General features: G+C 39.0%; 3 protein-coding genes and 1 long non-coding RNA gene across 9 annotated transcripts; 3 read left to right on the top strand and 1 right to left on the bottom strand.

The window, feature by feature from the left end:
• The first annotated feature begins 11248 nt into the window (after positions 1–11248).
• On the top strand, positions 11249–13744 carry LOC134824428 (uncharacterized). Its single transcript, XM_063836331.1, has 6 exons — positions 11249–11473; positions 11663–11774; positions 11948–12054; positions 12173–12327; positions 12736–12850; positions 12990–13744. Exons 1-6 carry the CDS (start codon positions 11330–11332, stop codon positions 13200–13202), a joined length of 846 nt encoding a protein of 281 aa, XP_063692401.1. The 5' UTR covers positions 11249–11329; the 3' UTR covers positions 13203–13744.
• Positions 13745–16726: 2982 nt separating this feature from the next.
• On the top strand, positions 16727–33795 carry LOC134824091 (potassium voltage-gated channel subfamily A member 10-like). 6 transcript variants are annotated; one of them, XM_063835799.1, is made up of 10 exons: positions 16727–16985; positions 25472–25636; positions 25737–25843; positions 26040–26190; positions 26821–27029; positions 27233–27377; positions 28176–28250; positions 32331–32438; positions 32657–32748; positions 33171–33795. In XM_063835799.1, the coding sequence occupies exons 1-10, from the start codon at positions 16800–16802 to the stop codon at positions 33520–33522; spliced, it is 1590 nt and encodes a 529-aa protein (XP_063691869.1). In that variant the 5' UTR covers positions 16727–16799; the 3' UTR covers positions 33523–33795. The 6 variants fall into 6 exon arrangements, with proteins under 6 accessions (XP_063691869.1, XP_063691868.1, XP_063691874.1 ...); XM_063835798.1 differs by having other exon boundaries at positions 16733–16985; positions 27233–27386; positions 33171–33746; XM_063835804.1 differs by lacking the exon at positions 16727–16985 and adding an exon at positions 17052–17072 and having other exon boundaries at positions 27233–27386; positions 33171–33746.
• Positions 33796–40525: 6730 nt separating this feature from the next.
• Positions 40526–44496, bottom strand: LOC134824561 (uncharacterized). Its single transcript, XR_010161428.1, has 4 exons — positions 44410–44496; positions 42674–42788; positions 42372–42535; positions 40526–40604 (listed from the first exon to the last, which is right to left on the bottom strand). It is a non-coding gene; the product is annotated as an uncharacterized LOC134824561 (long non-coding RNA).
• Positions 44497–46439: 1943 nt separating this feature from the next.
• On the top strand, positions 46440–47991 carry LOC134824502 (uncharacterized). The gene is made up of 2 exons (XM_063836408.1): positions 46440–47905; positions 47988–47991. Exons 1-2 carry the CDS (start codon positions 46440–46442, stop codon positions 47989–47991), a joined length of 1470 nt encoding a protein of 489 aa, XP_063692478.1.
• The last annotated feature ends 16073 nt before the right edge of the window (positions 47992–64064 follow it).

The following is a 64064-nucleotide window of genomic DNA, read 5'->3' as shown; positions in this document are numbered from 1 at the left end:
AATAGAAATAACAGTAGTTCTTTTTATTCGGAGCTCAAAGGCGTGCGAGGCATCTCGCAGTTCTACCTTTTCTTGGCTCTTCGTCAGATGACACTCGGGACCCGAACGTGTCCGACAATAGGACATTCCTGCATTCTTTAATTCCTCTAACAAAGAGAATGCCTTCTCTAAACTACTCGTTCCTCGAAAATCCCGCGGAAACTGAAAATTTAAGACATTAAATCATGAATGACTATTGAGATACATGATACATATAATATCAGTTCGAATTTAGTTCTGACCGAATAATAACATAGAACTATAGCCATTTCTTATCTTCGGATTATTTGCATTTTGCAATGAAATCAAATAAGCAATTGCTTTCCGATTCGTTTTTTGTAATTCGATCTTAGGAACTAAACGTTTAAACATTTTCCTATTAAATAGAACTTGCATTTGTGATTTCTAGTATTTAAGCGATAAAAATTAAATTACAAGTTTTTCCTGTACTTTCAGAATAAAACAACTAATACTGTAGTTCTCTGATAGTTGAGTGAACAAAAATGTTAGTTCTATTTACTATAATAATATAATAATATAATCTGAAGATAACTGGCAGTGACAGAAATTATCAAAATACCTTCTTGATATCTGAATTGTCAGTGAGCATGCTCTGCTCCTCCACTTGCGAGGGGCCTGGCCTACACCACGTCCAAGCCACAATTCCGTGTAAAAACTGTGCCGCTATGAACTGACTGACAAAGCCGGAGTTTAGCACCAGAATCACATCTCCTAGATTAACATGCAGTTTGTTAGTATCAGCTCAGGATTTTAAAATAATCGGAGTGCTTTAGTAGTAGTAGCACCGCTATCACACATTATCAGATGTACAGGAGTTAAGAATTCAAAGAAAACAAAATATGCCTATATCGGCTGGACAAAACATATATTCACCGATCACAAGATTAATATAAGACGGCACAAGATCTGTTAAATTCCGTGATATCCTTTAGACAAAGCTTACCTTTGATGGTTAGAGAGTCCAATATAATTGGAAGGAATGCTGAATGCGTTGTAACAAGGGCCACAAAGACGCAGAAAAATGCGCTAAACGCGTTAACCAACAATATGTTGCTTTTGAAACTCTTCTGTCGGTCTTCAACTGCAAACCAAATACACCATACTGCAATCTCAATGCAAGTATTCAAGCTGAAAGTTTTTAAATGGTTTATAGTTATACCCGCAACAATCTGATTGAGTGTTAAATTAACACTGTTTATAATTGATGATATCTTTTTGCTGAAGCACAAAAATATTTGTCTCGTTTCATTTTCAAAATGTGATGTTTCACAACTTACAAAATATGTACAATCGTATTTAAAACATACATTTTAGGCACATTTTAAAAACTCTGCACATATTTGTTTGTTGAAATAATGAATAAGACCTACGTACCTGAGGGTAACATAAAATATGTTTGACATTCTTTGGCAACCATCAACGGACATTAACTCATTTGGTGTGAAGTATGGACCGAGGACTTTATTGCGACCAATGTCTTTTTCGTTGAGTAGTTCTGTGACTTTGTAACTTGTTCCAAACGTTAGGCATGCTGAAATATCCATAACGAGCTGATCTGTTACGTATATTAATATAGGAAAGGAAAGATAATTTCCAGGAAAAATAATTTTTTGCATTTTTTTATTTGACTTTGAGCTCAAAACGAGTATCGAAACTTTTTAGTAATTAGATCTAACTACAGTAAAACCCGATTTACCGCGCCCGATTTACTGCAAACCCCGATTTACCGCAGCCATATCTTTTCTCCTGAATAGAGCTTAACGTGCAACGGTGCATATCGTAACGGTAAACATGAAACAAACAAAACCCCGATTTACCGCGAACCCCGATTTACCGCGAATGTTTCCTTTCCCCAAACTCCGCGGTAAATTGGGGTTTAACTGTATATATCTTGGTATCTTGGTATCTTGGTATCTTGGTATCTTGGTATCTTGGTATCTTGGTATCTTGGTATCTTGGTATCTTGGTATTGGTATCTTGGTATCTTGGTATCTTGGTATCTTGGTATCTTGGTATCTTGCATGGTATCTTGGTATCTTGGTATCTTGGTATCTTGGTATCTTGGTATCTTGGTATCTTGGTATCTTGGTATCTTGGTATCTTGGTATCTTGGTATCTTTTTTACTACTTTTTAGTAGTTAGATCTCCGCGTTAAATCGGGGTTTCACTGCACTATAAGTATAATACTTGCTATTTTATTACAATTTGAACTCAATGAACTGATAAGATCTTTCTTTTTTGAATCCTTTGTTTTTTTGATATTAAGTTGGGGTTTTACTATTACTAAAAAGTTTCAAACTTTCAGTGCTCTTCGTCAAACATTGTCATGTCGACCATCTCAATGATGGTCGACGGAGCTAGGGTTGCATGCAAAACTGTACAAAGCATTTTTACTGTATGATTAATGATTATTGATTATTATCAAACAGTTAAACTTGAAACAACGACATTTACAAAGATGAAATAATCTATTCACTATTGTAAATGTATGTTGTGTAAAACATTAGAAAATGGTTTAACTTTAAGAAAATATTCAACTAAAGATCCAACCCGTGTATTCTAAAGTAGTTTGCATCAAGGAGAATTTAACAGTTACTGTTCTGCGCGAGTCGACACTGAAAGTAATAAAAGTTAAATATAAATAATATTTGGTCATTGTACTAGTAGAGGCTCTTACGGGCAAAAAGACGTGTTTTCTGCTACGAGTTTAGAGACCTAACCGCTAATTGGACACAATAGTATGATGTCTAAGGATCGATAATATGTTAAGAAGTATAAATTTGGACTTATTAGTCACGTGCTATACCAATGCGCGTTTTAAAATTTGACAGTCTATTACTCTAAGGCAAATAGAGTAATTATATTCATATTTTGTCAGCAATAAGGTCACATTATTTTCTATTTAGTGTGAAAATATGAGCTAGAACGGACATAATCTCGCTGAGTTATAGCTGTTTGAAATTTATGATGAACGCGCGGGTGCCAATTGATAACAACTAAATGCTTTTGCGCGTAGTGCGCGTCGAAAATTTGGCAAAAACGCTTGCGGAGTGACAATATTCAAACTTCGATAAAGTATATGAAGTGGGTACTTCTCGGAAAGGAAAAATTTAGGCAAACACGATGTGACTATTTTTGGGTTGATTTAATACAACTGCAAAAAATTATTCAAACTTCAAGCAAAAAAGTCAAAATTTTTACCACTTTTTTGGATTTTTACCTCAGAACAAATAGAGGGATTTGTTTTATTTTTATACAATCTTGTGCGGCTGTCTTTTAGCTATCTTTATGCCGACATGCCAACAAAATTAACTTGCTCAAAATATCAAAAAACATGGTTTTTTGGCCTATTTTTGGCCCAAAAATCGGTTTTTTGCGATTTTACCCCAGAACAATCAGTCCAATCATCTTGAAACCACTTTCAATCGATTCTACGGTCAAAAATACGTCTAGTAAGGTGTATCTGGGGTCCCTAACGTATCGAGCAGACAATGCCCGTAAGAGCCTCTACTATACGTACCATTGTATTTCTGTATTAGTAGCGCAATGCATTATTACACTTATAGTAGTAGTACTATAGACTGGGCCGCGCTGCGCATCAAATATTGATTCTCGCAATTACATGTGACAGATTAGCGTGCGATGCACCATTAATCATTAGTCATGCACAATTAAATTGGGCCACGACAAATAAGCCAATCAGCTGCGAGGAATAGACATCGTCAATCAACTTTGGTTATAAGTGCAGGTTTTATGATTATAATGAAATTGAATAATTTAATTACAAATACAACATACCCTCAGGTTACTGGGCGCCGGGCGGCGCTCAGCCTTGCCTGTTATTCCGCCGACGCGAATCTCTATTAGTATTAGTATTCGGTTATGTTCATAGCCTGGGGTCCCGGCCGGATTAACCCTCAGGGCCTTTTCACAATAATTCAAAAGAAATTCATAGGGCGAGCGATTTAGTCAAGCGTGCTAAACCGATATCACTCTACTCTTGATTTTCGAAATTTTTCTTAAATGGCCCCCGACAGTTGAAACTAACTTGAATTTATGTATTTTTGGACGCTGATTCCAAATCACCCCCGTCCCCCATGACATGATGACATGGGGTTTCACCTGGCAAGATATTGGCGAAAAACTATATCGATCACGTGATATGACCGTATATACTAATAGTAATACATGGTATAAGGAAGTTGGTATAATTTCTTGTCAGGGTTAGGGTTTCAGCATGATGCGTTTGTTGTAGTTAGGGATTAATATTGTGTATTGGCAATTAGCAAAATAGATCGTGCCGCAGCACTGCCGCGCCAAATCATTCCATTAATATTATCAATAGATAACCCAATACTCTAATGAAAAGCAAACAGCAAAGCTGATCATTTGAGCTAACTTACAAAAAAAAATAAAATAAGAAAATAGTAAGTCATGTAACAGCCAAAAGCAAGCGTAAACTGCGTTCCCACTAAATTGCTCACCCACATTTTTAAAGTATATTTTTAACGCCCTAATAATTATGCTACACTTTGCATATCCCTTATATTAGTATTCAATTTTATATTAGTATTATTATTAAATAATAGTATTAAATAATAGTATTAAATTTGCTTTGGGCGTGGCTCATTGACATTACATTTGTTATGCAAGCAATTGCACCACATTGCATGAATTGTAGAAAGAGTAAGACCGGTCACTCAGTTATTTATTAGAAAATAACGGAAGTTTTTTTATGTATAAATTTATTTGTATTGCCAGCTTGTAGTTGTAAAATTCAATTTATGGTATCAGATTAAAGAAAATTTTTTTGTAAAATTATTTTGAATGGATATTTTAAAATTTTCCTTGAAGTTGAATGAATAAGGACCAACTGTGCATAATTAGGAATAAAGACACGGTTGGAGCTGTTAAAGAACAGAGATTTAATATAAAATGCCGGTATCGGGATTCGCTTTAACATTCAATTTGCAATCCACACTTGGCAGTCTAGTTATCATGGTTGTAAAACTAAACCTACTATACCTAGCTGAGAAGATACATTTTTCAAATGGCTAGCCAATAACCATTATCTATCCATGTTGTATGTGCTGATTTAAGAAAAGCACTTACCTCAACGACTGATCAAAAGGAATACTCTTCACCAATTCCAAAAGATGATCGCCATAAAGAGTAGAAACTTGAATCATTACGATCAGGAGCACAGTAATCAGGTTTAGCATTGTCCTTCGTTTAAGGTTCAGATAACTGCAGTTACCCTGAAAGTGAAAGTGAAAGTGAAAGTGAAAGTGAACCAGTCATTTAAATACCCAGGCTAAGTTGTTAAATTTTTAAGTTCATTCGTCTCTAAACTAACATTAAATTAAGACACAACCTATTTAAATTCATGTAACGTACAAAATTAACGTAATTCAAATTTGAAATTTCATATCAAGAAACTTCACCAAATATTTTGAGTTTTTGGTAAAATGGTATACACCAGTGTCATTATATTGTCATACTCACTTGGTGCAATGTTCCCATGGTAACAGAAAAAATAACCAAAACGATGGTCAACAGATAGCAAAACAGAATAAAAACCATATTGGCCCTTCGTCTCGGCGCTTACTTTTCAAGAAAAAGAAAAGTACTGTAGTCGACTTTTGAGAGCTGAGTTATCAGTTATGATAATGAAATGACTTCAATCCTGATATACCAAATCACTTTTATCGGTTATCACGAGAGCTGGTGTAGTAGGTATAACGTAATTGTTTGTGTATAAAAGTTGTAGCTGTCAAGCACTGCACTTAGTGGACGATTGCCAGACCAGATTGACCAAATACTTGACTAGCTGCCAGATCCCGCTTTACAAACATCTCTGCCTGTTTTGGCCAATGCTGGCAATCTCCACCTCATACCCGCTTTGGATTACGTTGAACAAGGTAATTACTTGAGGAGTTCCGGCTGTTTTCACCGTTAGAATTGGAATAATGGTGGGCTGAACTTTGTTAGGCTGGCGAAATGCCAGGAGGTGGTGATCTAAAGAATTGTTATCGGTAAGAAATTTAGATTTGTTACAGGGCGGTACACGTACAGAGTTACGAGATTTGGCGGTTAAATTTCATGTCTGAGATAAATTATTTATGATGCTATATCAGTGATAAATATTAATTTCATTTAATTTAATCGAAAAGGAGTGTTTATATGTATTTTATGTACATTATGTATTTTATAATATGTCCATCCTTAATGAGCTGGAATCAACTGCAGAGAGCGTAGGCTACGTAGGAGGACACAATTAGCATTAGCAAAGCCAAGGAACCAAGCTATTATTTTAAAACTAAACCTATATTGGACAAAATGTTGCTGTATTTTGGTTTTGTCGGCTCTCTATGTAAATCTACATTTTAAATTTCAAACACTTTCGCCAATGTTTCCCGTTAAAACCTAATTTAATTGCGTTACTACGAGCTGTTAGAATGAAGGCTATACTCTACACACACGCACATAAATAATTTATGCAGCCATGCAGTTCAGATCACTTGACGCTCCTGCCTTATAAGGATAAACCTTATAGTTAGCCTAATAAGGCCTGATTGTCATTTGATCCGACTACTTTACCACTAACTAGTAATTATGGCCCACCTATTATCTAACAAAGCTATAACAAAGCTGATGAGCAGCGGATTGGTTGGTGTGGGGTGCAGCACGTGAGGTAGAGATAAAAGAGAGAGGCAAGTTTTACTTTCATCGAAATAATCCACTGCAACCATGAGCTTAGGATAGACTTCCTCAAAAGCAAAAAATACAACGGCATTGGTAATAAAAATACAAATAATAGACCCACACGTCTTGTTGTCAACAACTGAATAAACCGTGCAGGCCGTGTAGGACTGTGGGAATGGAAAAGGAAAATATCCCTATAGGGTTACTACCGGGGATTCTTAAATCAGGTTCTGTGTCTCCGACATAGGTTGTTCTTCTCTGACAGCTGACTTTCCATGAATCGGGAAAAGTAGGCATGTTGGGTCACCTCTCAGTATTATTACACTAGGTTTTAACTTAATTTTTGACCAGTGACCACTGACCAATCAGTGAGGTCGGTTATAGTGACACAAGTCGTCATCAAGGTACTGGAAACTGTATATTCGGAGACAACTTTGATGGAAGGAAACTTTCAGATTTCACCTTTCTGCGACCCAAATTTCACTGTTTTGACTGAATTTTTCTTGAATCACCATCTAGCAAGGTCACTAAAAATGGAACAAGACACGATCGAGATACTGAAAGTTCTATTGCCAAAGAAAGCTTTGATAAACGGAAAATCATCAGAATAGAAGAAGAAATACTGAAGATTTTTGAAGAAAAGCTTTTCTGCCGTCTCGTTGACCGAAATTTTGCGGTGGAGTTGTCACGTGCACTTTACCTTAGATCTAGCTTAGTATGTAATATGTATCTAACTCTATAATGCTAATAAAATATCATGATCACGTTCACATCTTGTAATTTTAAACTAATTACAACACTACAAATCTATTGCATTTATTGAGTATTATGTGTCTAATAATCACATGAATACTTTGTTGTAACTTTGTATGAAAAGCATTAATACAGGGCAGATGATAATGGCCTTAGCTAAAAATGGGTGGTATTGAATAACAGCTTTTGCTTTCGTTCATGTGAATCTTATTTTATAATTTTGAAACCGTATTTATCTTATCATACGTAACCTAACACCTTATCAGTTAATGTCGCTAACCTTGTAATAGCGGAACAACGTGAATCAAGTTAGTACACAATGTTCTTTTTCAATTTTATCAACAAAAATATATTCGTTTTTGTTTCTAGAAGTTGGAACTGGGATGTGATCCTTGTTTTGCCTAAAAAACTAAAACATCTGTTTAAATGAGCTTTTAAGAGCTTAAGCCGCTGAACAAGTTTTATAAATAAGTAAATAGGGCTGTTGCAAACATTCTGAGCTCAATTCGGTATTCCCTCTGGCCCGGTTGGAAACATATGGCTCATCTTCCCAGCCCTACCCAGAAGAGCTCTTTAGTTTTAAGCTTAAGGTTTACCTTTTAACTACCTTATCGGACCTTATTTGGACGGACATTACATGAACGGACATAATTGTGAACGGACATTAATATGAACGCTCGAAGGCATTCAAAACCATCAAAAATCCGAATTTTTTTCAATTTTTTGACTTTTTTTAAATTTCAGCAAATGATTTTTTAATCCATTTTTCATACAGTAAGTAAGAAAAGCAGTCATTAAGCAGTAAAAATGTTAAAATATGTGTACATGATCAGTGTCTAATATCACATATCATCTTCATTAAATGGGTTTTCGTGCATGAAATAGTCCATGCTTAAACAAGCATCAGTGATTTCTAGCTTTGTGGAAACCTTTTTTTATCAAACTACCCCGGTCCTGCATTTCATTGTTAACTTTTACAAGCCATTCGGCGTGAAGTGGTTTTATCTTAGGACTTAGACAACTTTAGGTTAACCTTAACATCACGTAGAGCTTTCCTAGCATTGTTTCATTACCTCTCCTCAGTAATATGAACTATAACAACGTCGGACAATGTCCTTGGCAACACGATTTACCGTAATATCTAGAGGCTGGAACAAGTTTGTCATGTTGGCGGGGACTAGCTCATGAACTATGTTGTTGAGTGCCATAATTTTGTTGACTTTTTTCCGCCAAGTGACACTTGAAAACATCATATACTAGTAGAGTTTTCTGTGCCTCCGGCAGACCAAGGAGAACCTTTCCGTCGTTAACTTACGGCACAATAAAGTTCTCAAAGTTGTCATATTCTGGACAAAAAGTTCGAAATAGAAAAAATTTTGAAAAAATTTCAACGGACTTTAACTTGGACGGACATTTATTGAACGGACTTTATTTGAACGGGCATTAAGATGAACGCTAGGGCCTCCAGCGTTCAAGTAATGTCCGTCCAAATAAGGTCCGATAAGGTATTGTAGCCTGATAATTTGGAAAAGGTACGAATCTAGATTCTAGAGCGATGCTGAATGAAGACGCGGACACAATCAGAAACAAAGCGATCGGAGGGATTCTGGCAGTCAGCACTCTTATCAGTATCCTTGTTAACCCTTGTATGATTTACTACTACAAGAAGTTCAGAACTTCCTGGATACACAGGTATCGTGAAGTTGTATTACTGAAGTACCAAAACGAGTCCGTTACTGTTCTCCTAGCTTGGTCATTTCATATTAAATTCCTGTTTAAAAGATTCCTGTTTAATTCCAGGTTCTACTACTACCTGTCCATCTCTCACCTGTCCTTCGCGGTGATTCGAGGAGTCCCACTAACCGGTCGCCTCCTACTTGGTGTTGATAACAAAGCTGGGAAAGCTGGAGCTTGGTACACGATACTGATAATGTGGCATGTTCTGTCTCAGATATCTGGAGCATGTGTGACCACTGTGGTTTGTGTCACACTCATGGTACAACACCTCAACATGTTCTATCCTGGCTGGACTCTGCTCAATGGGTCTGCTAGATTTTGGAGGACTGCGTTCTTTGTCATCGGACTAATCTACCTTGCCTTTTATCTACCAACCCTGGTTTTACTTACTTACTTTCTTTACATGGATACCCTTTTCCAGAAGCTCGATGACCCAGCTAATATGAATGTAGCTATCACCAGCCTGGTCTTCTACATTCCAACGATCCTGTTCACTGTGTTTTCCTCCTGCTTGTATCTAGTCACCCGATTCAAATTCTACCGTCACAGTCTGGAGGAGAGCGTGACTATGGTCTTCAGTAGGGTCACGAGGGAGTTTAGAATTGTGCGACTGTTCTTTTTATTTGGGGTAGTCTGGGTGATTGTTACTGTTACTTTTCTGATTTTAAGCTTTTTTCCTGATGAAAGTGGGTATGGTTTTGTTATCACTGTGTGTGGGCAGATTGAGCCGTTGATTCAGAGAATGATCATTTCGTGTGCCATTTTCTTTAACGAGCGTGAAATTAGGAATTACTTTCTAGCAAGATTCCGTAGGGCGGAGTTTGGAATTCAAAATTAAAATCTTTAAACCATTTTAAATAGAACCAGTTGGGATTTACTTTCTAGCTGACAACGAATAATATATGTTCTTAAGCAAATTAAAATATTGCTTTGTAAAATTTAAAAAAAGAGTTGATTTCGCATGGTTAAACGAAAATTATGATTTTAAAATGGTATTAAACGGATTAAACGGATTAAATGGATTAAACAAATTAAACGAATTAAACGAATTAAACGAATTCAAAAGTCGAATTACAATGGTAATATCTGACCTAATTTAAACCGAAATTTACCCAAAAGACAAAAAGTATATATATATACAAGAGAATGAGAAGAAATTGAAACCATTATAAATATAATAAACATAGAAAAAATCCCGCAAATCTTCAGAATGAGATTTATTTTTCAAATAATTTAAATGAACTCTTATAATGAGTGATCTGCAGCTGAGCAGTATGTGCATATCTTTGGTTAAACTCTCAAACGTTAGACCATCAAATACCCGGACAAATTTCGGTGCTCCGGATAGGGGCGGCAAATTTCAATCAGCAGGGGGGCGGCACAAAGTAACGTTACGCTACTGACCCTGTATCAAGAATTGCACCTCGATAAACCTGTATCAGACATCTGGAGTTTAACTCCGTCGTGATCTGTGCTTTTTTAACCTTTTGGTCAATAAAGAATTGTTATAAATATATTAAACCAATGCTGTGATATTTTAAAAATTAGTTTGATTATTGTTACAAAGCAGATAATAGATATATTATATCTTTATATGATTACGCTATCTTGCTGTTTATCTCACACTACAACTTAATCACAAACTTAATACACAATCCACCGTTGAAAAACTGTTGGATTAGATTAGTGTAGATTAGGAGTTTTGCGGAGTAGGTTTATCGATGGTCTTGCGGAGTTAGAACACGTGTAGGTCGGGTGGGCTATTTTAGTGGTTTAGTCTTTAGAGTGGTACATCTACGGCGCGCGGTACCACGTGGTTCACCATGTGACGCAGTGTAGTCGCTGGTTGCAGGCCCTGTTTGTGGCAGTTCGGGAGTAACACGTTCGGTTTAGTTTACGGCTTGTGTTAACATTATTTTGTTCAATTACAAAAAGATTTAACTCATTCGCAAATCTGTTTTAAAATGTTCATTAAAACTAATAAATTAGAATACGAATCACTGTACTGGTTTCATATCAATTTGTTGTTTTTATAGTATATTTCATTGCCCCTACTTTGATAAAATCTATCAGGATGGCATTAGTAAAGAACAGATCTGAGCTTGAGAGTAAAATGTTGGAAATCCAGCAGTGGCTTGCCACTCTGCCTGGTGATCTCCAGAACGAATCTTATGAGATAGATGAGTTTACTGTGGAGTACCTCTACCAACTTTGTCAGGTTTTAAGAAGTTAGCCTATTTGTTGATATGCGGTGTGTTGGATACAGTGACCCAATCTATAGCATCCCGGATCAATTAGTTGTGTTGTAACTTTTAATGATGATTTAATTAAGATTTACTTGCTCAACATTGGCATTTTCATTATATCATGGTCTCATCTTATCAACCTTTTCTACTTATACCTTTAGTCGAATAAAAAGAAGGACGAACACTTGGAACTAATGACAAAGGACAACTCAGAAAAAGCAGAAGAATACTCCACTGAAAACGATCGTATCAGCAAAGAGCTCGCAACACATGGTTCGTAGTGTTGCATGTTGGGACATTGTTTATATTCCTATGTTGTTACAGAAAATGTGGTATTTTACATGTCCGTTAGAGCATTGACGGATAGAACGATAAATTATACACGGTATTTTACCTCTAGATATATTTTTCACACGACCAAAAAACCTGAAAACCGAAACGCACAGGTGTTTCGGAGAGTGATTTGAGTGGTGAGTGCTTGGAAAGATTGTTGGAACTCGCTGATGTTGGGAACATTCTAGGGTTGAGCCATCCAACTTTAGAGAACTATTTGGTAAGTAATTATAACTAACGTCAATACCTACTGTTATGTTATGTATGAAATGTTCCTCTGTAACAGATCCAAATTAATTGGTATAATAGAGTAGCAATGCTGAAGATATTTATTTCAGATCAACCTATCGGATCACACGACCGAAGAGTGGGAACTAAAAGACAAGTCAAAAAAGCAAGAGGTAATGATGAAAACCTTGTCGGAGAATTTGGAGAGGCTGGATCTCACTATTGATAAATTAAATGCTGAATGCGAGGATGCGGGTAATAATAGGTACTTTTTTGCATTATTTAATCTAAGTGGGTAAGATAGTAGATACGTGCGGCTGGAAATTTTTTACCAAAAGCTGGTCCCCAAACCATTGCTTTAACCAGAGCTCTCTCGTGAGTCTCGCTTGCAATAGCGCGCGACCGCCGAAGGCTATGTGATCACCCAAACAAACAGAAATATTTTATTGTATTATTAGTATTGAAGGTATATAATAGTATAATTAAGTAATTATATAAACTAGACTACAACTATTGGCAGGGGGAGTACGTAACGGTAAATTCATTTTGGCACAGAACAGTGATTGACCGATCAAATCCGTAAATCGCTATCATTCTTCAACAAATTGAGGTCACCAGCCGTAGTCAACTGTTACACTTAACCAAATGTATCGTAAATTATGAAATGCACTAGGAGCGATGACATCGACCTGCCTGTCGAGATAGAGACAGCAAAAGCTCAAGCGCAGCATTACGTAGAGAGCACTAAAGAATTCAAGAAGTTGCTCAGTGTCAGTGGTATCAAGAAGGTACATATTTTAAACCATTATATATTATCATTTACGAAATAAAGTTGATCAAATATTGGTCCTATTTTTATTGACTGTATAGTCAAGTATAGTGTATGAAAGTATAAACGTACCCAAAACGTAATCTCTTTATTTTCAGGAGTACACTCACGAGCACCTACAGAAGATGTCAGAGAAATTGTCAGCACTCTCCGCAGACATTGAGCAAACAAAGAAGAGGATAGCTGACTTCAAGGAGCTTCCTCCGAGTATCCCTCTGGCTGTGGAGAAGATCAGGATGATTAAAATAGAGATTGAAACTGTTCAGCAGGAGTTTCCTGAACTAGCTTGTGTTAGTTGTCGTGATCTGTAAATATAGTTGTAGTGATCTGTAAATAGTTTATCTAACATATTTAATTATTTGTAATTATCAATTCATTAGTGCTACTAGTTTTGATATGTACATCGTATATTTTATTGTAGCATCGATAGGTCATTGCTAAATACCCGATAGCATATTGAAATTGTTTATATTTGATGAATAATGCTGTAATAATATTTTGAAGGTCCCTGAGTAAAATTGCAAACAAATAAGCAAGCGAATCATACACACTACACAGTTTAGGTTTTTGAATTCTTGAAAGCTGACTTAGTATAAGACTTATCAGCATCAAATTTAAATTTGTCCCACTTCAGTGGTTGTCTGACGAAAACATGTGCAAAATATAGACTAACATTGTATCCGTGATAGTCACTAAAGCTGCGTACTTATCCTTGCTGGTAGATTTACCATTACAAGTCCGTGGAACTACCTACCTTATCGGACTTTATTTGAACGGAAATTAATTCGACGCTCGAGGCCTTAGCGTTCATTTAAATGTCCGTTCAAATAAAGTCCGAAAAGGTAGTTAAATTAAATATATTAAATGAATGCCTTTGAGTGTTCATCTTAATGTCCGTTCAAAATTATGTCCGTTCACAAAATTTCCGGTAAAATAATGTCCGATAAGGTAAGTCAGATTTACCATACATATTACATAACCATCTCCATATATCCGGCATCAGCTGGGTCGCAGTTTCAGTTCCTTTTAAGAGTTTGTCGGTTGTTCCAACTTCCTTCAGTAACATAAACAAGCATTTTAGTCTCGATGTTGGCCTGATGTTGTTGTGCTCTATTCCGTTGCATAGTACCCAATTATTGTGTATAATCACTATTGTAGATCCAAAGTCCAAAGAACGGTCCAAATTAAAGGTTACTACAGTAAGAAAATGAAACTTATCGGCAATAATTACGAGGAGTCCTATTGTTGCGCATAATTACTATTTACATTCTTAATCATACTACATGATATTAAGATATTATACTGGATACTAACTTATCGGATACATTTTAGTTGAAATTGGTCACTCCTCCATAAATCGTCTTTCGTAAGAAGATGGCGATCAGACCTCGTTATCGAAATTGGTTACCCATTGGATCTGTGGTTCTTGTTTAACCGATAGCCATTGTCTTTACTACTATACAAGTGAACTACTATACTACTATACTAGTAATAGTATATTAGGATAATTGGGTTAAGTTTATTGTTTCGAGTCATTTTCATCACTAACTTTTAAAAGTCAGCCATGAAAATAGCTCCAAAATAACAAAGTTAAATCCGAAAATAAGATTCTTAAACCCTCGCAACGTTTACCTTTGTTGCCAGCTTAAAAAACAATTATGGTCATAACCCTAATAAAGTAATAACGTTGATGGCCTGATAATACTTTGTCCAGTATAACAACCTCTCTGTCAATCCGAATAACGGCGAGCAATCAGCTCTCAGTCACATCAGTTGGTCGACTCAGCCTGGTACCTTAGTTCACATTATTTCTCTAATTGTGGTATGAGAAAATATCAATACGAGAGCTGATATCAGTGCTATACGAGCATATGTTGTTTATGAGCATATATATAATATAGTATTAATATATGTGATATATGTGATATATGTGATATATGTGATATATGTGATATATGTGACAGTGATATATAATATGGTAGTGTGGCTATTGTCACAAATAATAGTGCACTTCTCAGTGTACCATCGCTCGCTGTTTTGTTCAATAGATTGGATGGATTATATCATGCCTATACTACAAATGCCAAATATAAATCTGTTGTCAAATTTGATGATCCTTTGTTTTGAGACAATCATACTTTTTTATTCTTCTTTGCTCAATCAAATTCTTTTGTTGTATAATCAAAGGAATATCCATGACATACATTGAGTATAACCACTGACCAAAGAAGTTAATTTCACTTCTGTTCCGAGTATAATCTCCGAGTTTGAGTGTCGATCCCGTTACATGGTATAAGTCCGGTGCAATGATCGTATCTTGAGACTGATCGTATCTTGTAATTCATTATAAAACATTGTCGCATTGTCGCATTCCTCCCTTAATGGTAAGAGTAATGCGTTCTTCCTTTTATTTTATTAGAAGCTCGCTTCCTTACGGTGACAGCTGCCTTTAATTGCCAAATCAAACTTCCTAATTTCTCATTGTCACTCAATCAGTCGCTTATATCTTAGCTGATATCAGCTTATCGTTATATCATGTTTTGTAATGGTACATTGTTGGCACACACGTAGATCTGACTTACATTAATTTACATTATAATTTTGAAAGCATCTACTGATTTGTTCACTAATACTACTACTATGTCGGAACTAAGTCCGATCTACGCCAGATAACCCCCTCCGTATATCCCTGTCCCGCATCAGGGTTCGCAGTTCCTCTTTGACTTTAGAGTTTGTCCCAACTTCCTTCAGTAACATAGAAAAGTAGTTTTGTCTTGGTCGGCCATGCTGTGCTCTACCATGCATAGGTTCCCATAAGACTACGAGAGGATTTTTTTTCTCCCTTTGAATTAATCAAGCTAGATGATTTGTTGTAAATACTGAGATCAAACTATCAATTTACAGGCTATCGTAAAATATGTTGCAAGGCGTCATCTTCAGTGACACGAGCCTACAAATTGTAAAAACCCCATTACGTGATGAATTATGTTTTCGTTCGTTTGATTATTACAATTCGTTGGTATTTTGTTGAGGAATGATCGCTATATACATGCCAATTGAATAATAGGTCTATGTAATGATAGACAACAATATACACTGTCTTATTCTCTTATTAGTTACTTATTAGTTACGTATTACAGTAGTAGAGTAGTAGTACTGTATTAGTACTAGCAATCAGATACAACACCGCCGTGGAACCTAAAATGAAGCAACCAGCGATCTAGAAAGCTAGAAGACGATTAGGAATAAATCAGTATATTGGTAATCTTTCTTCGCTCTTATGAGTGGGTCGATCATATAGTTTGATATTTAATCCGTGGGATTCAAGTATTTACAGTAGTTTAGAGAGTGGGTCTACTATAGTCTGTTCTGTGCTGTAACAATATACAGTCTTTATAACTGCTGTAGCGAACATAGTAAACTTGAAACTTACATTTTACACTAATTCTAGATTTGATTGGTGGGTGAAGCTGATTACTTAGATTCACCTAGTTACCATGGTAACTATACTGATGATTCACCTAGTTACCATGGTAACTATTTTACCATGGTAACTATGTCCGTTCAAATAAAGACCGTCAAGGTATTTAAATTAAATACATTAAATGAATGCCTTCAAGCGTTCATTTAGATGTCCGTTCAAAATTATGTCCGTTCACTTTATGTCCGGTCAAATAACGTCTGATAAGGTAGTTAATCGGTGTCACGTGTGGAAAACATTAAAGCTCCCCACCATGAGTCCTATAATTGTGACCATAAAATTCACGAATTAGCTTAATCTATAAATAGAATCATTACTTAACTAGTTAACTCAACCCTAACACCATCATCTCAGGCAAGGAAAACGTAAAGAAAACAAAGCAATAACGTAACAGATAAAAGGGCTGAAAGTTTTAAAAAGAAGAGAAATGCCGGTAGTGCGAGATGCCCGACTTGGTTACAACCAGGGTAGAGCTAGTTTGGGTCACATCACCCTAGCGTCCCGGAGTAAGACCATCATGAGGGGGGACAAGTATTGGGACACCAACATGACAGCTGCTAAGAAACAGAACCTCATGAAGAAGAGTATTCTGTGGCGTGGTAATATGGTCCAGGTTAGTTCACTTTTTATTCTGTGGCGTGGTAATTATATGGTCCAGGTCAGTTCACTTCTTATTCTGTGGCGTGGTAATATGGTCCAGGTCAGTTCACTTCTTTATCGTTCTGTGGCGTGGTAATATGGTCCAGGTCAGTTCACTTTTTTATCGTTCTGTGGCGTGGTAATATGGTCCAGGTCAGTTCACTTCTTTATCGTCTAACAGTACTCAAACACAAGTAAATATTTCTTGATGGGAGCTATATTTAACAGTACTCAAACACAAGGACGTTTTTCTTTGTGGGAGTTATATCTAACAGTAGTCGAACACAATTATATGTTTCTTGATGGAAGCTATATTTAACAAAAGTCAAACACAAGGACATATTTCTTGATGGGAGCTATATCTAACAGTAGTCAAACACAAGGACTTATTTCTTGATGGGAGCTATATTTAACAGTACTTAACAATTGTAAACGGGTTTCCAAATGCAGGGATCACGCGGTTTTCAGGTAAAATATTTTTTTATATATATTTTAATTAATTGGTAATCTTTCTTCGCTCTTATGAGTGGGTCGATCATATTCTATTTTGATGATCAGAGTTGGTGACGAAGTGAGAGTCTCCACTCAGCGTTTCAAAACAAATTAGTTGTCCACGTTCCGGCAACATGCCTTTATCATGGACCGGACGTTACAATAACTTATATAGCTCAATAAATATAATAGATTTGTAGTGTTGTAATTAGTTTAAAATATATGATATTTGAAAATATAATAATACATGAAATATGATATTTTAAATCATTAACGCTGTATGTGTGCAGTCAGTGGAAACAGTTGTTTTTTTTTCAATATCCCAAAATTATCAACAAAATATCTGAATAAAATACAATTATCTGAATTTTATGAGCACATTCACAATCAATATGCCTTAATGATCAACGTAATTATCTTTCCTGTGAACTTAATTAGTGGGTGTGCATTCCATGTCACATCTTAAAAACAAAAGGATTAATATTAGCAAAAGGTTACATGTTGGCTGGTTATGATTATTAAGTTATTCATAGCATTTAGCAAACGACTTCATATTCGGAAAATATAAACAAAAACAAGGTATTTTGGCACTTTTAGATTTGATTGAGTATTCGCACTTTCGAAAAAAATTGCATTTCCTTTTACAAGCTCTTTTTTAATTTTGTCGTTGTAATACCGGTTTCTTAGTCAATTTTTCATAGTTTAAATAGCGATCACACCCAAACAACATTCCAATTGTTGCTGAACATCCCTCACGTTAGCAGTTTACAATATTTAACACTCCTATTAAAGCTGATTTAGGGATTTAGATACTTTTCATATTTTCCGACTGATTTTTAAAAATTTTCCGACTAGTTCTGCGCATAGTTTTCCAATTTTTGATTTTCTCAAAAGGGCCAAACGAAGAATGACTACAATAATTAATGACTGAATCTGTTATCAGACAATTAATCCTAACATTGTCACTCAAATATATAAATAAGTAAATACAACTCAATACTGTCACTCTATCTTTTGGGACTATAGCTCACGAACCAATATAATATGACAGTATGATTTGGGTGATAGTTTCGAATGGAGAATGATGTAATTTTATTAGATCTATCAGCTGGCTAAAAGAACAAGGGACCAACCTTTTTAATGGAATCTTCATTGCTCTATCTCATTGAAAATATTTAATGATGGCTGATTGGTTGCTTTGTCTAATAGAGATGTGGTACAATTAGAAGAATTGTAGGACACAAAAAGTCACCATCATGGTATTATGGTGTAATTCAGCCATCCTTTTAAGTTCAATTTTCTTACGGTTCACTTTACCCATTGCTTGTAATACTCTTATAAAGTTATAAGCAAGCATAACAAAATACGTCATCTGTTTCAGAACACGTAATGTTTTGTGTAGATACTACGTTTTGCACTTGTTGTTTATTGATTTTCATACAAAGTTACAACAAATTCTTCGTGTTATGCATCCTGGGTTTGGACAGGATATGACCCGTTTAAAATATTGCCATCACGTTACATAATTTTCAATAAATGTAATAGATTTGTAGTGTTGTAATTAGTTTAAAACTAAATAGTTGCAGTTTTCAAATGTGGTATCAACTTCGGTTTAAGTTTAACTGTTGTATCTCAGAATGGGAAAGAGGGCAAATGGGTTAGGTGTTCTATTTCCCCATATAAAATATAATATCATGAAGAAAGTCGTCCGTTGCTAGATTAAAATTCAACGAAGCGTCGTAGTGCTAATATTCCGGCAGCCTGTTGAGTTACAGCGCCTTCCAGCATTATGAATGGATAGCACTTTACTTCTTGATGACAGTCAAGAAACGTTGACAGCTTAACAATTATCTTGTATACCTGAACTTTTCCCAAAAAGAGAAGAGGGCTGATAAAAAATGTTTTATATGCCACCAATAACGACCTGAAAACTTAGGCCACATAATAAAATCTAATTACTTTAATTAATATTAAAATACAATGACTAACATGCCAGTAGTCAGGATATATTAACACTGACTATAAAGAGCGAGGAACCAAAACTCTTGTTCCTGCAATTTTCCTGCAATGCCAAACAGTCCCGGAGCTTTCTCATTGTGTCGATACACTAGCAGGTACAGCTTACTTACACGTTACATCTTTAATATTTCAACCTATACCTTTCTGTTGACAGCCTCAAATTCTAGCATTATTTTTCATATTCTCGAATTGTTTTGTTTTTCTCGGTGGAGATGAAGACTTGGGTTCACCGACATTCTCGCCGCGGGCTGGCGATTGTTGGGCTAACGGAGGAGAAAAAGAAATCTTTACCTGTTTCTCGGAAGAATTCTGACCAGAATGATCAGGTTCAGGTATATAGTGTATTACAGTATGTATAGTGTAGTACAGTATGTATAGTTTAGTACAGTATGTATAGTGTAGTACAGTATGTATAGTGTAGTACAGTATATATAGTGTAGTACAGTATGTATAGTTTAGTACAGTATGTATAGTGTAGTACAGTATGTATAGTGTAGTACAGTATGTATAGTGTAGTACAGTATGTATAGTGTACTACAGTATGTATAGTGTAGTACAGTATGTATAGTGTAGTACAGTATGTATAGTGTACTACAGTATGTATAGTGTACTACAGTATGTATAGTGTACTACAGTATGTATAGTGTAGTACAGTATGTATAGTGTAGTACAGTATGTATAGTGTAGTACAGTATGTATAGTGTAGTACAGTATGTATAGTGTAGTACAGTATGTATAGTGTAGTACAGTATGTATAGTGTAGTACAGTATGTATAGTGTAGTACAGTATGTATAGTGTACTACAGTATGTATAGTGTAGTACACTATGTATAGTGTACTACAGTATGTATAGTGTACTACAGTATGTATAGTGTAGTACAGTATGTATAGTGTACTACAGTATGTATAGTGTACTACAGTATGTATAGTGTAGTACAGTATGTATAGTGTACTACAGTATGTATAGTGTAGTACAGTATGTATAGTGTACTACAGTATGTATAGTGTACTACAGTATGTATAGTGTACTACAGTATGTATAGTGTACTACAGTATGTATAGTGTACTACAGTATGTATAGTGTAGTACAGTATGTATAGTGTAGTACAGTATGTATAGTGTACTACAGTATGTATAGTGTAGTACACTATGTATAGTGTAATACAGTATGTATAGTGTACTACAGTATGTATAGTGTAGTACACTATGTATAGTGTACTACAGTATGTATAGTGTAGTACAGTATGTATAGTGTAGTACAGTATGTATAGTGTAGTACAGTATGTATAGTGTAGTACAGTATGTATAGCGTAGTACAGTATGTATAGTGTAGTACAGTATGTATAGTGTAGTACAGTATGTATAGAGTAGTACAGTATGTATAGCGTACTACAGTATGTATAGTGTACTACAGTATGTATAGTGTACTACAGTATGTATAGTGTAGTACACTATGTATAGTGTACTACAGTATGTATAGTGTAGTACAGTATGTATAGTGTAGTACAGTATGTATAGTTTAGTACAGTATGTATAGTGTACTACAGTATGTATAGTGTAGTACAGTATGTATAGTGTATTACAGTATGTATAGTGTACTACAGTATGTATAGTGTAGTACAGTATGTATAGTGTAGTACAGTATGTATAGTGTAGTACAGTATGTATAGTGTACTACAGTATGTATAGTGTAGTACACTATGTATAGTGTACTACAGTATGTATAGTGTAGTACAGTATGTATAGTGTAGTACAGTATGTATAGTGTAGTACAGTATGTATAGTGTAGTACAGTATGTATAGTGTAGTACAGTATGTATAGTGTAGTACAGTATGTATAGTGTAGTACAGTGTGTATAGTGTAGTACAGTATGTATAGTGTAGTACAGTGTGTATAGTGTAGTACAGTATGTATAGTGTAGTACAGTATGTATAGTGTAGTACAGTATGTATAGTGTAGTACAGTATGTATAGTGTAGTACAGTATGTATAGTGTAGTACAGTATGTATAGTGTAGTACAGTATGTATAGTGTAGTACAGTATGTATAGTGTAGTACAGTATGTATAGTGTAGTACAGTATGTATAGTGTAGTACAGTATGTATAGTTTAGTACAGTATGTATAGTGTAGTACAGTATGTATAGTGTAGTACAGTATGTATAGTATAGTACAGTATGTATAGTGTAGTACAGTATGTATAGTGTAGTACACTTTGTATAGTGTAGTACACTATGACGTGTACCTGTAGACTATGTGTACTAGTTCTGTTTTTATGCCAGGTCCATGCGTTGAACGTGAAGTATTTATACACAGTGCTCGTTCAAAGCTGTACAAAATAATTAGTAATCAGAACGTCTGATTTCCACTTATGCTCGAATCGTAGATTGACAATTAATTTTGTGTGATAAACGTGACTGCACATGAAGTTTGCACAAAGCAATCGAATCGATTTCGCTTAAAACTTCATCCAAATTTTCAACCCTGCATTCTCTCGTAAGTGCCTAGTTTCCATTTGTCTAAATCCAAACCTCCCCCAAATCACAATATATAAGTTGTCTATGAGACATGTTCATATTTGCAGAGGGAGACGGCTATTCGTGAATTTATGTACCGACTATTGAATTCATGGTTACTACATTTTAACTTAAGTACATAAGAAGGGCTGCATATTTGCCGATATTTATTTTCCGGTAGCCAGAAGTATTAGTAAGATAAATACTAATAGCTTCTATACCATATCAACCCATTCTCAATCTGTAGCTCTTTCATTCTACTATTCTAAATCCATTGGCTCATTTGTGTCCTGCAGCCTTGATTTTGATCGTGAACAATTCCCATCTCAAATGTCAATGCTATCAGAAGAGTTTATCTATCAGGTAACTTTCGTTATATTTTGTATTATAAATAAAGTGCCTTCAGAAGGAAATAGAAACTTTATTAAAAATGATATGAAATAGTTTAATCCGGACATTATTTCATCCCCCTATTGTTTGGAAGTTTTCATCTTGGATTATGATTTTTCTGATGAGAGGTGAATGCAGCTTTACAGAGGACTAATGACTATCAAAATGGACAAAATATTGTTAAGTTTAACATGGCAAATTAGTCGCAAATCGTTTATAGCCTAATTGTGGTTCTTCTTAGATAGAGTCTATAGAGATTATAGAACCGTTTATATGGGATCCTGGTACCATTCTCCAAAACTTGGAAAAATGAGACAAACGGTATAATTTAAATATAATTTTAAAAAAAATTGTAGACAAATTATAACATTTTAAAATACATAAAAAAAAATAAATCTAATATTTTAACAATTTTCTAATAATGAATATCACAAATATTAATAACAGGACAGCTCAGAGCAACTTATGACATTAAATAAATTACATTAAATCACATTAATACAATATACTAATATACTTGAAACTAGAAGACCAATATGAATAACAAAGATAATCTCAAATATTTGATACACGAGAAACGCCATTCTCAGACGTGAGGAGAGTGAGGACTCCTCCAACTACATTAAATTAATTCCTTCTGTAACGTCCTCAGTAATAGATTTGTAGTGTGTAATTAGTTTAAATTACCAGTGAGATAACCAGTTATATTAGTTAACTGGCCCGCAAATTACATACACTTCACGTCCCAGGCAGATGTGGGCGAGGGTATATTAACTTTATTATCAGTGTGATGTATTCTGCTACTTTGTAATTTATCTCAGACCGGACAGTTCGTCTTTGAAATTTTGGCTTTCCGACTTTGTTGCTCTTCAAAACCCAGCATATTGGTTTGTTTGTTTCATAAAAGAGAACTGTGAAACTTTATTCCTCGTTAGAGGTGAAACATCGGAAGTCAAGTCTGGAAAATTGAAACTGCCTGCTATAACAACTTAACAAGAGAAGCAGCTGCCGTGAAATAGGATTTATCTTTGTCGTAAGAGTGAAAGATGCCATACGTTAATTCTGGTACAGACTTCAACAATCATGTCAGCTGGGATTGGACTCATGAGAGTGGGCCCGCGGTATATATTTATATATACTTTCAATTTTATATCATTTATATGTAAACCTCAATTTATTTATATATATTTATATACTTATAGTGTTTATAAATCAATAAACTTTCAAAATGTTACACAAATACATCATTTTATGATAAAGAAAAATCGCCGAATGACCTTACATGCATTGACAAGTGACCGAGTGTAAATAAACTAATAAAATTAGGGACATCGAAATACCGGTTGACCAGTAAACTGGTCATAGCAATTACATCGGGCCCTATATACTTTCAATATAGTTTTTATAAATATACGATTTTGAAAATTTTGGACTTCAGCCACAAATAATGTCGATAGCAGACTACAATATGTAATTTTTGAGAAAGGTGACATTAAGTTTTGAGCAGATACTTAATTAATGACTAATTATTGGTCATATTTTTAGTGATTATTATAAACTTTATCATATTTACGACCAAATTTAGTTAAAAATAACCGTGAATTTTGATTTTGTCAAAAATTATGGAAATAGAAAAAAGTCACATTTTATGCGGTACACCCTGTACACTGTATATCATAATATATATAGTACATATGTATATATTATATTTATATATATTATTCGAACAATTGAAACAAATCAAATTGGCGGGCAAATATTCCGTTTCATGATATGTATAAAACAATATGTATACAATATATATATATAACAATATAGTATACACATATAATATATACATTTCAATTTTATTTTATTTCCAAAAGCCAAAAATATAAAAATTGAAATTTATTTAAAACGTCATTGCCCTTCCTTTTTATCAAAATTATGTACACTTTTCGATTACCAGATATGTACTTTTTTCAATTAGCACATACTTACGACGTTTCAAGCTATTAAAATATTAATTAATGCAAGTCACAGTAATCCGAGTCCCGGCCGTCACTTACTCCATTGATATCTAATTTAATCGAATTTTATGGGATCTTTATCAGATTAAATCCTGAAATCAGATCAAATTACGCTGAAAACGGACCCACTATTCTCAATTATTATCATATACCACACACAACATGAAATGCTACTATTATATAATTTTTATGACACTGTTGACATGCCTCGTTCTTTTCTATGCTAGTATTACGTTGTCATTTAAAGTGATCTTAGTCGATCAATTAAATTTTGTTTAACGTTAATTGGGATACAAATTAACATATTCATGGATGGTTCAATGGATAGTAATACTATTAGTATGATATGCCAGGTAAAGGGTATTCACAAGGGGTCACATAAATTTCTCCAATAAAAAGGCATGGTTCATGCAGTATATTTGTGATTACGTTTTGGAAAATCAGTCGAAGCAAATTCTTTTCCATTTTGTCTCCAGGAACAGTTTGATAGATAATGTTCCCACCGGCTCTTAATCTCACAGGACATTAAATTAAAATGGACGAAACAAGAGTCGGTTATAGTTATAGCAATATTCCAAGGTCTCCCATCATTCTCAGTTCTGATCGTATCTCACGGCCCGTATAATACCTCACCGACATTAACTACTGAATGAATCCCGTACCAATGTTATACATTTTATACAATGTATATAATTTATGGGGTCCGGACTCTAGGGCGTAAGACTCTAGGGCGTAAGACTCTAGGGTCTTAGGGTTAGGGTTAGGGTTAGGGTTAGGGTTTGGGTTTGGGTTAGGGTTAGGGTTAGGGTTAGGATAAGGGTTAGGGTTAGGGTTAGGGTGATGGTTAGGGTTAGGGCGCCGCCCTAAAGTCTCACGCCCTAGAGTCTTACGCCCTAGAGTCCCGGACCCATAATTTAAACATTGTATACAATATATATATAATTTATACATTGTATACAATATATACAATTTATAAATTTAAACATTGTATACATTTCATGGTAATGTATACATTGTACATCACCCTACATTTCAGGTGTTGCTGGGAAGAACGGGGATGGACCCGAGTGAAAGACTGGCGGTAGTTCGAGTAGAGACTCAAAACGCTAAACTCATCAGGATTGATTGTGGAGGAGAGAAGTTCATTACTACAGAGGACTCCTTGTCGAGATATCCTAACACTCTGCTAGGAGATCCTAAGGTACAGTGTCCTTATTATCAACGGCATTATCTTCAGTGTTGCTTGCCTTTTCAAAATCAGCTTTTTGTATTTTGTTTAAAAACCTTTAGCTGCATTACAGCGGAGAGATAAGTACTACGATTCCAAGACAGGATACCACTACTTTGACAGGAACCAAGACTTGTTCAGTGCTATTCTCTATTTCTACCAATCCCCTGGCACATTTAGGTAAATATCACATTTTAAAAGTACGCAATTTCCATTGAACATTTATAAATAGTAATTACTTATCCATCACTTGAGGATTATTATTTTTTTGTTGGGGACTGGCCCGAACTGCCAGCCAATGTTTACTAAAAATGTATAATATGAAAATATTATAATATATCTAATAAGATCAGCTTTAATCCTTGAATTGTTTCAGAGCCCCAGAAAGTATCGACCCCGTGGTAGTTGAGGAGGAATTAGACTTTTTTGGGATAAATCTTCAAAAAATGATTGACGATTACGACGAAATGGTGGCGGCCAACAACCCAATTCTCCCCCCTACAATGAGAGAAAGCATTAACAATACGGTACTTTTCGTTACTTTACTCTATACTAGCAGGAACCCGTATAACCCTAAAATAGTGTCAAGACTCAAGAGACTAAATAATTATTACCAATTTAATTCGCGTTTTTGACACCACTTGGGGGTTCAAATTTTGGGCTCTAAAAATCCCATCCCTTGGCCGATTTTTTATTTTTTCATGCTGATTTGGAGGCCATTAAAGCATTTGACCCAGTCAAAAAAGTATCAGTTGTATATCTTTTACGGTTTTTGCAGAAAGTTGCGTTAAAGTTGATGCCGTGGTGTCAGTAAAATGGTACGGATAAACACATCCATATATATCGTCTCGCTTTATATATAGTAAGATAGTATCCTCCTTCGTATAGTTAACTTTTGCGAACGATTCTGCAAAAAATGAATATGCTTCCGAATCGGCGAATCATAAGCTGGTATAGTAACCTATTTAGTGATTAGTAACCTGTTTAGTGATTAGTAACCTGTTTAATCATCAGTAACCTGTTTGGTGATTAGTAACCTATTTAGTGATTAGTAACCTGTGTGGTGATTAGTAACCTGTTTGGTGATTAGTAACCTGTTTAATCATCAGTAATTCCTGTTTAATCATCAGTAACCTGTTATATATGGTATCCTACAGATAACAGACCCGAGCTACAACAAAATGAGTATGGTGTGGGGATTGCTAGATCTGGCTTGTATCATCCTAACCATCTCAATGCTGGTTCTGGAAACTATTCCTGATTACGAGAAACATTTCAAAAATCCCTTCACTGAACCTTACAAAATTGCAATCTACTCGCTTGATGTAGGAATTAACCTTTTCTTCACCCTTGATCTGATCATCAAGTAAGTATAGCTACTGAAACTCGCGATATAAGGTTAACAGGATCAAGGATGCCATGTCTAGGATATCTGATACATATCTTAATCGTGTATAACGACCCTAACTAAGGATCAAATCTGCCAAATTTAGACTTGTTGCAACGAGGCAACCCTGATTTAATCAGAGTTGAGCCCAAAATATTCATTATTAAAACACATTTTCTCAGGTTCCTATCGTCAGCGAACCAAAAGCGCTTTTTCTTCGACACGATGAACATAATGGACATCCTGGCAGTCACCCCCTTTTACGTAGAGCTGGTTGTCTTCCTTGTAGAGGATGGGACCCCTCCTCCACAATTTTTCGCGCTCAAGGTTGTCAGGGTAGCTTACATTTTACATTCACTGACAGTTCATCTTACAGATTAGTACGGTTTGGAGTGTGTGTGGAGTGCAAGCGTGCTAAATCACTCTACACTCGATCTTAGAGATTTTTCTGAAAGGGCCCCCGACAGTTCAGCATATGCTTTTGTCAGGGATTAGATTAGACGGTTAGAATAGTCGTTCAGGGCCATCTAGAAAACGGGTTGAAAAAGTCACGTGACAGTCGAGTGTAGAGTGATTAATCATCATCCTGTGGAGTGTGTGATGACCTTTCTACACGGAGATGATCACACCTGATCCCCTATATAGTGACGTATCTTGCAGAGTGTACGATATCAACTCAAACTGACTGCTTAACTCACTTCACTTTTATTCATCTGACTATCTGACAATCATTTTTATATTTGTTTGGTATTGCAGTTTTCACAGCTTTATATGCATTATGCTATCCGTGTATACCAGAAAATCTAACAAAGCAATATTAAAGCGTTCAAATTTACAGAATCCTGCTAAATTTGTTAACTGAATTTGTTTTTGCTGTTATCTTGATGGCAAGTAGATAATGACTTATTATTTAATTGCCATCAAGAGTTTTTTTCAGATCTCTCTTTACCGCGAACCAGTTACAGTGGCGTAACAACACCTTATGCACTATTCCTTCGTTTTGATATTTTATCACTTTGTATGCTTTTGACTATTTTTGGGCTGTTCGTTACGCCACTGTCAACCTTTGGGTTCCTACCTAACCGTGAAGTTATCAGTTTAATTTGACTTGTTACAATTCCCAAGGTTTGCAGGATTGTGCGAGTTGTTAGGGTGTTAAAGCTGGTCAGACACAGTAGACAGTTAACTGAAGTCATGGAGGTAAGGCGTAAGCCATGTTAACTGTGTTAACCATGTTAACCATGCTAACCATGCTAACCATGCTAACCATGTTAACTGTGTTAACCATGCTAACCATGTTAACCATGTTAACAGTAGCCAGTTAACTGAAGTCATGGGGGTAAGGCCATGTTAACTGTGTTAACCATGCTAACCATGCTGACCATGGTAACCATGTTAACCATCATGTTAACAGTGGCCAGTTAACTGAAGTCATGGGGGTAAGGCCATGTTAACTGTGTTAACCATGCTAACCATGTTAATCATGTTAACCATGTTAACCATGTTAACAGTAGCCAGTTCACTGAAGTCATGGGGGTAAGGCCATGTTAACTGTGTTAACCATGCTAACCATGTTAACCATGTTAACCATGTTAACCATGTTAACCATGTTAACAGTAGCCAGTTCACTGAAGTCATGGGGGTAAGGCCATGTTAACTGTGTTAACCATGTTAAACGTGTTAACCATTTTAAACATGTTAACTATGTTAATCATATTAATCATGTTAACCATGTTAAACGTGTTAACCATGTTGAACATGTTAAACATGTTAACCATGTTAAACATGTTAACCATGTCAATCATATTAATCATCTTAAACATGTTAACCATGTTAATCATATTAATCATGTTAACCATGTTAACCATGTTAATCATATTAACCATGTTAAACGTGTTAAACATGTTAAACATGTTAACCATGTCAATCATATTAATCATGTTAACCATGTTAACCATGTTAAACATGTTAACCATGTTAATCATATTAATCATGTTAACCATGTTAATCATATTAATCATCTTAAACATGTTAACCATGTTAATCATATTAATCATGTTAACCATGTTAACCATATTAATCATATTAACCATGTTAAACGTGTTAACCATGTTAAACATGTTAACCATGTCAATCATATTAATCATCTTAAACATGTTAACCATGTTAATCATATTAATCATGTTAACCATGTTAACCATGTTAATCATATTAACCATGTTAAACGTGTTAACCATGTTAAACATGTTAACCATGTCAATCATATTAATCATCTTAAACATGTTAACCATGTTAATCATATTAATCATGTTAACCATGTTAACCATGTTAATCATATTAACCATGTTAAACGTGTTAAACATGTTAAACATGTTAACCATGTCAATCATATTAATCATGTTAACCATGTTAACCATGTTAAACATGTTAACCATGTTAATCATATTAATCATGTTAACCATGTTAATCATATTAATCATATTAATCATGTTAATCATATTAATCATGTTAATCATATTAATCATGTTAATCATGTTAAACGTGTTAACCATGTTAACCATATTAACCATGTTAAACGTGTTAAACATGTTAAACATGTTAACCATGTCAATCATATTAATCATGTTAACCATGTTAACCATGTTAAACATGTTAACCATGTTAATCATATTAATCATGTTAACCATGTTAATCATATTAATCATATTAATCATGTTAATCATATTAATCATGTTAATCATATTAATCATGTTAATCATGTTAAACGTGTTAACCATGTTAACCATATTAACCATGTTAACCATGTTAAGCATGTTAACAGTAGCCAGTTAACTGAAGTCATGGGGGTAAGGCCATGTTAACTGTGTTAACCATGCTAACCATGCTGACCATGTTTACCATGTTAACCATCATGTTAACAGTAGCCAGTTAACTGAAGTCATGGGGGTAAGGCCATGTTAACTGTGTTAACCATGCTAACCATGTTAATCATGTTAACCATGTTAACCATGTTAACAGTAGCCAGTTCACTGAAGTCATGGGGGTAAGGCCATGTTAACTGTGTTAACCATGTTAAACGTGTTAACCATTTTAAACATGTTAACTATGTTAATCACATTAATCATGTTAACCATGTTAAACGTGTTAACCATGTTGAACATGTTAAACATGTTAAACATGTTAACCATGTTAACCATGTTAAACATGTTAACCATGTCAATCATATTAATCATCTTAAACATGTTAACCATGTTAATCATATTAATCATGTTAACCATGTTAACCATGTTAATCATATTAACCATGTTAAACGTGTTAAACATGTTAAACATGTTAACCTTGTCAATCATATTAATCATGTTAACCATGTTAACCATGTTAAACATGTTAACCATGTTAATCATATTAATCATGTTAACCATGTTAATCATATTAATCATATTAATCATGTTAATCATATTAATCATATTAATCATGTTAACCATGTTAACCATGTTAAACATGTTAACCATGTTAATCATATTAATCATGTTAACCATGTTAATCATATTAATCATATTAATCATGTTAATCATATTAATCATGTTAATCATATTAATCATGTTAATCATATTAATCATATTAACCATGTTAAACGTGTTAACCATGTTAAACATGTTAACCATGTCAATCATATTAATCATCTTAAACATGTTAACCATGTTAATCATATTAATCATGTTAACCATGTTAACCATGTTAATCATATTAACCATGTTAAACGTGTTAACCATGTTAAACATGTTAACCATGTCAATCATATTAATCATCTTAAACATGTTAACCATGTTAATCATATTAATCATGTTAACCATGTTAACCATGTTAATCATATTAACCATGTTAAACGTGTTAAACATGTTAAACATGTTAACCATGTCAATCATATTAATCATGTTAACCATGTTAACCATGTTAAACATGTTAACCATGTTAATCATATTAATCATGTTAACCATGTTAATCATATTAATCATATTAATCATGTTAATCATATTAATCATGTTAATCATATTAATCATGTTAATCATGTTAAACGTGTTAACCATGTTAACCATATTAACCATGTTAAACGTGTTAAACATGTTAAACATGTTAACCATGTCAATCATATTAATCATGTTAACCATGTTAACCATGTTAAACATGTTAACCATGTTAATCATATTAATCATGTTAACCATGTTAATCATATTAATCATATTAATCATGTTAATCATATTAATCATGTTAATCATATTAATCATGTTAATCATGTTAAACGTGTTAACCATGTTAACCATATTAACCATGTTAACCATGTTAAGCATGTTAACAGTAGCCAGTTAACTGAAGTCATGGGGGTAAGGCCATGTTAACTGTGTTAACCATGCTAACCATGCTGACCATGTTTACCATGTTAACCATCATGTTAACAGTAGCCAGTTAACTGAAGTCATGGGGGTAAGGCCATGTTAACTGTGTTAACCATGCTAACCATGTTAATCATGTTAACCATGTTAACCATGTTAACAGTAGCCAGTTCACTGAAGTCATGGGGGTAAGGCCATGTTAACTGTGTTAACCATGTTAAACGTGTTAACCATTTTAAACATGTTAACTATGTTAATCACATTAATCATGTTAACCATGTTAAACGTGTTAACCATGTTGAACATGTTAAACATGTTAAACATGTTAACCATGTTAACCATGTTAAACATGTTAACCATGTCAATCATATTAATCATCTTAAACATGTTAACCATGTTAATCATATTAATCATGTTAACCATGTTAACCATGTTAATCATATTAACCATGTTAAACGTGTTAAACATGTTAAACATGTTAACCTTGTCAATCATATTAATCATGTTAACCATGTTAACCATGTTAAACATGTTAACCATGTTAATCATATTAATCATGTTAACCATGTTAATCATATTAATCATATTAATCATGTTAATCATATTAATCATATTAATCATGTTAACCATGTTAACCATGTTAAACATGTTAACCATGTTAATCATATTAATCATGTTAACCATGTTAATCATATTAATCATATTAATCATGTTAATCATATTAATCATGTTAATCATATTAATCATGTTAATCATATTAATCATGTTAATCATGTTAAACGTGTTAACCATGTTAACCATATTAACCATGTTATGTTATTGCTAAAGAACATGACCATTTAGCCCACAAATATTCAGTTAACCAATAATTTACATTATAATACCTCAGGTGGTGTCATCAGCTAAGCAAGAATTCTTCGTGCTAATAGGGGTAGTGGGAGTGGTGATTCTTCTTGTAGGAACTATCATGTACTTTGTAGAGTACCAAATACCAGATGTATGCATTGTTTATTTTATATTCTTAGATTGAATGTTATAAGGTAGAATTTTTGAAAATGTTTAAATCTTTAATCCTTAAAGTTTATTTTTCTTATTAAATTGCTAACGGGTGGAAGGTTTCTGTGGCGTATATTATACTTAATTTGATGATTTTATTACTCGGATGATAAAGTTCCCTTACTAAACACTACTCAATAACACAACTCTAAACCTCAGGACAGAAATGAGCACTTTATATCTATCCTCCATGGTTGTTGGTGGGCTATCGTTACCATAACAACTGTCGGATACGGTGACTTGTATCCCAGGTCAGTGATTTCTTCTGTCAGTGATATCATGATATCTTCTGTGCCAGCTCGATAGAGTTACTGAATTAACAAGTATCACATTCTTACATTCCTATGATCATACTTATACAAGTACAGGGTGGGCCAAAAGTCAGTGTACATACGTTGGCCTTAGTGGCTGAGCTATTAAGGCCAACGTATGTTCACTGACTTTTGGCCCACCCTGTATTATTTCCACTGTTTAGTATATAAATGTTAAAAAGCGTGGGTCAGTGAAACAATTACAGAGGCCGCCCAAAGTCTCGATATAAACATCACTTCCACCTAGTAATAAAATGAGGAAATGTGAAAAAATCTAAAAATAATGTATGCATATTGCATATTATATACTTATTTAAGATTAATTTCCACTGACACTTGACAGTGACAAGCTACTAATTCAGGTCCACGCTGGGACGGTTAACTGGTAGTTTCGTAGTCCTATTTGGAATCGTAGTGCTCGCCTTCCCCATGACTATCATTATCTCCAAGTTCCAAGACTCCTTCACCGTCAAGAAACTGAATGCTAACAAAGAAATGACTCGAAAGTTGCGGGAAATGGCCATTGCCGGTTACTCCTGTGCCGGCAGTTCCACTTCCAGTCCCGCCTCCACTAGGGTGGTCAATGGGAAAGCTCACATTCCTAAACAGAGCAAACCGTCCGAACCGGAAGATGAATGTCAGACACGTTTGGTTCCTAAACATAGCGCTCAATTTGCAGCCAACATTATTTCACCAGTCGCGCTTTTTAAATGATTTTAATTTCCTTTAAAACTCTCTGGTAGTGCATGTTATTCCAAATCTTATCATTGCTTAACATTGCATATTATGCCACTGCATTTATGATGGAATCAGAATGATTATCATATTGATTTTGATACATATATGCTAGTTTGAATAAACACTTTTTGTGTTCAACTGTAAATTTTAAAAAGTCGAGGGGTATCGCTGATTGTTTAAATTTTTAATCATGATTTAAATTTTATCTAACACTTTTGATTATGAAAAATCGCCCTCCACTTAATTCAGAAGTTGATGAGTGTTTTAGTTTTTTTACCTTACTCGGGATTATTACGACGGGTTTATTAACGACCGGTTAAAATATGGTGCGGGAAAAATATGGCGAAATTGCTCAAAACCCACCACATTTTCCCGGTCGCCATTTTACTGGTGTCCAACCTTTCAATTTTAGATTCAAAAATTTTGTCTCAGATGTAAATTTCCTTATTAGAGATAAGCAGGTTCAGAAATTTTCGCATTGCTAAAACTTGTGAAACAAGTCGAATTATCAATGATTGTTGAAAGTAGACTCTAGCAAATTGATCGTTGTTTTGAATTAGCATTACATGTTTACGTGTATCAAATAACCATTATTATTATATGACTCAATTTGTAGAAAATCTTCGAAAGAATGCATCGTTCACATTGTTTAGAATTATGAATAAATGACTGATGAAACTGATTCATGTTATTGACCGTTTTAATTAATTCGAGTTTTAATTTAACTGTTACTTTTACTTTGAGTCCTATTTCATTATGTAGAGATAGTCAATACCTAAGAAATTAAAAACTGGCCTATTTAAATCAACTTTGACAATAAGGATATATGACAAGAATTGGGCAAAAAGGTGAATTTTTTGCAATTTTAGCCAAATGAAGTCGAAAAACCTACAACAAGTGTCCCAATAGTCTTCTTTAGTGAATATAAGACAACCATTAAAATATGAGCACCCATACCCCTTGGGAACCCTAAAAGCTGAGTCGGCGGGTTTATTAACGACCGGTGAAAATGTGGTTCGGGAAAAATATGGCGAAATTACCCTAAACCCGCCACTTTATCCCGGTCATAATAATCCCGAGTAAGGTAATTTGTATCATTAACATAATCATAACATATCGCCCGCGCCATCCATTGTTGTACCCAACAAAAAAAACTAAAAACAAAACAAATTTCAAAACTGATCCAATGCAAATTAAACTAATAATTGCACAGTCTTTATAAACGTATCAACAGTTCGGACGTAACCAGATATCACGTCACTTCATAAAGTAATTATAATTTAATTAATTGGAGTAATAAAAAGTAGTAAAAAACTAATCGAGTAGCTAATTTAAGAATAAAATCTTGAAGAAACTTATCAAAAAAGCAGTAAATCAACACCAAAAAAAATGTATGACTATGAATACGAGTACTCATTAGCTCAGGAGAAGTTTGCAAACATTCAACAAAAAAATGTATCGCAAATTGTAAATCTTTAAAAATTCAAATCTTCACAAAGATCCGATAACGGGGTGGCTTTATTTAGGCTAACGTGGATTGCAATTGTTTATTTATTTTCATCAGTCACCATCACCACCACCACCACCACCGCCACCACCACCACCATCATAACCACCACCATCACCAACATCACCACCACCATAACCCATTACATCTTCATAGCTTGGTACATTCTCTTCGCCAAACGCTCTAACGAATTCTTCATATTTTGGCGGAGCAACATCCGACAGAGTTTGGTCTAGGAACACTGGTAGGACTGGCTCTTCTTGCATATTATCTGGCGGCGCTGAAAACACTGGCTCCTCTCGCACATTATCTGGTGGCGCCGAAATATTCAATACTTCCTCTCGCCGCCAAATAATATGCGAGATATTATTTCGTACATTTTCTTCTTTGCGTTTAACATAATAAACATGAACATGACCGACCGCGATCAAAAATAAAATAAACCCGACTATAACTCCGACTGTAATACCAATTATAGTCGTCGCAGACATCTTCTTACTATTACTATCATCATTCTGAAAATAGAAATAATAAATTGTATTTTGAGGAGAGGAGAGGGAGAGGAGAGGGAGAGGGGAGGGAGAGGGAGAGGGAGAGGGACGAGGGAGAGGGAGAGGGAGAGGGAGAGGTGGAGAGGGAGAGGGAGAGGGAGTTGAGGGGGAGGGAGAGGGGAGAGGGTGAGGGAGAGGGAGAGGGAGTGGGTGGGGGAGTGGGAGAGGAGGATGGGTGAGGGAGAGGGAGTGGGAGAGGAGAGGGAGAGGGAGAGGGCGAGAGGGAGAGGGAGAGGGAGAGAGGGAGGGGAGAGGGAGAGGGAGAGGACGAGGGAGAGGGAGAGGGAGAGGGAGAGGGAGAGGGAGAGGGAGCGGGAGAGGAGAGGGAGAGGGAGAGGGAGAGGGAGTTGCGAGCAGGGAGAGGGGAGAGGGAGAGGAGAAGCGGAGAGGGAGAGGGAGAGCGGAGGGGAGAGGAGAGGGAGAGGGAGGAGGGAGAGGGAGAGGGAGAGGGAGGAGGAGAGAGGGAGAGGTGAGGGAGAGGGAGAGGGAGAGGGAGAGGGAGAGGGGAGAGGGAGTGGGAGAGGGAGAGGGAGAGGGGAGGGGAGAGGTGAGAGGGAGAGGAGAGGAGAGGGAGAGGAGAGGGAGAGGGAGAGGGAGAGGGAGAGGAGAGGGAGAGGGGGAGAGGGAGAGGGAAGAGGGAGAGGGAGGGGAGAGGGAGAGGGAGAGGGAGAGGAGAGGAGGGGAGAAGGAGTGGGAGAGGGAGATGGTTGAGAGGGAGTGGGTGTAGGGAGAGGGAGATGGAGAGGGAGAGGGAGAGGGAGAGGAGAGGGGGGGAGAGGGAGAGGTGAGGAGAGCGAGGAGGAGAGGAGAGGAGAGGGAGACGAGAGAGAGGGGAGAGGGAGACATCTCGATCTCTCACCTCCCTAATAATAAGATCGACTCACCAATTCCATCACACCGTAGAAACACGTCTTCATCATGACCACAATTTGGTGATAATAAATACGAACAAGAACTCCATTCACCACTGCTGCATGAAACTTCGTCCAGGGTAATACCATAATTTGACTGGATGTCCATTTCTACGATGTCCAACATATTTTATCCTTTGTATCCCATTTTTACGACTAATAGGCGTCGCTGAGTAATCACTGAAAGAATTGTCACAAACTGTTCCTCCATTGACAATCAGCAACCCAAGAATATCCAGCGCCAAACAATATAACCATTTGTATCTTACTAAATAATTCTGCGAATTCTTTTAATTAATAATTTTAACTTCTAGAATCTAATATTTAATGAATTTATTGATTTTTTGTTCTCCTCTCCCCTAATATTATGATCGACTCTCACCAAATCCTCCCATCACTGTAGGAAACACGTTTCTTCATGAACACAATTTGGTGATAATGAATACGAACATAGACTCCAACCCATCACTGTCGCATGAAACTTCGCCAGGCGTGATATTTAATTTGATGGGATGTCCCACTCCTACCGGGGAGTCCAACTTATTTGAACATTGTATCCATTTTACGACAATAGCGTCAGCTGAGTACTCACTGATAAAGAATGTCACAATGTTCCTCCATTTACGATCAGCAACCCAAGAACTCCCGCGTCGGACAATATGACATTCGTATCTACTAAAACAAAACTCTGCGAAATTCATTTTCATTTAATAATAATCAACTTAGAATCTAAATATTTAATGAATTTATTGATTTTGGTTCTCCCTCTCCCTAATAATAAGATCGACTCACCAAATTCTCCACACTGTAGAAACACGTCTTCATAATGACCACAATTTGGTGATAATGAATATGAACATGAACTCCATTCCCACTGCTAAGTGAATGAAAATAGTCTCGTCCAGGGTAATGCCATAATTTGACTGCAATTGTCCCATTTTACTACCGGATGTCAACTTTTAGACAATTGTATCCCATTTTTACGAACAAAATAAGCGTCAGCTGAGTAATAAACTGATAGAAATCGTCCAAACTGTTCCTCCATATTTGCGATCAGCAACCCCAAGATTTCCAGCACCAACAATTATGACATTCGTAAATCTACTAAACTAAACTCTGCGAATTCATTTAATTAATAATTGTAACTCTAAATGTTTAGTAATTCTAATCTACACCCAGTGCACACTTATTGCAGGGAGAGGGCGTAGGGAGGGAGGGAGATGTAATGAGGGAGAGGGATCGGGCAGAGGGACGAGGGCGTAGGGATATGGTAGGGATATTGATCGTGATAGTGAGAGGGAGAGGGAGGAGGGAGAGGAGAGGGTGAGGATAGGGGAGAGGAGAGGGAGAGGGAGAGGGACGAGGGAGCGGGAGAGGTAGAGGGAGAGGAGAGGGAGAGGGAGAGGGAGAGGGAGAGGGAGGGGGAGGGAAGGGGAGGAAGCAGAGAGGGAGGAGGGAGGAGGGAGAGTTGAGAGAAGTAGAGGGGAGAGGGAGAGGGAGGAGGAAGAGGGGAGGGGAGAGGAGAGGAAGCGGAGGGATGAGGGTGGAGAGAAAGAGAGGGAGTGGGAAAGGAGTGAGAGGGAGAGAGGGGAGGGGATTTGTTGGAGGAGGGGGTGAGGGTGAGGGAAGAGTAGGAGAGGGGAGAGAGGGGAGTGGGAGAGAGAGATGGAGGAGTGAGAGGAGGAGAGAGGGGAAGAGGGAGAGGGAGAGAGAGGGAAGAGGGAGAGGGAGGAGAGGGTGAGGGAGAAGAGGGAGAGGGGAGAGGTGAGACGGCGAGGGGTTGGGGAGAGGGAAGAGGGAGGAGGGTGAGGGAAGAGGGGAGAGGGAGAGGTGAGAGTGGGAGAGGGAGAGGGAGAGGGAGAGATCGGGAGGAGAGGGTGAGGGAGAGGGTGAGGGAGAGGAGAGGGAGAGGGGAGGTGAGAGGAGAGGGAGAGTGAGAGGGAGAGGGAGAGGGTGAGGAGAGGGAGAGGAGAGGGAGAGGGAGAGGGAGAGGAGAGGGAGACGGGAGAGGGAGGAGGGAGTGGGAGAGGAGAGGGATAGAGGGAGAGGGTAGGGAGAGGGTGAGGGAGAGGTGGAGGGAGTGGGGAGAGAGAGGGAGCGGGAGAGGCGAGAGGGAGAGGGAGGGAGAGAGGGAGAGGGAGGAGGGAGAGGGAGAGGGAGAGGGAGGAGAGAGGGAGAGGGAGTGGGAGAGAGGAGGAGAGGGAGAGGAGATGGGACGAGGGAGGAGGGAGAGGGAGGAGTGAGAGGGAGGAGGGGAGAGGGGAGAGGGAGGAGGGAGAGGGAGAGGGAGAGGGATGAGGGAGAGGGGGAGAGGGGAAGAGGGAGAGGGAGAGAGAGGGATGGAGGAGGGGAGAGGGAGAGGGTGAGGGTGGAGTGAGAGGGAGAGGGACGAGGGAGAGGGAGAGGGAGAGGGAGGGGATAGGGAGAGGAGAGGTGAGGAGAGGTGTGGGAAGAGGGAGAGGAGGAGGAGAGAGGCGAGAGGTGAGAGGGAGGTGGAGAGGGGAGAGGGAGAGGGAGAGGGAGAGGGAAAGAGGGAGGGGAGAGGGAGAGGTAGAGGGAGAGGGAGAGGGAGAGGGAGAGGGTAGAGGAGAGGAGAGGGAGAGGGAGAGGGACGAGGGAGGAGAGGGAGAGGGAGAGGGAGAGAGAGAGGGGAGAGGGAGAGGGGAGAGGGAGAGGGAGTGGGTGAGGGAGAGGAGGGGGAGAGGGAGGAGGGTAAGAGAGGGAGAGGGAGAGGGGAGAGGGAGATTAGTGAGAGGGACGTGGGAGTGGGAGGGGGCGGAGGAGGGAGAGGGAGAGGGAGAGGGAGAGGGAGAGGGAGAGGGAGAGTGAGAGGGAGAGCGGAGAGGGGGTAGAGGAGAGGGTGAGGGAGAGGGAAGAGGGGAGAGGGAGAGGAGAGGGTGAGGGGAGAGGGAGAGGGAGGGAGGGAGATGAGGAGGGACTGGATGATGAGTGGAGAGGGAGAAGGAGTTAACAAGGTTGGACGGTGGTGATGGAGAGGGAGGGTGAGTGTGGTGTGAGGTTGAGGGAGAGGATCGGGAGCAGGAGGGAGAGGAGTGGGTGTGAGGGGAGATGGGGGGTGGTACGAGAGGGAGTAGGGGAAGGGGTGAGGGAGGTGAGGGTATGTGGGAGGTTTGAGGAGGATGAGGACTGAGTTCGAGGGAGAGATGAGTAGAAGGTGGGGGAGGGAGAGGGAGGAGAGGGAGAGGGTAGTGGGGAAGAGAAGAGGGTAGAGAATTGTGGTGGGAGATGAGGTAGAGGTGGGTGGAGTGTTGAGGAGTGAGAGGGCGGTGTGCAGTGGGGGTGTATGTGTGGGGGTTCGCGAGTTAAGCGTGTAAGTGTGGGATTTCGGAGTCGTGGTGGGTGTGCGGTGAAGGGGCTGGTCGAGTGGCGAGTGTCGTGGGGGGGGAGGGGGGAGTGGTGAGAGGTGTAGGGGGGAGTGGGGCGAGGGGGGGAGGAGGATGGGTGACGAGGGGTGAGGGGTGTGGTGTGAGAGGGAGAGTTGTGAGTGGGGAGGGGGGAGAGGGTGAGGTGAGAGGGAGTGAGGGAGAGGGTGAGGGTGATGAGGGAGAGTGAGTGAGGGGGGGGGGGAGGGGAGTGAGGAGTGGGGAGGGTGGTAGGAGCGAGTGGAGGGGGGGAGGAGGGCGAGAGGGGGTAGATGGTACGAGTAGGTGAGAGGAGGGGGGACGAGGTGAGAGGAGAGGTGAGAGGGAGAGAGAGGGAGGACATCTCGTGCTTCTCCCTAAGGATTAAGATCGACTCACCAATTCCTTCACACTCTAGAAAAATAAACACACCGTCTTTCATATGACCACAATTTGGTGTTGATAATGAATATGAACATGAACTTCCATTCCACCACTGCGGCATGAACGTGGTCCAGGATAATACCATAATTTGACTGGATGTACCACTTCCAACCGGATGTTCCAACCCAATTTTACCATTGTATCCATTATACGAACAAATTGCGTCTGCTGAGTAAAGGACAGAAATAATCGTCACATACTGTTCCTCCATTGACTATCAGCAACCCGTACGCAGTAATTCCAGCGCCAACAATTTGACCATTCGTATCTACTAAACTAAACTCTGCGAATTTAATTAATTAATAATTTTACCTCTAGATGTTTAGTAATTCGTTTATGGATAATGTTTCTCCCTCTCCCTTTTTCTCTCTGCCTCTGCCTCAGCCTCTGCCTCTGCTCTGCCTTGCTCATCCTCTGCCTTGCCTTGCCTCTGCCTCTGGGCCTCTGCCTCGGCCTCTGCCTCTGCCTCTCCTCTGCCTCTGCTCTCCTCTGCCTCTGCCTCTGCTCTGCCTCTTGCCTCTGCCTCTGCCTCTGCTCTGCCTCGCCTCTGCCTCTGCCTCTGCCTCTGCCTCTGCCTCTGCCTCTGCTATGCCTCTTGCCTCTGCCTATGCCTCTGCCTCTGCCTCTGCTCTGCCTCTGCCTCGGCCTCATGCCTCTGCATCTTGCCTCTGCCTATGGCCTCTGCCTCTGCCCTTCTGCCTCTGCTCTGCCTCTGGCTCTGCCTCTGCCTCTGCCTTGCCTATGCCTCTGACTCTTCCTTCTGCCCTCTGCCCCCCCTCTGCCTCTGCCTCTGCCTCTGCTCTGCCTCTGCCTCTGCCTCTGCCTTGCCTCTGCCTCTGCCTCTGCCTCTGCCTCTGCCTCTAGCCTCTTGCCTCTGCCTCTGGCCTCTGCCTCTGCCTCTGCCCTCTGCCTCTGCCTCTGCCTCTGCCTCTGCCTCTGTTCGCCTCTGCTCTGCCTTGCCTTGCCTCTGCTCTGCCTCGCCTCTGCCTATGCCTCTGCCTCTGCCTCTGCTCTGGGCTCTGGCTCTTGCCTTGCCTCTGGCCTCTGCATCTGCATCGCTCTGCCTCTGCCTCTGCCTTGCCTCGCCTCTGCCTCTGCGTCTGCCTCTGCCTATGCCTCTGCCTTCTGCCTCTGCCTCTGCTCTTGCTCGGCTCTGCCTCTGCCTCTGCCTTCTGCCTCTGCCTCTGCCTCTGCCTCTGCCTCTGCCTCTGCCTCTGCCTCCGCCTCCGCCTCCGCCTCCGCCTCCGCCTCCGCCTCCGCCTCCGCCTCCGCCTCCGCCTCCGCCTCCGCCTCCGCCTCGTCCGCCTCCGCCTCCGCCTCTGCCTCTGCATCTGCCTCTGCCTCTGCCTCGTGCCTCTGCTCTGCCTCTGACTCTGCCTTTGCCTCTGCCTCTGCCTCTAGCCTCTGCCTCTGCCTCTGCCTCTGCCTCTGGCCTCTGCCTTCTGACTCTGCCTCTGCCTCTGCCCTCGACCTTGCCTTGCTCTGCCCTGCCTCTGCCTCTGCTCTGCCTTGCCTCTGCCTCTGCTCTGCTCTGCCTATGCTTCTTGCCTTGCCTCTGCCTTCTGCCTCTGCCTCTGCCTCTGCTCTGACTCTGCTCATGCCTCTGCCTCTGCCTCTGCCTTGCCTCTCTGCCTCGCCTCTGCCTTGCCTCTGCCTCTGCTCTGCCCCTCTGCCTCTGCCTCGACTCTTTCTCTGCCTCTGCCTCTGCCTCTGCTCTGCCTCTGCCTGCCTCTGCCTCTTGCCTCTCCTCTGCCTCTTACTCTGCCTCTGCCTCATGGCCTCTGCTCTGCCTCTGCCTCTGCCTCTGCTCTGCCTCTGCCAATGCCTCTGCCTCTGCCTCTGCCCTCTGCCTCTGCCTTCTGGCCTCTGCCTCTGCCTCTGCCTCTGCCTCTGCCTTGCCTCGCCTCTAGCCTCTGCCTCCTGCCTCTGCCTCTGCCTCTCCTCTCCCTCTCCCTCTCCCTCTCCCTCCTCCTTCCCCTCTCCATCTCCCTCTCCTCTCCACTCCCTCTCCCTCTCCCTCTCCTCTCCATATCCACTCTCCTTTTATTACCAAAAGTTAATGTTGGTTGAAGGGGGGTGTGTCAAGGGAAGTTGTGTCGAAGCATTCTCTTTCAGCTGTGGCCCAACCACTCTCCATTGAACAGAGTGTAGTCCCCGATAGCATAACATGCTCTCGTAGCCCAAGAGTCTGGACTAGTTACCGCTGCCATACAGCTGCAATAATATCATTAATTATTGAAAAATTATTGAAAAAATTATTGAAAAATTGCTATTTTCTTTGGATTGTGAGATTCAAACAGCAATTAGTGTAAAAGATAGCATTCGTTAAAATGTGAATTGATCGAAACATACCCCGCCGTTTGTATACAAAATTTCATGCAGTGTTCTTCCGAGGAGTAAGTACTTTCACTTAATACAGCCCCCGATGTTCGTATGTCCGCTGTGAAGCAGCATCGGTGTATGCTCCCTGCAAAATTTACTTATCAGAAAGAACTTACTGTAATTTTTGAGTACTTGGTAAATCACATACGCCAAGTTCTAATCTAAAATTTGTTTGATAAAGCCGTTCTTACCGTTATCCTTTTGATAGTAACCAAAAAGACCGACACCATTAGCGGAATTAATCGAATTTATTTGTTAACCAATATCATACTGGAGTGGATTGATTTATCCATCCCTCCCCATCAGTAACAATCCTCTGAGGTGGTAGCTTCGGAGTGGTGAGCTGATCCAGATAATTGGATTCGTGCTCGTTCTTCGACTCTGGCTAAGGATTTTAGTTTTGGGAAAAGGACGTTCAGCTCCGGAGTAGACAACTGACAATGATAGGATTTTCGTTAGGATATTCTGTGTAGAGGACAGCTGTTGATCCGCCGCCTTCCTCTTCGAAGAGAGTTGACAAGCTCCTACTTAAACCAAGGCATCAGGGGAATAGTTGTGCTCCTCAGGTCCAGTGGAGAGTGATCTTTGGGTGCAACAACGTCATGTCAGATTGTTTTGACGATCTGCATGACGAATCAGAACACGTCACTGATTGAGAGCTTATTAATGGCCTGTTAAGGTGTGGGAAATGGTTAGAACTGTTGGTAGGCATGTGTATGTAGGTTAATCAAATTTCACTTGTGTAAATGAATCATCAATTTTCATTACTCACATGAGTCATATCCAAATTTTATAAATTTTGTACGCTGATTATGATTGAAAACTTAAGTTGATTTTTAAAATTCCTTTTCTTTAAAATTTGGGTTGTTTAAACCTACCCCCAATATTCTAGGAGTAAATCAGATAAACGACCACTCCTTATATGGAGTTCTTAGATCACTTTGAGGCCTGTATCACGTGATAAACTTGCAATATCCCACGTGATATCTTAATCAATGTTGAAGATTATCTTTTGCACTTGTGAACTATCTGGCCATTTAAGCCTTTAGAACATTATGAGTGTTGTAGAACTAAGTATAACTAAAGCATTCCCCTTTCGGTGGTGGCTGGACACCGTCTAGAAGTTATTAGGGACTTAGGGATGGGTCCTTTCAACCCACCCCAGCTGGTCCATAGTGTAAATATTTATAGTTTTAAACTAATTACAACACTACAAATCTATTACATTTATTGAGGATGTTACTGAAGATAGTAATGAAAATGTTTTAACACCTCAAAACTGTGTATTACTACAGCTCAACCTGCTCAGTCTGACTAATTGGGAATTTAAACTCTTAATATTTATAATCATATAGTACTAGCCTATGAACTGTAAATTCGAAAATGTTGTCAGGGGCCATGTAAACTTTGTCACGTTTTTATATAGTGTGACAAAGTTTACAACTCACTGGCGGCCGAATTTAATCGATATATCTGATCATCTAATAAAGATATCATTATGTGAAAAACTTTGCCTAGAGGATGAGAATATTATCCTAACAATTGAGCCATTGAGGGTTTATATAGGTTAACATAGTGTGACAAATTTTAATTCATCGTGCCATTTAATAAGGCCACTAATATTTACCAAGATGTGAATTTTTAAAGATTTGGGTCGATAAAGTACGTTAATTATTTTACGAAAGATGATTGTCATGATTGCCCACCTTCAGAAATATTTGGGCAAAGAAGAAGTACCACCAATCCTATCATCTTGTTATGTAATGTTGTTGTTAACGCAGTTCCATAGACATATAGCTAGATACAAAATTAATTAGGAAACAAAAGAACCTAAAACAGGATGAAAATGACAATATAAAATGAAATGCTCAATATAAACTTTCTCCACAATGTTGAATTTCTCTCTGATTATGTTTGCGTAATGCGTATGTATCAAGTGACTCGTGAGCTACGTGATTTCTGAGCCACGTGATTCCTGAGCCACGTGTAGGACTCAGTAGGGCCTGTCGTGATATAATGAATCGCTTAGGTTCCACCTGGATCTGGTAGTCGTCGTAATTCTGCGGCCTCTATGTATCGTCATCTCGCACAACTCCTTAAGAATCTTAAAAGCTGGGCATGTAACAATTTTCCCATTTATCAGTCATATAGAGATTAGGAGTTATTAAGTATTTTGTGCTACCTTATACATTAATTTTGTATCTATAATAATACTATAATATACAGGGTGGGCCAAAAGTCAGTGTGCAAACGTTGGCCTTAATAGCTCAGTCACTGAGTGCCCAATTGAAATACTTCCTTCTGGTATGACTTAGTACCACCACTGGTTCGAGGAATTTGTCAACTCGAAAAATATTCGCGTTCATTTTTTTCAAATGGAGGTTCATTTTCACATTTTTTTGATAGTTTGGATATTCGGATCAAGCTAAATGTTATTGAATTGTGTTTGGCCATTCGAATTACGTTTGCCCTGAAAGAATGAGAGTTCTAGTTTCTCAGATGACCGAGATATGAAGCATAACAAGCTTGTTCATTACGTGTGATCAGGTGATTGGTTTACCTAATCACGTGATAAGGTGACCCCGTTAACTACCCCGTTAAACATTATGGGAATTGTTAAGGGTGCCCAATTAAGGTGTCGTCGTGTCACGGTGTCACATAATCACCCAGTCAATTTGTTAACGAGATACCCAAAATGCTTGTTAACTTCGTCATTTCTAATCCGTTTTGCCTCATTTTTTCAGATCATATGCAACATAGGATGGCCTGTTCGAGTGATTTCGGCAGATGCTCTGGCGGCAACGTACAGAGTAGATTATCTACATCAGAACGCAAAAGAAGAAGCACAGCACTAATCTTCACTCTAGCTACTTTTAATGTCCTGGGTATTACTTCTCCAGTTAAACGGGATGAACTTTTGAGAGATTGCTATTATCGTAAAATAGACATTCTCGCTGTGCAAGAAACAAAATGTCGTCACTTTGAGGATTCAGTTTTGCATTTTACAGATGATGATGGGAAATCACACAAATATCGCTTCATAAACTTTCAGCAATTTGACAATAAGTGGCAAGCAGGTATTGGTTTTCTTGTAAATTCAGTCTATACCAACTACATCAAGTGTTACAACAGTATCAGTGACAGGGTTGCTTATCTAGATCTTGAGATACCAAGTAAATCAGGTAAACCAAGACTTTGCCGTGTTATCAATGCCTATGGACACACTCAAGTAAATTGTGATAAGTATCCGCAGAGACGTGATTATTTCTACAAGTTTCTTGGCAAAGCTGTTGATATCCCATCAAGTTGGGACTTATATATTCTTGGAGATTTCAACTCTCGACTCGGTAAATTGTCTCATTCAGATATTGTTTTCGGGTATAATGACTTTATGGGTATGTATGGGTCTGGAAAGAGGAATTCAAATGGAGAGCATCTTCTTAATTTTCTTGTTGATAAAAAACTTTTTGCTTGCAACACTAGCTTCCAGCACCCTGTCCGTCATATAACAACAAGAATTGGTTTTATGAAAGACTACTCAGCTCCTAAAAACTCACATCGCACTTTGCCCTACTACTCTCAAATTGACTATGTCCTATGTAGCAGTCGATTGAAGAAACTTTTAGTGAATTCTCGAAGTTATGGGGGTACTCTTGTTAAATCTGATCACAAAATTGTTATTACACGTTTCAACTTCAGTGACGCTCACCTTGTCTTCCCCAAACAGAAACCTAAAATGCATTTTGATATCACAACCCTTGTCAGTAATCCTGCTGCTAAAATGCATTACAACAACACATTGAATGATATTCTCACAGACAGCCCTGTTAATCCTAACCCTGAGGAAGAAATGAATAGTTTGTTTCACAATGTACATAAAGCTGCTGAGGTTAGTATTGGATACCTTCCTAGGAAACGCCCTAAAAACTTTTGTAATGACCTTGAAATTCGAGAGATGTCTGATGAAAAGAAAGTTCTACAAGCTCTACTCAATCAGAACAACACCTCTGAAGATAGATCAGTTATACGTACCAAAATCAATCGTATTCAAAATGACACTCGTAAGAGAATCAAGCTCCTTCAAGAAGAGCATGCAGACACTCTTGCTGAAGAGATAAACGAAACTGATAGTTCTAGAGCATACTTTGCAGCCACTCGCCAACTAGCAGGTATCAAACGTGCTCCAACCATAAGTGTGCATGATGAAAACTCTAACTTCATAGGTACAGACACTGGAAAAGCTGCTACACTAAAGAACCACTTTGAAGAGAAGTTCACTGCAAAACATACAGTTGAGCCTATTGACACTTTCTTTGATCAACCTAGTCCTCTCGCTGACCCTATTACTGCTATTGAAGTTGAGATAGCTGCTAAAGCTTTGAAGAATGGTAGAGCCACTGGGCCTGATGATATCCCAAGTGAATTGATTAAGTATGCAAACAGAAGTGTATTTCAGAAATATGCAGACTGTATAAATACCGCATTTGAAACAAACACCACCATAACATCTATTGGAAAAGGCAACATTACTCCACTCCAAAAGCCTAAGAAACCACTTGGTCCAGCAGCAAACATCAGACCTCTCACCCTCTCAAACTGCTCCAGAAAATTACTGTCAATGATTACCCTAAAACGTATCCAAGGCAAGCTAGATCAGTACACCGGTCCTACACAAAGTGCTTACAAGAGAGGTAGAAGTTGTGGCGATATAATTTGGTCTCAACGTATGCTAACCTCAGTGGTACTTAGAAAGCATTGGAGCTACCACAGAATGAGTATAGACATGTCAAGTGCCTTTGACACCATCAGCAGAGAAACAGTACTCAATGTTCTTGAAGATGCTGGCTGTACTAGTGATGAAATTAGGATGGTACGGCTCCTACTATCAAACACAGTGTTGAAAGTAAAAGTCAATAATACTGTATCAATTGAGTTCCAAAGCACAACTGGAGCATTTCAAGGAGATGCACTATCAGGTAATCTATTTACTGTTGTTGAAGCCGCTGCACTTATTCACCTCAGATCTGTACTCTCCCAAGTATCATCAACACCTTACCCAGTGAATCATCCAATCCCTAATCCTCCTATCTCAGAAGAATTCATGCCACTCGAAACAGGATACTCTGATGATATTGACTTTAATAACACTGAACTTGCTCCACTCAAAGAAATGCTTCCTATCGCTAAAGATATATTCCAGCAGTGGGACCTTCATATCAATTCTTCCAAGACTGAATTTGTCCATTTTTATTTAGCAGATCCTAAACCCACTGTTAAACGCAAGGTGATTGTTGGAAAAGTGTATAGAGGTGATGAAGAGTGGCGCTCTAACAAAACTTTAGGATCGTTGATGTGCACTGTTAAGGATATCAAGAATCGAATATTCCTTGGTAATGTTGCCTTTAGTAAATTTCAGAAAGTTTGGATGAAGAGCAAGATTTCAGTCCAAAGGAAGATCAAAATCTACAAGGCACAAGTAGTCTCTATTCTACTCTACAACTGCAACTCCTGGGCTGCACCACTAGCTTCGTTGAATGAACTTGATATTGCTCATCGCAAACACCTCCGAAGAATCCTCAACATCAGATGGCCTACTGGGGTTATTTCTAATGAGGCACTCTATGCTCGTTGTTATGTCACTCCCTTGTCTGTGAGAGTCTCTAAGTTTCGATGGAGAATGTTAGGACATATCTTAAGAGGACAGGAAGACTCACCAGCATACACCTCTATGTTATTTGCTATAAATTCTGATATTTTTATGGAAGGGAGACGGGGTAGACCATGTTTAAACTTATTAGATGTTATTAGAAAAGACTTGACTAGTAGAAATCTTGATATTAGACTTAAGAATTTGACTGATTTCGAAGACCTTAGATTTTTAGCTTTAGATAGGGAGGAGTGGAAGAAGTTAGAAGATGGTTGATGTTTTTTGTTTTCTTTTTTATGCGTTTTGATATCTATAAGGTGCCTAGGATGCTCTTTTAAAGAGATATTTCGTACTTTGAAAGATTTACTACTACTATATGCAACATTTGATAATCTACTGTCTCTAAAACAAGAATTGCGCCCGTTTGTTCGGCTGTCGGCGGACGCTAGATTTCCATCCACTTGCACCAACTCTTCAAATTTTATCATGCCTTCGCCTTCAATTAATTGTTCGTTTCTTGTGTCACGTGAATTGGCTTAATTGACTAGCTGAATTGTGAATAGTTACATTAAACCAAAATAAAAGTTGATCGTTGTACCTCAGCTCAGAAGGTCAGCCAATGCAATTAGAGTGGGCCGGACCAGCTTAATGTAATTGTTGATTAGCTCAAGTTTGGAGGTGCCGCGAGTTTAGTTATCTGTGGATGTTAAAGGAATGAAATACTTGTGCATCGAAGAAAATAAATGTTGTTCAGACACAGCGCGCGCGTTAAGGTAATTTAATTAATTTTACTGATAAGCCGCGCGACTTTACTCTGAAATATCGCGTGTAGATTTAATATGAATGTTCCTCCGCAAACGTTAAGATTGAAGTTGCCATAACAACGCGCAACTCTATGGCAGAGAAAAATGATACACGATATAAATCTAGGTGAAATAGAAATGGATAAATAAGGAAGAGAACATATTATTATCATGTTGTGCTTAAAACTGGTCCCTCTGTTCCATTTTCTAATTAGTGGTTATAAAGATTAAATGATGTGTTCTAGTCATACTTCAATGATCATGATACCAATTATTGGAATTCAAGTCTCAATGTCCAGTATGTTAATTAGTTCAATAAGATGAAGTGTTCATTCCATTGTCTTGCTAGGTTAGTGTAAAGTAGTAGATTTGGAGATCTGTGAATTAGGAAGTAATATCACTCAATCAGCAGCCGATGGTGTGCGTTATGTTTTGACAAAATTGTGTTCACAGCTGCTCTGAAATCAGTTAATTATTCAATTAGTTTTTCATGCGTTTGAATGATTATATCACTAATATAGGTTGAAATAAGGTATATTATATTACTTCGGAATCATAGGGTGACAGAGAAAAATGGATAATCTTTCCAATAAATATGAACACTAATAGAACGATAATGTTTAATTTACGAACCATTTCATGGATTGTGATATGATAGAGTCAACTGTCAAGGAGGGCTGATCCGGAGACGGCATTTTTTTCTATAAGCGAGCCTATGGCATGCAAGGAACTGTTGACAGTTGTGAAACTGAATGTGAAGACTGGAAAACAGCAAGCAACTGATCTGAAAGGAAATAAGTTGTGATTGTCCCGTGCGTAATATTACATCTACAAAAATATTGATTTCATCATAAAATACACATAAAATTTCAAACACGCCAATAATTCTGACACCCTGCTGTACATTATATGAACATTAAATCAAAAGTGGTGAAGCAATCTTGAATGAAAGCGTGAGAAAACTGAATGTGCATAATAATTGTATTATTATATTAAAAAAGTATAGAAACACCTTCCCTTTTATGTAGATGTGGAGAATGAGGTGAGGTAATTAGCCTGAGAACAGTTGATGATGAGCAGGGACAAAAGGATTTCGCGGTTATTTTGGCCAAAAATCGCGGCACCGCGACAAGCCAAACTAGGCTAATTCGCGGCTAATTCGCGGCGGGAATTTCGGAAATCGCGGCATATTCGCGGCAAAAAATCGAAAAATCGCGGCGAATTCGCGACAAAAAATAATGTATTTACAGTGCTTAGTTAGAGTTCACATATTCTTTGACTATTCTATTTGATCGGCTCATGTCCCATGAGGATGTGATCTCATCATATATGATCTGATACAGGCTGATGGGGATTGGGGGTCAATAACAACAAGAGCTGCCATAACTTTTGACATGATCTCAAATGTTGCAATGTCATACGTACTGTATGACATATCTCGTTATCGATACTATATAACTTTCAACAGACGACAGGAGACATTATCATTCGACCATCTACACTTCACAACTATAGCAATGGAATACTACGAACTTTTCAATCCAATTCCAATATCCCTACCTAGTCTATCCCCATCTAGTATCCAACCTCTACCCCTTGAAGCTTACCCTGGACGACATCCTTACCCCGGCCCCCTGCACGAACCTTCTAGAAGTTCTAAGCACATCCCGAGGGAAGCCCATGAATGTTCCTTATGTGGTCTACGACGAGATTACATGCTCTACAAAATAGCTTCCCATTGTCAGCATAAAACGATGATTTGCCAAATTCAGCCACTCTCGTCGAAGCAGTTATATTGCCCTGTTTAGCCTGTTTCGAGCGTTTGCTAGAAGAAGGTCCAGCCGGTTTGTCGGCAGGCCGTTTGACAAAGCGGTCCATTATAACAAGCGAATACAATACCAAGCGAATAACGATGACGTTATCGATGACGAAATATCTGACAAGTGACGATTCAATAACAACACTGATTTAACATACTGTTCGATTTCTTAATCCATTGTGTGTCTTCTGGTCAACTTTATGTCGTTTGGTCAAGTTTTTTATGTCTACTGGTCAACTTTATGTCGTCTGGTCAACTTTATGTCGTTTGGTCAAGTTTTATATGTCGTTTGGTCAACTTTATGTCGTCTGGTCAAGTTTTATATGTCTACTGGTCAACTTTATGTCGTCTGGTCAAGTTTTATATGTCTACTGGTCAACTTCCATATACGATCTCCAAAGGCAGACCTCCCCTTCGCAATATAAATACGAGCTCGGAAGCGGGAGCTCCGCCTTCAGAGGTACGTATCGAGAATGACTCGGACAGAAAAATTTCTAAGTCAAAATTTTTCAAAGTTTTTCTGGAAACTACTTTTGTTCATGTTTCATGCTACCCTGATCATTATGAGCCGAAAATATTTTTTCGGTTTTCAAAGGTCACACATACCCTTCGATACACGATTTTGGACTCGAGGGCTCCCCTTGTAATGCGATCTCGGAAGGCAGGCCTCCCCTTCGCAATACGAGCTCGGAAGCGGGAGCTCCGCCTTCAGAGGTACGTATCGAGAATGACTCGGACCGAAAATCTTCTAAGTCAAAATTTTTCAAAGTTTTTCTGGAAACTACTTTTGTTCATGTTTCATGCTACCCTGATCATTATGAGCCGAAAATATTTTTTTCGGTTTTCAAAGGTCACACATACGCTTCGATACACGATTTTGGACTCGAGGGCTCCCCTTGTAATGCGATCTCGGAAGGCAGGCCTCCCTTCGCAATACGAGCTCGGAAGCGGGAGCTCCGCCTTCAGAGGTACGTATCGAGAATGACTCGGACCGAAAATCTTCTAAGTCAAAATTTTTCAAAGTTTTTCTGGAAACTACTTTTGTTCATGTTTCATGCTACCCTGATCATTATGAGCCGAAAATATTTTTTTCGGTTTTCAAAGGTCACACATACGCTTCGATACACGATTTTGGACTCGTATCGAGGGCTCCCCTTGTAATGCGATCTCGGAAGGCAGGCCTTCTCTTCGCAATACGAGCTCGGAAGCGGGAGCTCCGCCTTCAGAGGTACGTATCGAGAATGACTCGGACCGAAAATCTTCTAAGTCAAAATTTTTCAAAGTTTTTCTGGAAACTACTTTTGTTCATGTTTCATGCTACCCTGATCATTATGAGCCGAAAATATTTTTTTCGGTTTTCAAAGGTCACACATACGCTTCGATACACGATTTTGGACTCGTATCGAGGGCTCCCCTTGTAATGCGATCTCGGAAGGCAGGCCTTCTCTTCGCAATACGAGCTCGGAAGCGGGAGCTCCGCCTTCAGAGGTACGTATCGAGAATGACTCGGACCGAAAATCTTCTAAGTCAAAATTTTTCAAAGTTTTTCTGGAAACTACTTTTGTTCATGTTTCATGCTACCCTGATCATTATGAGCCGAAAATATTTTTTTCGGTTTTCAAAGGTCACACATACGCTTCGATACACGATTTTGGACTCGTATCGAGGGCTCCCCTTGTAATGCGATCTCGGAAGGCAGGCCTTCTCTTCGCAATACGAGCTCGGAAGCTCCGGAAGCTCGGAAGCTCGGCCTTCAGAGGTACGTATCGAAAATGTACCTACAATCGGAACTCACGGAAGGCACGCAGATTTTATGGAAAATACGCAAACTTGGTCCTCAGATTTAAAGGAAAATGCGCAAATTTGGTCCTCTGATTTAAAGGAAAATGCGCAAATTTGGTCCTCAGATTTAAAGGAAAATGCGCAAATTTGGTCGTTAGATTTAAAGGAAAATGCGCGATTTTTCGCGGAGGACTGAAAAAATCGCGATTTGTCGCGGAGAATGGGAAATTTCGCGATCTGTCGCGGAAAACGTAAAAAATCGCGATTTGTCGCGGAGAATGGGAAATTTCGCGGTTTCGTACATGCCGCGAAATCCTTTTGTCCCTGATGATGAGGTACAATAACCACACGCAGTTAACCACTCTTCTCAGTTTCCGTTAGCACGTGACAATCCCACGGGTAAATTGCTCGGACGAACCTCTTTGCTAACATATGATAATGCATCCAATCTTATCTGATAACTGAGGTATTACAGGGGTTTAAAGATATATTATGAGATAATAACATGACATTTATGACATATTGAAAATTATAAGGTAACAAAAGTATATCGATTAAATAGCTGCAGTAAAACAAATGTAAAGTTAGAGTGCAAGTTAAATGGAAAATGTAGTATGTGCATGTCATTTATTGCTAATATGATAATAGAAATTGGTTAATTATGGAGAGCATAAATTAACGTAGATATAATTATATAAGATAATGTTGATTAATTTGTAGAGTAGTAGTGATATGTAATGTTATAATTGTTGTTATAGCTTGTGTCTTAAACTTCAGTGTCCTGTTGTACGTCTAACTTCCTGAAAAACGAATAATGTTAGGAGGAACTATGGTGCAATGAAATATTACTAATTACTAATTTTTTGGCAATTTTAACCATAGCGGTGAATAAGTAATTGAAACTAATTAGTATTATCAATGTAAAGCATTATTATAGGCGACAAAAAATATTGTTGCTTTAAAAACGCGACTGTATTACCTGTGTAATCAGAACCTCGAGTGTAAGAATGTAAGGCTGACTACACTGTTCACACCGCAAGAAGTCACGTTACAACAGCACTGGTATGGTGTTGTGGAAGTTCTAGGATAGGTATGGGGTGAGTGGTGTTCGTGATTGTTAGAAATTGCAAGTAAATGATAGCTAGAGTGTAAGATTACTTATAAGTGCAAGGGCTAACATTCACAATGCCGAGGGTGAAATTACAATTCATGAGATGGTGAGTGCGCAGAGCCAATTTCTAAAATAACAGTATACCAATGAACGCCATGACCATCGTCTGTATTAACTATAAATAAGGTTGGGGGAAGGACCTGTGCGTTAGACTTAAACTTATCCCAAAGGTGTATGATGCGGGCTTTGAACGTAGACTTACTATGGGGAGGTTCTACATTGGAAAGATAATCATTTCTATGTATAAATAATAAATTGTGAAAATGGAGCGAGTAAATAGGAATAAGATCAAGGCAATTAGTTTCTGAAAGGAACACGGGACTTGTGCCGGAAATGTTAAGAGCATGATTACCTAGTGCACATATGTTTGTCTCAAAATCCGAGGCTCCCCAATAGTTACAGTCGAATAGTGATGCGTTAAACCATGACTGGCCTGTCGAAAGAAAGGACTTCAGTTTAGAAATGACTCTAGAGGCGATGTAACCACAACTGGAATTAACCTGGATATTAGCAAAGGAGGCATTGACTGAGAATCCCAAAGATTGTAATAAAGTTGCAGTTTCTGCCGATTGAGGATGACCCAAGAAATCAATGACATGAGCCCTGCCAACAGTTTCAGAGATAACTTGTGGATAACTGGTAGGAATTTGCATAACCGGATTGTTGACCACATCTGCATTGCATAAAGGAGAAAGAGACTTTGTCGTTTTGAGATGTTTACTTAGAAGTGGACTTGCTGGAACTTGAGGAGAGTTTGGTAAAGGACGTTTGAGACCAGTAGAAGGCTGTGGAGACATCATAGAGAGCGGAGAATATAATGAGGTAGCCTTGAAATGTTTCTTCGTAAGATCCGCTAATGGAGAAAATGGTATGTGGCGTTTTAATACAGGAGGCGAGGTGATGATGGTGTTGTGCGGAGAAGATGACACATTACATGGTTTACTGCAGGGAAGAGTGATGGGATCAGATGGTATGGGACTCATTATTAAAACTTCTTCACAAGTAGCTGCAGGAACAATATTACCTTGGAGGACAACACAAAATTTAGGAACATCACGTAGTCGAGCATACTCATCTACAACTTTCTTAGATGTGCGAATTTGCCTGGGGTCAAAAGATATGAAGTGCAGACCAAGGAGAGATGTCAACCTAGAGATAGCAGTGTATGCCATGCCTGACTGCCATGAGTGACCTTTTGATGCTCCAGCGAGGAATACATATGCTTTGTTCAAAGTCAAACCCTGAACTTTGTGAACAGTGCAGGCCCAAGAGAGAACCAATGGAATTTGATAGCGTTTGAGCCACGTTTTACTATTCTTTTTGGAGATAAATTCCTTTTCCACGGGCTTAATTGGAACAGTGCCAACCTTGGTGCAATTTTTAGCGCAGAAATTGTCACAATGATGTTTTATGGTTCTGCCGACGTTAACATCATCGAACATAACATTAACGTGCCGAATGTCTCTAGCACTGCATGAACCGTCCTTGACAGTTTTGCCATTTTGGAGTTGGAAACTGTGGACAGTCCCAGTCACACCGTTTACAATTTTGTCAGGGGTGTCGATATTAACACGCACCATGACCCTAGCTCCTGGACCAATATTTAATGAAGTTGGTAACCCAGCAGTTTTGTTCACATCGTCAGTCGTGTAATCTTGGGGTTTCTTGTTCATTTTGTCATAAACTTTGTCGCCAAAATTGGAAGATTTGTTGAAAACTTCATTGGAGAATCTGTCTTGAGCAACAACGTTAACTATTGAAGAGGTTTTGCTCAATTCTTGAATGCACTCCTGATTGTGACTGCTGCACTGCCTATTGGTTGGATAAATGACCATTGAGTCCATGATTTCAGCAGGTTTAGGCTGTTTTTCCACAACCCTTGAACCCAGCAACTCAATATCCTCAGGGGTGTGCTCTCCTACCCTAAGCCTGTGACAGAGTTCCGTGAACTGACTGTCACCCTTTGCTCTAACTATTCAGAAAATGTAATTGAATCCTTCCAAATGTTAGGCCCAAGAGCAGCGATACCTTTAGTCTCAAACACCATAGTTTGTTGAACCGCAGGAATCTGATGAAGGTCACCACTGAAGATAACGTTGATTCCCCCAAAGATTGTGGTTTCAGGAGGAACCCCAAATATTTCATTCAACCGTGAATTGATCTGGTTGAGGTTTGTGTTACCCACCATGGACACTTCATCTATAATGATATACCTTACATGCTGAAAGAACCTCCTCATCTGCATCTTCTTTTTTGGATTAAGTGGTTTAGGTTGGATTCTTCCGCCCTCTTGACAATCTAACTGAAGGAGTTGGTGAACAGTTTGACCGTCAATGAGAGCTGCAGCAACACCAGTGCTAGCTGCAACAGCAACCCTAGGTTTAATGATACTGTCTGGGAACTTGCGTGAGATGCAGGAGCGCATACATTTTATGAGGAAACTTTTACCTACTCCGCCAGCACCACTAACAAAATGAAGAAGCTGATTGACCTTGTGACCCTGTGCAACCCGGGAAGAGTGATGATCTACAATGTTGAAGAGTTCGCGCTGTTTGTCATTGAGGCTGGTGACCATTTGCTGGTACTGTTCATCAAAGACAATGGGCTCCTTATAAGTGACGTTGAACACAGACTTCTCTTCCTCCTTCGATATATCAATACCTTCAAAGGGATGATTGAAGAGATGCCTACCATCAAGAACTTCCCTTTTATTTTCATCAAGAAGTGAATCTTTGATCTCTTGTCTTATTTCAGCTTCCATTTTTTGCAGAGTGTCGTCGTCAAATTGTTCAAACTTTTTGATGTTGGGTTTCATGGCATCAACATTCTCAGCAAATGACTCTTGATAAGTGGCAAAGGAGCCAATAAGATCAGCTTCCTTTCTCCACGGAAAGTACAAACACAGTTTCGAATAGTAATACTTTTCAGGCTGCTTTGTGCGAGACTTTTTATTACTTCTGATAACTTGAGGCGAGTCTCGCCTTATCATCTGGCCAAGATTAGATTTAAGAGTAATGACTTTGTGTCTGTTTTTAGAAGTTACGTTTCTGTCTAACCGAACGTATAAGGAAGCAAATTCAGCCCAGCAGATCGACTCTAAATCATCAGGACGATTGAGGTATTTGTCAAGAAGCGAGTTATGGAACACATCTTCCGAATCATCTGGCAGCTGTTGTAGGGTAGAACGAGGTTTGACAATGCCATGTCTATCCCCTGGCATGTCAGAAGGAATGAAAAGAACCGAAGGTTTGAAATGGGAGAGACTCAACTGGGGCAGACATCGAAAAATAGCTTCTTGGACGGAGACGGACCTAGAATTTAAAAAAGTATTACCAAGCTGTCGAAGGGCTTCTTTAGAGTTCTTATTGCTCGGCTGATCAATATTTTTAATAACATCTTTCAAGGCGTCACAAACCTCTTTTTCATTTTTGGTGGCATACGAAATAACGTAATTAACAACATCCCACGGACTCATACAAATTTGAACATCCATGTTCCCTTGTATAGCAAGGAGTAGAAGACGATTGTATGTATTTACATTTTCGCTGCCAGGTTTACGTTTGTAGATGACATCTCTAGATCGCAGTTTAGGAGCCTCAACTTTGGGTTCACTGTCAGCAGACTTTTGGTTGTTTTTTGACTTTTTTGTCATCATTTTCTTGATTTCCTTAAAGACAATTTTTGTAACCTCAGAAAGTGTTTTGGGAAATCCGAAACGGCATATGTCTTTACCACCTTTCTGACATGTTTTTGTATGGGAGTGCAGCTGAAGCTTGATAAGTTTGTGAACCTCGGGATCTTCTTCAAGGGTTGGATAATGAGTTGTAACATACTTATCAATAAATTCTATTACTTCCTCGATGGGACTCTCACCTGGTATAGGGGCACCTACTACTTTGAGAAGCATGTGAAGGTGAGGGGATCCACGGCCCCCAAACTCATTTCTACCAAAATGAGCCAAAGCCTCCCCCATGACACCCTGATCCTCAATCAGATAAGATAGAATTTTGCGGACATAGCGGTCGAACATGCGCACAGCAATGACAGGGTCCATTTTAATTAGCTCGTGCTTCCTAAACCAGCTTATGTCACTTAATAATTCATCCGTAGGTTCCTGACCCATTAATTTCAGAATAGCCGGAACTGAGTAGACCAAGTCGTTAAAGGAGAATGTTAAGAACCAAGTAAAATTACCTAGCTGATTCACCATAGCTATACCATCGTTCTTGATCTTTTGTAAGTAAGCTGGAGTACCCTTCATATTTTTCATGAATTTATAAGCATCAATGTTACTTTGAAGCTGATCCATGTTGCACTGGTAAGATCTGAGGAGCCCTGCGGTAATGATTTGACCGTCCATAGTTCTAGAACCTTTGCGCATGTGAGTAGCAATGCAACTAAGTAGCTGATCACGTTCAATCCAGTTCTGCATGTAAAATATATACTCGGGATTTTGAGCGTACTTTCTATGCTTAGAGTATAATTTGCTTTCAGCGTAATCTTTTAAGGAGAGTTTTGGGAGAAGTTTTTTCTTAATGAGATCATTTCTTTTGCTGCAGTTGAAGTGACCCTTACCCAGAGGAAATAGATCAGGAAATGACAAGGCTTCGTAGTCGGCATTACCAAGGAAAGGAACAGGTTTACTACCCTGGCCAGGTGCAAAGTCCATGAAAGGTATTTTACCGTCATCAATGTTCTCAGCTGGATCAGATTTTTGGATGCAAGACTCAAAAGGCATATCACAGTACGTACCCTCGTTAGTGACATTTGATAAAATAAGATCTAATATTGACATAGAAACAACAACAGGGTCATCATTCATGTACGAGTCAAAGAACTGCTTATCACCATCGTAATTTTGTTTAATGAAATCATGGGAAAGTACAACATTCTTATAAAAAGGATTGTTTTTCTTAAGCCATACTAATAATGTTATACATTTATCAGGATTAACAACATCAGACATTACAACAGACTTGTACTCAACCTTACGTTTTATACGGACAGCTAAAATACCAGACTCAGAAAGTTTACGAGGGAGCTGCATGCAGTTTCTGTCAGGTTGGATGGGGACATTTACAACAGGGCCTTTAATACAACTTTGACCTCCAGCAGGAAGGGATAAAATTTTCATGAATGGAATGATTTGGGATACTAAGCGGCATTCGGTGGGGTTTGGCTGAAGGGAGGATGGGAGATCGCCTGATGCCAGGAACATTTCATTTACATCTATAGGGGAGAACTTTCCACGCTTTAAATAACTATTGCAACGTTTACAAATCCATTTATTATCTGCTTTAGTAACTGAGGGAATATTAAGCTTAAACTTAAGAGTATCCTTTGCCTTAACAACACCTTCACGGAAGAAAAGCTTGTGACATTTAATACAAGCATATTCTGGGTACTCTCGCATTTTAGCACGAAAAGTTTTCACAATGTTGTCAGTCTTTGGATCAAATGAGGGATTGGGATGTGCTTTAGAGTTATGCTTAAGGGGCACTGGAGAAGCCTTTGAAGCATTGGGTGGCACCTCGGGCTGGTCCTGAACGAAAAAGTTATGCAGGCTAGAAGATTCTATGATGGGTGATTGGCAGGCTGATGGTTCCGATGAAGTAGTAAAATGTTGATTTGTTGAGACACTTTGGAGATGAGAAAATGGGCAGTTCTCCATAAAACCTGGGCAGAAGGTGCATTTATTAGCGCATTTAAGTTCAATTTCAGCTAATAATTTGGAGCCATGAGGAAAACGAACAAAGTCCCAATCCAAAGTAGAAATAGGTCTCGTTTTAGAGAAAGTTCCGCATCCATTTAAAGGAGATGCAACTTTATTATTTCTAGTAACAGTAACTGTGTGAAATGAAATGTCGTGGGGTGAATAAGCAGTTTTCAGAGATGAAGCTTGTGACCGTGATTGATTGCGGTGATAAAATGCAGGGGAGGTTGGTGGTGTTTTGTAACCGCTCATATTACTTGGGCTATCTTGACGAAGGAGAACAGGAGAGCAGATTTTCTGAGAAGTACAGTTCCTAGCTTTATTGAGAGAAATACGATCAGCGCGTCGCTTTTCATTCGTCATTTTCCTTTGCTCATCTGTCATTGCTGCTCGCCTTCTTTTTTGGCTTAAACGATTTTGCTCTTTCTTTGCGTTACGTTCATGGGTTGTCATTGATGCCAGAGTTGACAACTTTCGAGATCGTTCATTTTGTTGGAGTCTTGTGAGCTCGGTGGTGGTCATGGAGGCCCGAGCTTGCGACAGTCGAGATCGTTCTTTTTGTTGGAGTCTTGTGAGCTGGATGGTGGTCATAGTTTCTCGCTTTTGAGACTTTCGATTACAGTCATACTGACGAATTTTTGAACGCTGTGGGTTTGTCATAGAAGCACGAAGCCGCTGCCTTCGAATAGAATCTGAATTGCAATCTTCCTCTTTTTGAAGCTCTTTATCTGCCATATTAGAAAGAGTGTCACATTTCGTAGAGGCAGCCGTTTTCTTTTTCTTTGTAACAGTTGAAGCATAAGAGTCATTTTGGACAGATGAGGTCAAATGAGTGGAACTTTGTACATAGCTATCAGCTTGGCAGTCATAATAGGGTCTATACTCCTGAGATTGAAGCGATTCAGTGTCATCAATGAAATTTTCCATATCACCTGGCGAAGCTGTAAAATTATGAGAGTTGCCAGACTCTTGGAATACGTGAGCTTCTTCATCTTGAGCTTCATTGTCGATGAAAGGATTGTTATGTCGGCCACCACCATACATTAGTGACCGAGATTGTTTAGTGGTGTGACTAACGTTGTGGGGAATAGAGGCTGCATATGCGGAAGATGATGATGACACCCCGGTCCCTTCAGTCATATCAGGGATAAGGGGTTCCGTAGGATGAGCAGCAGATGATGACACCCCGGACCCTTCAGTCATATCAGGGATAAGGGGTTCCGTAGGATGAGCAGCAGATGATGACACCCCGGACCCTTCAGTCATATCAGGGATAAGGGGTTCCGTAGGATGAGCAGCAGATAATGACACCCCGGTCTCTTCAGTCATATGGGGGGTACAGGGAAGCAGTGGCAGACGGTGACAGCCGGTAAGTCTTATAAAAGGCGCAGGGATCCGAAGATAAAGTGGTAGATGACGAATCTCAGTAGAAATAGGGTTGTTGCTCACACTAGGGACACTAGGTGTTTGAAGAACGGAGGATGATGATGACAAATGTATTCGGTTATTCTCATCAGGGGTGCTGGGATGTGTGGAAAGATGGTAAGACGAAAACACCCCTTTTAAAGAAACCGGGCCGGATGAGGACACCTCTTCAGTCTTATCGAGGGTGCTGGGCTGTAATGAAACAGGGCAGGATGAGGACACCCCTTCAGTCTTATCGAGGGTATAGGGCTGTAATGAAACAGGGCAGGATGAGGACACCCCTTCAGTCTTATCGAGGGTGTAAGGCTTCAATGAAACAGGGTCGGAGGAGGACACCCCTTCAGTCTTATCGAGGGTGTAGGGCTTTAATGAAACAGGGTCGGAGGAGGACACCCCTTCAGTCTTATCGAGGGTGTAGGGCTTTAATGAAACAGGGCCGGATGAGGACACCCCTTCAGTCTTATCGAGGGTGTAGGGCTTTAATGAAACTGGGCCGGATGAGGACACCCCTTCAATAGATCTTGGCTTAAGTGTTCTGAAAGTAAGACTGAAACGGTATCCTTGGCAACGAGGAGATTTGCTACCGGGAGCTATACGATGGAAGTACGCTACCTGTGACTCAGGGTCCATAACAAACAACGAATTAGACAGAAGCTGTTGACTGAACGAGGGGCGGTTCCTTTTACACGTGGCAAAGTCCATGTAACGTGTAGCCCCAATTGATAGTGTCGCAATTTTGGCAGATTTGTCCAAATGCTGTTCATCGTCCTTATGATATGGTAAGATGGTAGAGGAGTCTTTATAAAAGTTGACCAATATGCTGTTAAAGTTGGTGGACAGTTTAACATTTACAATGGACAAAATTGTTTGTAGTATAGGCTCTGAATGAATGGGGATAGGATTTAGATGTTTAGTAGCCCTGTTGTAAACATATCTATCTTTGCCGAAAAGAAGGACCTGCGATGAGTTAATACCCTGTGTAATAAAAAGACCTTGTTTCACTTTAGACAGTAAACGTTCCTCAACATGTTTTGCAATATGCACAGGGAGTAGATCTTTGTAATAGGCTAGCCTTGTATGAAGCCATTCCGGACACTTCGACGAAATATATGAGGCAGAATCATATGCAGGTGTTGGTGCAGCAGGAGCAGGTGTAGCCGGAGCATGAACAGGTGCGGGTGCAGCAGGAGCAGATGCAGACGTAGCAGGTGCAGGTGCGGGTGCAGCATGAGCAGGTACGCGAGCAGGTGGAGCAGGTGCATCATGAGCAGATGGAGCAGGTGCAGTAGTAGCAGGTGATGGAGGTGCAGCAGGAGCAGGTGCAGCAGGAGCAGGTGCAGAAGATGGAGCAAGTGCAGCAGGAGCAGGTGCAGCAGGAGCAGGTGCAGCAGATGGAGCAGGTGCAGGAGGAGCCGGAGGTGCAGGTGTTGGTGCAGGAGGAGCCGGAGCAGCAGGAGCCGGAGGAGCCGGAGCAGCAAATGGAGCAGGTGCAGAGGCAGGAGATGGAGAATAACCCGGAGTTAAATCCCACAAGCTATCAGACTGATCAGGAAATTGTGAAGGTAAAGGGGATGCAGGGATCAGTGTACTGTCTACTAGATAATGGAGATGAGTGGGGATACTAGCAAAACCATAAAAATAGCAGTGAATGTTAGCCTTTACAATTTTCTTAAACAAAATGTTACCTGTGTAGCTAAAATGTAAATTATCCGTACGCTGGATGTAATTGAAAGCATCATTAGGAGTAATGTGAAAAGGGTTAGAAACTAATACGAAATTAAATTTATTACGTAAAGAAACCAATTCAGCGTTAAAAGCATAAATTTTAGAAAGAAAATGTGATCTTTCACATTTAGGATAATCAAAACGAGGCAAAACAATATTCACAAAAACAGTAGCCTTCGGAAACTTAAGATGCACACAGTTTATGAGGTCAGTAAACATTTCTGCAAACGCCACACTATCACACGAACACCTACCTTTTATATTGTTAGTTCCCACCATGACGTACACAGCATCTATCTGCGGCAGGTTCCGAGGATTGATGTTAGTAACCTCGTCTGCCACGTGCTCGGTGTCCATACCACGATAAGAAAAAACATGTAGTCCACGGTATGATTTCGGATATAAACGTGTAGGTTCTTCGGGACATTCGGAATTAATGTATTTAACCATCGAATCTCCTATAACCACAACCTGAACAAAATTGATTTGTCAATAATCGTGTAATGTAAAGCTCCCCCAAACATAAATAAAGTGTAAGTTGTACTACTACTTGTAATGCTTGTACATCTGTTGGGGTTTACTGTACAACAATCTAGAAAATGTGTACATATTCCTCATATTATAGTAAAATCATAACATTTAATTACTCACGTTCTTATCCGTATAGACGAACTCTCAGGAGAGGAGCTGGCGGTGTTGCACTTAAACTGTACGGGTCCCGGGTTAGTTTCCACATCGCCTGATAGTATTAGGCACATCCTGGACCAAACAACAGAAGGAGACAAGTCACCAGCTGTAGGCGTTTACGAGCAGTTGAAGAACGAGGATTGCAGGACTAGATGGCAGTAGGCCAGCAACCTCGAGGTTCTGTAACTGAGCGCTAACAGCTTCAACTGTTGATGTCAAATAAATTAATTGAGTCAAAACCAGATTATAAATTAAATTCAATGTTGACATGATGTTAACGTTGCAACAACTTTGATAAATAAACTCCAAATAAAATTCAACACTCAACACAGGTCCTGAAGCCAAAACCAAGGTGTTCTGTGGTTGAAGGGCAACCACGAAAAGCTGTTCAGGGTTCATTAGAACCGTCCACAGACTGGGTGTAGAGAGCAGACGACCTATAAATATGTTAGCTATTTATTATACAATGATATCTTCAACAACCAATCTAATCGAGCACAGAAAAGCTCAAGGAAACGAAACTTCAGGTAGCAGACGTGCAATTTCAACCGTAAACGAACTCACCATAACCTACGAGGACTCCAGTGTT

This window comes from Bolinopsis microptera, chromosome 12, assembly GCF_026151205.1.
Source record: "Bolinopsis microptera isolate Bmic1 chromosome 12, MBARI_Bmic_1.0, whole genome shotgun sequence".
NCBI lineage: Eukaryota > Metazoa > Ctenophora > Tentaculata > Lobata > Bolinopsidae > Bolinopsis > Bolinopsis microptera.
The sequence above is the reverse complement of the archived record's forward strand: the minus strand, read 5'-3'. Positions and strand labels throughout refer to the sequence as shown.

Bases quoted from the DNA above. Each gene is read 5' to 3' on its own strand.
- LOC134824502 (XM_063836408.1), top strand. From the start codon at position 46,440: ATGCATTTTGATATCACAACCCTTGTCAGTAATCCTGCTGCTAAAATG.
- LOC134824428 (XM_063836331.1), top strand. From the start codon at position 11,330: ATGGCATTAGTAAAGAACAGATCTGAGCTTGAGAGTAAAATGTTGGAA. The intron at 11,474-11,662 runs GTTTTAAGAAGT...TTATACCTTTAG, and splicing joins ACCTCTACCAACTTTGTCAG to TCGAATAAAAAGAAGGACGA. The intron at 12,851-12,989 runs GTACATATTTTA...CTTTATTTTCAG, and splicing joins GTGTCAGTGGTATCAAGAAG to GAGTACACTCACGAGCACCT.
- LOC134824091 (XM_063835798.1), top strand. From the start codon at position 16,800: ATGCCGGTAGTGCGAGATGCCCGACTTGGTTACAACCAGGGTAGAGCT. The intron at 26,191-26,820 runs GTACTTTTCGTT...GGTATCCTACAG, and splicing joins GAGAAAGCATTAACAATACG to ATAACAGACCCGAGCTACAA. The intron at 32,439-32,656 runs GTATGCATTGTT...TCTAAACCTCAG, and splicing joins TAGAGTACCAAATACCAGAT to GACAGAAATGAGCACTTTAT.